This window comes from Sinocyclocheilus grahami, unplaced genomic scaffold, assembly GCF_001515645.1.
Source record: "Sinocyclocheilus grahami isolate Dianchi unplaced genomic scaffold, SAMN03320097.WGS_v1.1 scaffold227.1, whole genome shotgun sequence".
Lineage (NCBI taxonomy): Eukaryota > Metazoa > Chordata > Actinopteri > Cypriniformes > Cyprinidae > Sinocyclocheilus > Sinocyclocheilus grahami.
In genome coordinates this window covers 711,950-782,074 of record NW_015505406.1, presented here as the reverse complement: position 1 = coordinate 782,074, position 70,125 = coordinate 711,950, and the positions used below count along the sequence as shown (strand labels likewise).

The window sequence follows — 70,125 nt, the reverse complement described above, 5'->3', positions numbered from 1 at the left end:
AATAGAGACATTTCAGTAAAAAGATATTTCAAGGTCTTAAGTTAAAGTTCTCACTAAGATTAGCTGGCAATCTTTATTTGAAGTGGACACTTAGTAGTGTATCTGCTAATGTTCCAATGAGGGATATTTGGAAGATGGGACTTGTGTATTAAAGGGTTAGTTCACCCAAAAATGAAAATTAGCTTGTGTTTTACTCACCCTCTAGGTATCCTAGGTGTATATGACTTTCTTCTTTCAGACGAATCCAGTCGGAGTTATATTAAAAATTGTCCTGGCTATTCCAAGCTCTATCACTGCAGTCAGCGGGTGTTGCAGTTGAACAGTCCACAAGTCGTCAAATAAAGCGCGCGCATTCATAATAAACGTGCCTCACACCGCTCAGGTGAATAAAGGCCTCCTGTAGTGAATTTATGTGTTTTTGTAATAAAAATATCCATATTTCAAACGTAATAAATACTTTTTTCTCACTTCCGTTATCTGTCATATGCGTAAGCCGTTCCGGCGGATGGCATTGTCATCTCTCGTGCCACCGTTGGTAAAAAAAATTAGCCAATCACCATCGAGTGTTCGCTTTCAGCGCTGAGGAGTGTTGAGAAAAGAAACCTCGTAAGTTATATTAAAGAATCTTATTTCAAGAATCATGACAACTCTGTCTGGTCCGCAAACTACGTTTCATATAACTCCTCCCCAAACTTCCCGCTGCCTGGTATCTTGCTCTCTCATTGGCTGTAGGTCTTCGCCGATGTCTTTTTCAGTAACAACTCATATCATTGTTATCACTTGTCAGATGGCATGTCAATCAAACTCCCTGAAGGGTCAATTGACAGTCAGCGTGTGGTATGTTAATGTGGTGTGTATGTTAATGCCCCTATAAATGAGACCTGGAGATTCGGCTTTATATTTGTAATTTTTCTCATGTTGTTCTTCGATACCAGCTCCAGTGGTGCAGTTGGTCAATGTGCAGTATTAAAAGGCAGGACAATGGTGAGGTTGTGAGTTTGAGCCTCACATGGGGCACAGTTTTAAGATGAAAGAGACATTCTAGTAAGTAAAGAGTTCAGGATCTAATCTGAAAAACCAGTGTAACATTGGTTGACCCTCTTCAATTGAGGTAGAAAATATGTAGTGTTCTTTGAGAGAGACTTTTTGCCAAATTTGATAACTGGGACAAACTATGACATGGAAAGTGTTTGAAATTTAAAGCTTGTAAAGCTGGTTACTTTTCAGTTCTCCTCAGTGGCAGCAGCTAAGCCGCAGAGAACGGGAGAAGATGGGCCTTGTTGTCCGAGATGTTGGAGAGTTTTGGTAATGTAAATTTTCAGTGACATTAATGTGTAATTGGCAAAAAAATGGAGTATATGGACATCATTCTTTTGAGAAACATGTTTTAACGCAGTATTGTAAATTTATAATTTTCCTTAGGATGGAGTTTGAGGACTTCTGCCGTTACTTCACAGACATGGTGGTTTGCAGGTTGGCGGAAAAATCCCTCCTCTGGCCACAGACCCACTGGAGGGAGGTGTGCTGCCAGGGTGCTTGGACCTATGCATCTGGGATCCAACCTCCTCCCTCATCTTCTTGTCATCTAAACATCAAGAACCAGAGGCCTTCAACCGGGCTCCAATGGTCCAAACAAAGGCCAGCTCAAAGACAAGACAAAAAGGAACAAAGACTGAGTGAAAGGCAGAAGGAGGGACAAATCCAAGGACAAAAACAGAAAAAGAAAGAAGAAGTAAAACCAAAGCAAATTAAGGGGAGAAGGGAGCATGTGAAAAAACAGGCAGAAGGCACGGCGATGAGATGGGAGAGGCAAATTGACAGAAGAAGTCGATGTGGAGGATGTATCAATCACAGAGACACATTTCTATACAACCCACAGGTACATCACTCTGGGAATTTCCAAACTAAAAATGATATTGAAGCATAGATTATTTGGTTAAGGTTAGTTCAAAATCCTTATTTTATCTCTAGCTCTCTTAATCATATGTTCCCTAATTTTACATTCAGATGTTTGTCCTTCATTTCTTAGTTCCTTTTTGAACTGACTGGAGATGGGGCAGAGGTGTTGATATGTTTGCAACAGGAGGACAGGAGGATGAAAAGGAGGGAGGGAAGTGGGGAGAACTTACCAATCGGCTTTGAGGTTCTAAGGGTAAGTGACTGACTACATTTTTAAACATTGTCAGATTTTGACTGAGGCTGTTCACAGTTCATAGAATCTATGTGGGCTGTGGGGGTGGTTTATTTATTTTTTATTACAAGTTCTATGCAATCTATGCAATATCACACAAGCAACAGCGGTGTTGCTCCAAATATCAGGTGGTATTTATGACTGTGAATATGATATTGTTTTCATACATAAGTTGAATAAACAAAACTTAATATTGAGTCATTTATATTTAAATATTTGGTGATCCCGAGTCTGAATGAGTGTTTTGGAATTAATTGCTTGAGTGAATAGTCACTTGTCCTCAATGTGTCAGACTTGACCGTCTGTTTATCCTTCCTTCAGGTGGAGGTGAATCGTGTTTGTCGTGTACAGTGTTTATGTGAGCAGGCTGCTAGCTCTGTGTATATGGACTCCCGTAGCGTTACTCTGCGAGTGAATCTTGGCCCTGGACGCTACATCATCCTCCCCACTACTTTCCTGCCTGGTGCAACTGGTCGGTTCCTTCTGCGTTTTTTCTCACACTCACATGTACGCCTCAGGTAGGCACAGAAGATTAGGCTACTCTGCTCTGTTTTGTATTCAAATAAGCAACCAATTGAACAGTAAACAAAATGTAGATCTAGTTGCAGATACTTATAGTTGAATGCAGTAATTTTTAATGTTGAATGTTTACTAAGGTGACTGATTTAAATGATTAGGAAGTGTCTTCAAAATTAATCTTTTTTGTTTTGTTTTTTGTCTTCTTCACTTTATCTACTGTCTTCAGGGAGTTGAAGGAATAGTGTAAATAGAATCCATTGCTAATACGAGATTTGAAAAGGGAGGGGAATAAAGTTCTGCAAAAGACGGGATCGAACCCGGGTCGATCGTGTCAAAAAGCCAACAACACAGGCTTATTCATCTGCATCACTGGAGCTGATGGTTTACAGCCACTTTGAACTAAATGTGAATAGACACCCTGTATTTTTTATTCCATAGTAAGGGCAATTCATACAACATTTAAACTGAGCTACTTTAATACCATCTCCGAACGGTCTACCACGGCCCTGCTGTTCTTCGGCTGGTTTTTCCTGTATACGTTGATTGACAGATGTCTCATCCAGTCAGCGGTGAGTAATCCCAAACCAATGGCGCTGTCTCAAACTATACCTACCTCTTCCGGTTTGTCTGATTTGTCATTGTGTTTTCTGACTTGTTATAATGTTTTCTGAATTGTTGTTGTGTTTTCTGAATTGTTATTTTGTTTTTTAGACTTGCATTTGCGTTTGTAATTTGTTATTTTGTTTTCAGAATTGTGGTTTGCTTTGCACTTCTCGGCCACCGTAATATTTCAACTTTTTCTAAGTATAAGTCAAGTATACTTAAATGTCATTTTAAGTATATTTCTGAGAAGTACATAAAGCCCATTTCTGAGAAGTACATAAAAATTAGACTGAAAGTATACTTTCCTATTTTTAGCACTTGAATAAACTTCTTTTTCGTAAGGGTCTTCCTGTTTTTTCCCTTCTGATTTTCATCTCAGGGACAATAACTCCCTGTTATTGTCCCTGAGATGAAAATCAGAAGTTCATCAGAAAATTAAAAAATTCACTGCAGCATAATGCCTTTTTGTGATGCTCTTTGCACACAGCAAGAACTGGTTTATCTTGAAATGTTACCGTTTTGAAACCTTCTGAAACCAAGTGCACAAAACTTTTCATGGCTGTTTCTGATCCAGGAGTGTGTCAGATAAAGACTTTCCCGAACCACACAGGTGAAAATGCATGGTTTTACTGTATATCAGTAAGTGGATTCTAATACACTGATTCACATAGTCAAGAGAATGCAAAACTCTGCATTTCAGTACTGTGACCTTTAATAAATGCACAAAGAATGCTTCTTTTGGAAACGGGTCATGCGTTTCCCTGAGTAATATTGTTTGCTTTGCGTAGACATCATGGATCTAAAGCAAACATAGACTTACATGTGAGATCTTCTCTAAAGCATCTTGCTCTAGCATGTATTGTGCAAACCAGGGATTTTTACATTTTCACTTTGCACTTAGTGAACATAACAGGCATATTTGCTCAAAAGTAACCTTATGGCTGTTTCTATTTCAGGGGTGGTTATTCGCATTGCTCAAATTACAATAGGTGTGTTGCAGTGAATCTGAAAGTGCCAAAAGCTATTCTTCTGCTTTTATCTTCCATTATTTAAACTGCTCTTATGTTGCCTGCCATCACAGGTGCAGTATATCTGCAAGACTGTCCCCAGAAGCACTAGATTCCAGTGTATGTGCTAGTCTGTGAAGTGTTTAGTGTATTTCTAGCCTTGCTGAATATCTTGAAAATCTTGAATATTTTTTTATTGCGTGTGGTATATTTTATAGTTTATCATAATGAATTTAAATAGAGATTTTCTAATATTTCTATTTAATTTATTTAATATTTGTTTTTGTATCTGTACTTGTATTCGTGGATTTTCAAAAAAATTCACTAAAAAGCAACCTTGCGGATCACCGGTAAAGCATTATTACCGTAAGCTTGTTTTGCCTCATTCTGTAGGCCATCTTCATGGATCTTAATAATAGGGTTATTGATGGTTTTGTGTGATAAACTCAAACTGAAAAAAGTGCTTCTGTGCTTTTTTTTAAACATTCTTTAAAATATCTTCTCAACAGTTTTGCAAGTAAATTTGTTATTACAAGGATTTTTGATGATGTTATTGTGAAATACTAATTATGAAAATGACTGTACTTGTCATATCTGCTAGTCAAAAATGTGCACGAAAATTGTTTTCATCATCTAGGTTTTATTTCCTTGAACAAAACTAAACCTAGTTTTATCAAGAATGCAAAATGAAAAGCACTAATGAAAATAAGCACCTGTCAGACATTTTTTCCAGCCTATTAAATTCATTGCAGCATGATGCATGTTTGTGATATTTTTTGTAAACCGCAAGAACAGGTTTATCTTGAAATGCTATGGTCGTGAGGTGAGTGATGCAGCCTTCTAAAAATGTGAGCGCACAGCCCATGAAGAATCATTTCAGGCTGTATCTGATCCCATAACGTGAGAAGAACTACAGGTAAGTACAGTATGTTTGTGCAGTTTGACAATTGGGAAGGCAGTTTTACTCTGATATATCTTTAAGAGTATTATTATTCACAGATGTACATAATCAGTAGAATCCAATGCAGTTACAAAATCAGTTTTTAATGAAGTTACATTTCCCTGGGTTGTTGTGATTTTGTATGCTTTGCATAGGCACCATGGATCCAAAGCAAATGTGGAATCATGTGAAATCTCCTCCAATAACTAGTATAACTTGCCTTGGTATGGGAGTTTTACACCATAATCATTGTTACTTTTGTACTTAATGAACATAAAGTGTATTGACTCAAGTAATTTTTTTTTGACTGATTTGTATTTCAGTTATTACAAAACTGCTATGCCTGGCTCTTCCCATTGCTCAGATTGCAATAGGTGCGTTACAGTGAATGTATGTACTGTAGTTATTCCTCTGCTTTTACATTCCATTATTTAAGTGCTCTTATGTTGCCTACCATCACAGGTGCAGTGTATCTGCAAGACTGTCCCCGGCAGCACTATATCCCAGTGTATGTGCTGGTCTGTGGAGTGTTTAGTGTATTTCTGGCCTTGCTGACTTGTCTGCCCTGCGCCAGGGAGACGGAGGAGGGAGGTCAAACCACGCTCAGCCGTACCTTCAATGCGTGGAATTCTCTAGTTTCTACCTTCTTGTTCTGTTGGATGATCTGTGGTAAGATACAATGGTGTATGTGGGAGGAAGAGGTCATTTAATGTGTTCATAGGTCTCTGGCAGATTCTGTGCATTGTTTGGTTAGTCCATTACAAAGTCACTTGCCAAACAATCAGCAGGTTTTCATTTTGGAATGCTTAGAATTCTAAGTTGTGAATGGAAAACACTGTCAACATGTTTTTGTGTGTGGGTCTGCCTGAAATTTGGGTGTGAATATGAACTGTTATTTAGTAATATAGCTTAGACGTTGACTGTTTAACATGGAAATAGAAAAACAACATTTCACAGATTTAATTTTGAATTTTAGAATTAGAATTTTAGGGGGGGGGGGTCGTTTTGTTCATTTGAAACATTTAACTATGCCATTTACTTTATGCTATTTGTTTCATGAACTTTATTTTTTGAACAGCAGACTTTAACAAGTGATACAAATTAACTTCACTTTTAATTAAACGCAAAGTAAATACAAATTAAATGTGAATGCATGTTTTTAAAGTAATCAAGTCGAGACACTTTTATTAATTTAGCACGTTATACATTCGAGATATTTCAAAGCAGCTTCACGGTATTAAAGGCATAGTTCACCCAAAAATGAGAATTCTGTTATTAATTACTCACCCTCATGTTGTTCCAAACCCGGAAGAATTAAAACACAAATTAAGATATTTTTGATGAAATCCGAGAGCTTTCTGACCCTGTATAGACAGCAACACAACTGACACATAGTAAGGACATTGTTAAAATAGTCTGTGACATTAGTGGTTCAACCATAATTTTAGAAAGCTATGAGAATACTTTTTGTATGCAAAGAAAAGAAAAATAATGAGCTTATTCAACTATTTGTTTTCTTCCGTGTCAGTCTTTGACATGCGTTCATGAGAGTACCACAATGCATTCTTGTGGTGCTGCTGACACAGGAACAAGCGTTCAGTTGCATTGTTGTATATGCAGGGTCAGAAAACTCAAATTTCTTCAAAAATATCGTAATTTGTGTTCCGAAGATGAACGAAGGTCTTACGGGTTTGGAACGACTTGAGGGTGAGTAATTAATGACCGAATTTTCATTTTTGGGAGAACTGTCCCTTTAAACAGGGAAGTAACAGAATCAGTGATGCCAACTTCAAATGATAATCTGAAATAAATTCTATTTCTGAAATAAATGTTTCATTTATTCTATTTTTTATTTATAGGCAGTGTGTGGGTTTACTCCATTTATCCTCCTAACTACAACCAAGCCGTGGCTGGAGATGTCTACTGCAATAAGACCCTCTACCTGTTTGCATTCTGGACCACCACACTGGGATACATTCTGTTAGGGCTGGCGCTGTTGTTTGGATGCTGTGTTTGTCTCTGTGCTTGCATTTTTGGATTAGCAAAGGATTAGCAAAATTCTGTGGGCCATCTTAATTTATCTTGATGACACACACACACACACACACACACACACACTCTCTCTCTCTCTCTCACACACACACTCTCTCTCTCTCACACACACACACACACACTCTCTCTCTTAACACACACACACACACACACACTCTCTCTCTCTCTCACACACACACACACACACACTCTCTCTCTCTCTCTCACACACACACACACACACACACACACTCTCTCTCTCTCTCTCTCTCACACACACACACACACTCACTCACTCAGGTTTGTTTTTGTGAAAAGTGGGGACTCTCCAGGCAACGCATGAACGGATCAAATCTGGAGCTTGAATGCAATGCAGGTCGCTTTGGATAAAAGCATCTGCCAAATGCATTCACGTAAATTAAATATATTCTACAGTTGTTAGCATAATACAATCACAATAAATATGGCATCTCAAACAGAGCCATTTTGCTGAATCTGTTTTGATTTTGTGGTTTTTGTGATAAATTCTCAAAATCTAATTTATGTAAAAATATTGTGTTTAAAAGTTTTGGTAGCATTTTGAGCATTGAGAGTAAAGAGAAGTGATATTATTGTCTTTTTTATTTTATTTTTGGCTAACAATGAAAATGAAATCGTAATAGTAAAATTAAATTAGCCACCCACTCAATGTTTTTGTTATTCTGTTCAACTGCACACACATAAATAAATAAATGCATAAATAAATAAGAGGAGAGACAGAGTGGTTAAGAAAACATTACAGTTGATTAAAGGCACAATATGTAATTTTCGCCGCTAGAGGGCGCGTATTCAAAACAAACAAAGAGGCAAAGGCGTAGTTTGATGACGCCGTGACTGAATCATGGGAGTTGTGTTCTTCATCCCCACAGCCGATGCAATCAAACGGGGCTCGGGCAGAAATCACGTTCATGGATGAGCTAATGTATTAAAGATTTATTAACGTAGTAGAATGAAGCAGGGTGAGGCTGAAAGCCGTCGAAGCGAAACGAGGCGCTGAACGAGCGCGACACATGGCTCGAAAGCAGCAGAGCTACTCTGTGCGGTCGTCACCTGTCTAATAAAATGCATAGCATATTAAAGCGTCTTTGGTGTTTTCATGTTTTCTACAAAACAAAACTGGAAATCGAAGGGTTATGACGTCATTGGCAGGCGACACAATGACACTATAGACACGGTCCGTGTCACTAGTTAAAATTGCTTTGAGGGGAAGTCGTGACCTAATGGTTAGAAAGTTGGACTTGTAACCCAAAGGTTTTGGGTTCGAGTCTCGTACCGGCAGGGATTGTAGGTGGGGGGATTGAACGTACAGCGCTCTCTCCCACCTTCAATACCACGACTGAGGTGCCCTTGAGCAAGGCACCGAACCCCCAACTGCTCCCCGGGCGCCGCAGCAAAAATAGCTGCCCACTGCTCCGTGTGTGTGTTCACTGCTGTGTGTGTGCACTTTGGATGGGATAAATGCAGAGCACTAATTCCTAGTATGGGTAATCATACTTGGCCACATGTCACGTCACTTTTATTTCTCTGGATTTAAACATTCTTCGAAACATTTGGGATAATGTAAGTACATATTGTTCTAATATTTTTTGGGATATTTTAATATCCTTACATATTGTGCCTTTAAATCCAGTACAGAGGACTAAGAAAAATGTGTGCATTGCAGTTTTGGTTGGACAGTTAGGACCCATGTGCAGAGCTTTATTTTGCATAAAAGAATCCAGTCACTTTTGACAACTGTAATTAGTAGACATTATCCAACCAAAAAACAAAGGGCCAGAACTGCATTACAAACATAAAAAAAAACTCTAGCAGCTTTTTAAACAACTGAACGGGGAGTGAATAACAGGTGAACTTGTGATGTACAAAGAAACAGTCGAGAATACAAGGATACAGGGACCTCTGGCGTTCAAGCAGTGACATGACGGCCTCCATTGCTACACACGAGGAGTAGAAAATAAAATATATCCTCTGACCACGTTTTAGCTCTTAACTAACAGTATAATAAAGCCAAACAATGATTATACTCAAGAGGTTACTGACAGGAAAATTGCTACACAGTGATAAAAATAGATGATACAATATTATAAATATGTGTGATTGTTTAAGATGAAGTTGAGTAAGGGTCATATAAGACAATATTGTGTTATATGCCAGATGTAGATGTGCTTCCAGCCTGTAATGTCATTTCTCAGACAAACTGAGGAGAAAGCAGAAGAATCGACTTGCAAAAAAATTTGCGCAAGTTGGAAAAGCAGAATACTTAGGCCTACACTTCCGTTCAAACGTTTGGTGTCATTAATATTTGTAAGCCTTTAATGCAAGCCAATACAGTAAAAGCAGTATATTGTGAAATACTATCACAATTTAAACTAGCGTTTTTAAAAATTATTATTCATTTCTTTTCAAATGTAATGTATTCCCGTAATGGCAAATCTTATTTTTCAGCAGCTATGCATTACTCAAGTCTCCAGTATCACATGATCCTTCAGAAAGCATTAATCAAAGCCATTGAAAACGTTTGTGTGTGTGTGAGTGTGTGTGTGCGTGTGTGTGTGTGTGTGTGTTTGTGTTTGCGTTTGTGTGTGTGTGTGTGAGAGAGAGAGAGAGAGAGAGAGTGTGTGTGTGTGTGTGTGTGTTAAGAGAGAGAGTGTGTGTACCTGTTTTTCTATTCTGGTGGGGACTTAAACCTGAATACACACAGACTCATGGGGACTCGTGTCAAGGTGGGGACCTAAATTGAGGCCCCCATGGGTACAAAAGCTTATAAATCATACAGAATGAAGTTTTTTGAAAATCTAAAAATGCAGAAAGTTTCCTGTAAGGGGTAGGTTTAGGTGTAGGGAGATAGAATATGCAGTCTGTACAGTAGAAAACCCACAAGGATAGCAAACCATACATAGCTGAGCAATATTAAAAATCAAATCTTTTAGAAAATGTTGCCCTGTGTGTGTGTGTGTGTGTGTGTGTGTGTGTGTGTGTGTGTGTGTGTGTGTGTGTGTGTGTGTGTGTGTGTGTTTTAACGGTACTGATAATATACTGATTTTGTTTTTGTTTGTTTGTTTTTTATGTTCTTTTTTAATAAATAGAAAGTTCAAAAGAACAGCGTTTATTTGAAATAGAAAACTTTTTCTGTCACTTTTGAGCATTTGAATGTGTCCTCGTTTAATAATTTAATATAATTATAAAACAATATGTAGGCTATATTGTAAAGATGTGTAAAATTGTGAAAACATTTTTGAGGTCCTGTTACACTCACACAATGATCTCACTGAAGTTCTGGTTGAGGTTAAGCTAATGAAATGTTTCCTTTCTCTTTAATATGACCACTTCATACTGGAAAGGTGTGGCTCACCACGGAAACATTTTGAAATACTGGAAATTCTAATAAGACAGATAAGAGAAGAATTTCGTTATTTTCTTCATATAGTTATTAGGTGAGGACTAGAGCACACTACAGTTATGCTGTTTTAAAGCCTGATAGGAGACGCAAGAGGAAACCTTTCTGAACATTTAAGCTGGGCTGGGATATTTACTTTTAATGATCATGTACATAAAACGTATCCTTAGATCCATATGTATTCCATTTTAATGATGTACTTGGTTAATGTCTAATGATATCTTTTTTTCTCATTTTTGAACTTAAGAAAGAAAGTAATCGCACATTGTCTGCAACTATCCTGAGAATGGACGATTCAAAGCCATCAGCATTTTTGACATCACTGTTTGGTAAGAACTAGCCTATTAACAAGTTTGTTAAGAATACATTGCTTTTGTAATCTGTGTTAAACTAACATAGCCTAAATGATGTCCAAATGTCCTATAGTTTTAGGAAAGTACGAATGTGACAGTATTCTTGTCTGAGCAGTCTGTTTATTTTTCAGTGATACTGGCTGTTGTTGTACTGGGGGTTATAATTGCTGCCATTGGAATTGGTAAATCAAGCATTTTTACCTCATTCACTATTCATTATTCACAAATAATGTGGATTTAATAACATATTCCAGTATAATATTGACAGAAACATTCACATACTTTGTACAGTCAGCAAACACACTCCTCTACACAAACACAAAGGCCGCTGAATTCTATTTGTTTGATTTTTTTAGGGGCCTACACTCTGAGAGACTGCCCTGTCCAGCCCTACATCCCAATCTACCTTATAGTATTTGGTGTATTTGTTTTGCTTGTTCTGATAGTGAGCCTGGGCTTATTGTGTGGTACACTTGCAAAAGACACCTATGAATTGCTGCTGCTATCTATGCTGATCATCTCCGTCAGTGCCATCCTCTACCTATTTGTTGTTTGCTGGTTCATCACAGGTGAGTGAATTTGTCAAACAGGAGTTACAGAAGGAGGGGTGAAGATATTTGATTTTATTGAATACGCAAAAGAAGGTTAAACATTCTCTGCAGAATACCATAATTACTCCATTCAACTAGGCCTAAGACATCGAGAGTCACGCAGACCTATAACAACCCAGCCACAACACTTAATTGCGAATAACATGCCTTACCTTAACACAGAATCAACTAAAGTCCAACGTTTATATTTTTTCTAGGAATCTTTAAGTTAACATGTACTAAACATGAGTGGAATTTGCATCGCATCGCCCGCACACCTTGATGCTCATGACAAGAATAGCATGTATAGTTATCTTTATTGAAGTGAATTAGGTTTAAATCACCGTCATGCATGAATGAATTATATTTTTGCAATTTTACACATAATAATCCACGATGATCACATTACACAAAACTGAAATTGCACGTCAAAATAACACATTCTCAATATGTTTTGAGACCCCCCAAAATTTCACAAATCACGTTTTCAGGGGAGCCCATGTCTTATTAAGGGGAGCCGAGCTCCCCCATAGTTCGCACCCTGGTTGTCTGTCTATGCAGTAGAAACACTTTTTTGAAGTGGTGTTACATTAGAGAAAACAGGGGAAAAGGGCTGTAGTAAAAATAGGTACACTGTAAAAAAATTAATCCGTAAAATAGCAGAAAAAGTACTGGCAGCTCATTACACAGGACGCTATCCATTAATTTTACGGACTTTCTGTTAACACTAAAACACAATGCAATGAAGTGTAAAATTCTAAATACTGGTAAAACACCTGTAAAAAATAAATATGGAAAAATTCCTTCAAATTATACAGGATATTGTACCCTATTTTTACATATTTTTTTAGAGTGTCGGAAAACTTCAACACCCATAATGCACTGGGCTCGATCACGTGAGCAGGGAAAACAAAAATGCAGAAGTACAATCTGTAGTTTTCACAAAAGTCCAGAAGATATCATTGAAAAATAATGCACTTTGTCCATTTACTTATACTACATTGTAACAATACAAAGCTGGTTGAAAATTGGTGAACTTACCCTTTAAATTAAATATTGTGAAAATATTTGCAAAAAATAAAAAAGTTGAACGTTTCTATCGTTGTTTACATTTCACAGATATCAAATGAATATTTAACTCAACTAAAATGTTTTCTCTGTGTATTGCAGGGAGTGTCTGGATATATTCTGTACATCCTCCCAGTTATGACCCAACAAATGACGAGAACTACTGCAACAAAACTCTGTATCTCTTTGCATTCTGGTTGAATACAGTCTGTTACGGCTGTCTGGCTGTCTTGCTGCTTTGTAGTGGATTTTTAGTGCTTTATACATGTGTACAAAATACTTGTCAAAGACCACAGTCATTGGCTTCAAACTCTCAGCAACAAACATAGGATGTTTCACAATGTATCATGATTTTATATTTAGCAGTTGCTTTTATTAAAACCACAATGTAATCATACATTTGATCAATATGTGTCCTAAGAATCAAATGCATGACCTTGACATTATATATCCTATTTTCTACCAGTATAGGGCTACAGAAAAGCACATTTTTTGGGTGAACTGATCTGATGTGATATGTATAGACGGACTTGAAGGTAATGCACAGCTTAATTTGAAAAATATCAATATAAATAAAATATATACTGCCACCGCAGTGTATAAAAGTCATACTATTCAGATTTTGTTAACTGAAAATGTTTCTATAAAGGCAAAAAGGTGGTTGTTATTTTTCAGTTTGGGTTTGCAATAACAGTTTCTCAACCTTTCACCAAAGGAAGTGTTTTAATGCAACTGGCTGAGTCTGATGACCACAGAACTGTGAAAACATACTGGCTGACTCAGAGCAGCTCTATCCGGTTTAACTTGAGTATACTATTCACATCTTCATAACGAAGCTAATTTTGGGGGTCCTCCTCATATTTGAAAGTCTATGAGGCAAAGCAATAAGAGAGAATTCACATTTTTATGGACTTTTTAAGAAATCGTTGAAGATGGAGACTACTGAGATGGCTGCCAGAAAATCTTTCATTGGTAAGAATATTAAGAAATTATGTTGTTGTAATAAATAAAAATAACAGGAAACTTTTTTTTTTCCAGTGATGATTAACATGATTGCATGGATGATTTTAATAACAGCTACTGGATTAGGTAAAGAGCAGTTTTTGTTTACAGTATCAAATATTGATGAGATGATACGTGTAATCACAATCAGGAGCACTATAAATGCTTTTAACAATAATTGTATGTCAGGTAACAGCAACAAGAAGACGAGAAGCTTTCTCACATCACTGGAAGTCTGCTTTTTACTCTGTCATATGGCTGTTTGGATAAATGTTTCTAGGAGTGATCCATTTTCACGAGTGCCCTGTCCAGCCAAACCTCCCCATCTATGTGACTGTGATTGGAGTGACTGGTCTGCTTTCACTGTTGGTCATGTACCTGAGGAACACTTTGGACGACTGTCTGCTGGCTCGGTTCTGCAGTGTTTTCAGCTTTACGCTCTACCTATTCATTGTGTGCTGGTTCATTGCCGGTGAGAGAAAGAGATATTAAATTACTGATAATAAAGGACAAAGTTATTGTCAGCCCAGTGCCAGCACAACATATTTTTATTAATAGCCTATTTATTTATTTATAAATAATATAGTGAAACTAAAATCAGTGGTGGTCTCGTGCTGTTCTTTCAGGTACCTACTGGATTTACTCCATATATCCTCCCAACTATGTTCCCACCAGCACTGGAGACCACTGTCGCAAAACCCTGTATCTGTTTGCATTTTGGATTAACAATCTAGGCTTTCTTTGTGTGTTCATACTGTCTCTTTTTGCTTTGTATACCACTTTGACATGTAGGTCTATATTGTTCACCAATAGAACCCTATATGTTCAAATGTAGCTGCAGACCTGTAGATAACTTCCAGTAATGCTCTGAAAATGTGCTGTATTATTTATACTGGTTACTGAGTGATCTTATTATATACGTTTGTTACAAGAGGTGTTCTCCTAGTTTTCAGTGGTTGTTTCATCAATAAAGTTCTTGATGGTTTTTTAACTACTGAAGATAAATGTGCAATAACGCACCTTCCTTTATTCCTTAGAATATATGTATTTATTAATCAAATATTGCTTGAGATCTGTGAGCGATAAAGCAATCAAAACAAAGATTAACAGCACCTTAGTTTATTTATTATTATTATTATTTGTAGTTGTTTTTGAACAAAATTCATTGCGAAAAGTTGCAAATATCAAAACACAGCGATTAAAAAACGTGCTAAATTATTCAAAAGGGGGAAAAAACAAAACAGCCTTGTATTATGAATAATTCATGAGTGTGTTGTTTGCCCCGCCCACAACACTTGCGCCAGGTCAGTTGTTCTGTCACGGCACCCGTCCCAGAAATGCCTGGCGAGGCATCAACAACAACTGTTGACAAAACTGCGTTAATTTTTTTTTAAATACGCCTTCAGAAAGACTATATCTAGTCCATCTTAACAAGTCGGCTTGTTGTTATGGCTGGTAGGTACACATTTGATCCAATACGTGTAAAACAAACACTCAACGTGACTTTGCATTTAATGCACGTTAGCTAGTTGAGATGTTTGGCTTGTGCAGGTTGCTTGAGCTTGACCTAGAGCAGCCTACTTTTAGGACTTTGCTATCTGAAGCCCTCATAGTTAATGCTTAAACATAACCTCATTAAGAGATGTATTTCTGTAGCGTGCCAGTGGTATCATAGTTGTGTATTGATGCGCTTTTTGTTTTGTCATTTTGATTGTTTGCTTTGTCCTCAACTGTTGTGTTAAGTTGCGGAGCTAGTGGCAAAATGCTTGCAGGCACGAGACATGGCTTACTGTCCGTACAGTGGGTTTGCAGTCGGTGCTGCAATTTTGACGACAGGGGGCGCCATTATCACTGGTAGGCATACCTGTTTATTTCATTTTTGACTGAAGCAACATGATTGCACAGCATTTTATCTGCCATATAGTCAGCGCTTTGTCCTCTTATGCTGTTAGAGTGTTCTTAACCATTATATGTTGTAGGCTGCAATGTTGAGAATGCCTCCTATGGCCTTACTGTGTGTGCGGAGAGAACTGCGATACAGAGAGCGGTCGCAGAAGGATACCGAAGATTTACAGCCATAGCTGTCACATGGTGTATCATATATATTCCGAATACAAACTGACTTACTGAACAGCAAGCATATTCAGTATGTTAAAGAATCCTTTTGATTTCACCAACAGTGATATCAGAGATAGTTTTGTGGGACCATGTGGTGCTTGTCGACAGGTATTAATGGAGGTATGGCTACACTCGGTTTTTATCACATATGGCAATTATTACTTTTGAACATCTTTTCCTTTGTCTCAGTTTTTTTATATTCCTTTCTGTCACTTGCTCTTTTTTTTTAGTTTGGCACAGAATGGGACGTTTACCTCACTAAGCCAGATGGAACCTATAGGAAGACCAGTCTCAGAGACCTCTTGCCTTTAGCATTCACCCCGGCTCACCTGCAAAAGAACTGAATGCACTACCCTGAAATTGTTTTTTTTTTTTTTTTTTTTATCTAAATTTACGATTAATACTACCATGAACTGTGCTGTACATGAGGCCATTTCAGTCACAGGATCATCTCTATAAACCCTGCAGTCTACAAAAGTCCTTATTCAAATGTAGTACATAAGAAGGGTCAGAAATGTTCGAACAGCTTTAATTGAATATCAACTTTTTTTAATGAATAAAAGATAAACAGATTGTTTGGCTTTCTTTAAAATGTATCAAAAAAAAGTTTAAGTCTAAACCTTTTGTCCCTTGTTTATTTAGAGAATATAGAGACGGAAAGAATGGTTTAATACTTTATACATTTCACACAAAAGTATAAAAGAATGCTGTAATAAGGACCTATTGAGGCTGTGTGAATTAAACTGGTCAATTTAGGCAGATGTCTGTTGGCTGACCTGATTCACATGCACGGTCAAAAGTTTGGTGTCAGTAAGATTTTTTTTTTACTAATTTTTTTTTATTTTATTTTACTGGTTTTAAGAATTTTTTTTAAAGATTTGTAAAATAGCACTGTTATTTATTTAGCAAGGACACATTAAATTGATCAAAAGTTACAATAAAAACCTTTATAATGTTATAAAAGATTTATATATCAAATAAATGCTGTTCTTTTAAACTTTCTATTCATCAAAGAATCCTGAAAAATAAAAAAAAAATACAGTTTTTAACTGAACTAACTGTATTTTCAACTACTAGAATGATTTTTGAAGGATCTTGTGACACTGAGGACTGAAGTAATTGCTGTAAATTAAGCTTTACTACAGGAATAAATTACATTTAAATTTTACAAGTGTATTGTTTTTACTGTATTTTTGTTCAAATATATGCAGCCTTAGTGTGCATAAGAGGCTTGTTTTAAAAACATCTTTGGGTAGAACATGCAGGATGCTTTAAATCTGGGCTTGATGAAGACAGTTTCCCAGTAGAGAGAATTATTGGTAATCCTTGTGACCCTGTTGCCCCGGGACTGTTTGAAATTCTCCTCACTGAGGCAGAGGGGGCCAACATACTGTTCTGTCACATGAGGAAAACACTCACACATTGTTCTCTTGGTAGGCTGAGAGGGAAAGTGAACGTTAGTTGGTGGGAGAGAGCCACGACAAAAAACAACAACAGATCTTTGTCAGGAGTATTTTTTTAGAGTATTTATTTTCTGAACTAAAATGAAGCATTAAGAAAAGTGTTGACGACAAACACAAATTTTCAGATAAATTCAAATTGAGGACTAAAGAGGGAAGCGCAGTGTTGGAAATGCAGTGTTTGCTGCAGAAAGGAACCATAACATCTACAGACATAAAGAAAATGTGACTGCACTTTATAGCACAGTGTTGGTCAAGCAAACAACAACCTGCTACTAGGGAAATTATACCTATCAAAGGATAAAACTGATACATGAAATTTGTGTTTGCATGGACATTCAAATAAAACAAACCATCATGTGCTTGTATGTGGCTATGGCCTGTGGCTTTTTTTAAAGAACTAAAATTAAAAGCGTTTTAGTGTTTTTTTAACACATATAATAGTGAAATACAACAATCTAGAAGATCTGAATTTTTTAAAGATTGTGAAAGGAAAAAAAGGATTGTTACTTTAATAGCTCTTTACTGTAACTGTATCTAATCAACGGCGACCTAGATCTAATCATTCATTCTGTGTGCTAAAGCTTTTGTTGCAGTGCAACCCAATGTTTTATGACATGCTTGTGTGCAGTAGACTATTCAGTCTTGCACCTGTTTGAAATTCTCCTCACTGAGGCAGAGGGGGCCAAAATACTGTTCTGTCACATGAGGAAAACACTCACACATTGTTCTCTTGGTAGGCTGAGAGGGAAAGTGAACGTTAGTTGGTGGGAGAGAGCCACGACAAAAAACAACAACAGATCTTTGTCGGGAGTATTTTTTTATTTTCTGAACTAAAATGAAGCATTAAGAAAAGTGTTGACGACAAACACAAATTTTCAGATAAATTCAAATTGAGGACTAAAGAGGGAAGCGCAGTGTTGGAAATGCAGTGTTTGCTGCAGAAAGGAACCATAACATCTACAGACATAAAGAAAATGTGACTGCACTTTATAGCACAGTGTTGGTCAAGCAAACAACAACCTGCTACTAGGGAAATTATACCTATCAAAGGATAAAACTGATACATGAAATTTGTGTTTGCATGGACATTCAAATAAAACAAACCATCATGTGCTTGTATGTGGCTATGGCCTGTGGCTTTTTTTAAAGAACTAAAATTAAAAGCGTTTTAGTGTTTTTTTAACACATATAATAGTGAAATACAACAATCTAGAAGATCTGAATTTTTTAAAGATTGTGAAAGGAAAAAAAGGATTGTTACTTTAATAGCTCTTTACTGTAACTGTATCTAATCAACGGCGACCTAGATCTAATCATTCATTCTGTGTGCTAAAGCTTTTGTTGCAGTGCAACCCAATGTTTTATGACATGCTTGTGTGCAGTAGACTATTCAGTCTTGCACTTTTTAAGCTGTTGCTGATCAGAACAATCTCAAGACTGCCTGACTGTATCAGAAAGCACTATTTGTCCACGTTACTCATGTTTTTCATTAAGGAGAGTATATTGGTTCTCATGGGCATGTTTGCGGAATGAATTCCAGTTCACTCAAGTGAACTCGGGCTCAATGATGCGCTCGGGATTTGGAAGGGAAGCGTTTAAGGTGGAAACTCTCCAGGAACTCTTGACTGCATTACAGTCGTGATTATAGTGTAACTTCTCAAGCAGTACGCAAATTCAGTGCATTAAAACGCGCGTTATTTGATGACGTTGCAGAAGTCAATATCAATAAAAAGTAGACTTATCGGTGTCAAAGTTCCTTTGGAGATCCTCCTTTAGATAGCGAATGGGCGGATGCAAGTGGACTATATAAACAGGACTGACCGTAAGATACAGCCTCTGTGGAGTTAAACAGCTGGAATCCTGATTGAAACGGAAGCTTCTTCTTTTTGCAGGTATGTCTCGTTCTTACAATCATTCAAGATTATTCTATAGTGTTTCGAAATAAAAACACAATTCTGCGAATAGGCTACTTAAAGGGTTAGTTCACCCAAAAATGAAAATTCTGTCAGGAATTACTCACCCTCATGTCGTTTCAAACCCGTAACACCTTCGTTCATCTTCAGAACACAAATTAAGATATTTTTGATGGAATCTGAGAGCTGTCTGACCCTCCCATAGACAGCAACGCAACTGAAATGTTCCCAAGTCCAGAGGTGTAGCAAGGAGATCTGTAAAATAATCCATGTGACATCAGGGGTTCAACCGTCATTTTACGAAGCTACGAGAATACGTTTTGTGCGCAAAAGAAGAACAAAAATAACGACTTTATTCAACAATTCGTCTCCTCCGTGTCAGCCTTGTGCCATTTTGGAGAGTATCCGCTGGACGTCGTAGCTTTGTAAAATTACGGTTGAACATAAGGGTGAGTAATTCATGACAGAATTTTCATTTTTGGGTGAACTAACCCTTTAAAATAATATGATATCTTCTGCAAACAAATTTAAGACGCTTTCATTTTATTTTATTTTTTTTGATGATGAATAATTTTCTATTTAACTGTCAGCACTGAAACTACCATCAAACATGAATAAAGAAGACGACATGAAGGAAGTAGAACTGAACGAGATGGATCAGGAAAAACAGCCGATGACCGGAGAAACTCCGACAGGCACCGAAAAAAACGGCTCCGTAAAAGTTAAAGTGCCGGAGGACACCGAAGTCAAATTTACTGGCCTCTCCTGTCTGATCTGTCTATCCTTCTGTCTGATCTGTCTATCCTTCTGTTTGTCTGTCTGTCTGATCTGTCTATCCGTCTGTCTGTCTGATCTGTCTATCCATCTGTCTGTCTGTCTGTCTAATATATATTTGCATATTTGCAGGTGGATTCGGACTCGTTGGGTTTTGCTGGTTTTGTTCTGGCTCGGCTGGGTCGGCATGTTAGCTGGAGCAATAGTAATCATAGTACAGGCCCCACGCTGTAAACCCATTCCTGAGATGAACTGGTGGAACGAAGGTCCTCTGTACCAGATATCTGACGTGAATGAATTCTCTGAAAATGGACTAAAAGGTGATTGCTTATATTTGTGTTAATCATTGAAAAAAAATGGGAAAACATCTTGCCAGCATCTCTCAACTTTTGACGTACTTGATAACATTTTCAGACATTCACAACAGGGGTCAAGCCTACATTAAATTCTCAGTATTTTAGCTCTTCACTACGATAACATTAGGAAAACCCGAGGAAAAAGATCAGACAGATGATGTAGCTAAGCCAAAACTGACTGGCTGTCTTGTGACTCGCTCATGTGAGGAAGCATGTGCTGATCTATGCAAGATTCCTCCCTCTCATCACATTTCTGCTGTTACCACAACTTTTGGCTGAGTTTGTAGTTACGATATTGCACAAGTGTTCGCACTCTCACACAAATACTGTAGACAATCTACATTATAGATTAAGATTATCAAGTACAGTGACCTTAAACCCTGATATCTTCAGGTATACACGCACAGTACTGTGGTTAAACAATCAAAGCAGATTAATAATTAAAAGAACGCCCTGAACTCTGTAGCTGGAGAAAAAGGAAGCACTGATGATGATCTCTCATTCACTTCCTCTTGTTCTTAACCCTTTGTCTTTTATTCTGTCTGTAGGAGTGGAGGAGAAGCTAGATTATATCAACCAGATGAAGGTGAAGGGGCTTGTTTTGGGTCCGATACACACTGTGCAAGCAGACGAGTCAAGCACACTGGAACTAACTTCCATTAACCCCGAATTTGGCTCTGAGAGCCAGCTGATTTCTCTGTTGGACCGAGCACATAGAAAAGGTGACCTCGCTTGGTTGTTTTTAAGGCTTTCAAAAGAAAAAGCCTTATCAACCCTGTGATCAACCCTGTCACATATCCAGTGACCTATTTTGAAATGACGAAATAGGTCACTGGATAGACTGATCGTTAAGTTGCTCTGTTTTAGGGGAAGGCTGTCTGAAATAGCAGTGAGCTGTCAGTTTAAACTCTGACCTCCTGCCTTTTTTCCTATAGTGAATATAATTTTTTTAACTCTATTTGTAACTATTTCTTTAAATAAAATGTAAAGTATATCAAAACAAACTAAAATCTCCTAGAAAATAGTCACCTCACAAACTATTTTATGGCACGTATTGTATTCATTATATAATTTTAGCAACAATATATAGGACTGGCTTGGAACTGATTCACTAACTCAAACACAGTTGTGTTGGTTTAGCAGGAACATCCCTGTGGTTTCCAGTAAATAAAGCCATATACCTTCAAATAAAGGCTTCATACAAGGCAAACGCTAGGCTTTTGTTTTTTTCAGGAAAGATAAAGTCCAGAAAGATCATTTAACAGCCTTCTGGTTTGTTGACTCTACCCTCTGCCTTTCCCCCTCTTTCTACGTGTTTTCCTCTCTCCCTCTCAGGAATCTCCATAGTGCTGGATCTAACACCCAATCATGAGGGAGTTTCAGCCTGGTTCAACAATGCTGCTTCTGTTGCTGATCGACTCAAAGTAAGTGCTGATATATTGAAGGTCAGTTAGTGAGAGAAAAGACAAAAAGATTTAGAGAGAAAGGGCCAAAGTAAGAAAGAACTTATCTCCTGATATTAGAGTGAAAAAATACTTCTGATATTAGCATAGCAATATCATTCAAAAGTACTTTGAATGTAATATTTTTTTTAAGAAATCGTATTCAGCAAAGAAAACGTGAAATTGATCATAAATGTCAGTACAGGCTTTTAAATTGTTACGAAAAATTCTTTTTCAAATAAAGGCTGTTCTATTTGAACACTATTCCTAAAAAAAAAAAATCAGGAAAGTGTATCACAGTTTACACAATATTAAGCCTTACAAACACTTTCGATATTAATTATAAGAAGAAATGTTTCTTGAGCACTAAAGCAGCATGTTAGAATGATTTCTGAAGGATCATGTGACAGAAGACTGAAGTAATGTCTGCTGAAAATTCAGCTTAATAAATTACATTTTAAAATATTTTCAAATAGAAAACAGTTCATTTAAATTGTAATATATGCAGCATTCGTGAAAAGCTATTCTTTTAAATAATTCTTACCAACCGCAAACTTTTGAATGATAGTGTAAATGGTCATTGAAAGTATGTTTTACTATTATTTATAACATTTTGTATTAATCAGTGCTTAGCCATATAAACTGATTTATTTGTTCCATTCTATGTGTTTTTTGTAGGAAGCTTGTGTGTACTGGCTCAATAAGGGGGTGGACGGCATCTTCCTTTCACATCTGAATGACATTGCAAACACAGAAGCCTGGCCGTCTGTTCAAGGCATATTCAACAAAACTGATGGGACCAAAAAAAGGTATGGGGTGGTAGACAGGACATTTGTTTAGTAGAACAGAGACACGTGGTGGCCAGATTGGTGTACTGATCACAGCTAGTGAATACAAATGTTAGACCGAATTTGATTTCAGGGCACTCAGGTGTCTCAATCTCTTTCTCCTCATGACTTTCAGAGCTCTGATGGGATCAGTCACGGGTCTCTCCACGGATGATGCCTCTCATCTGCTGAACCAGTCCAGTGTTGACCTGCTCCTGACTGAACTGCCTGATCCGGCTGAGCCCGGCATAAGACAGGCCCAGGTGGTACAGATACTCTACGCTGATCACCCGCAGACGAGTCTGGGCTGGAGTCTGAGCGGACGGACTCTGGGTTCTCTAACTTCCAGAACTCCAGCAGCGCCCATAAGACTCTATCAAATGCTGCTGTTCACCCTCCCGGGCACACCTGTGTTCAGCGCTGGAGATGAGGTCGGACTGAAGGCTGGGGTGAGTACAGCAAATTAAAATGAAAATTAAGATGTCGATATATTGGTAAGCTGACATAATATCACCTATTCAGGAGAAACTTGAAGCAATGTGGGACTTGGAAAGTCAAGCAGATGATGACAATACAACAGCAAAGGTACATTTTCATTCTCACATTTTCACATTACTGGAGATGAGGTCGGACTGAAGGCTGGGGTGAGTACAGCAAATTAAAATGAAAATTAAGATGTCAATAAATTGGTAAGCTGACATAATATCACCTATTCAGGAGAAACTTGAAGCAATGTGGGACTTGGAAAGTCAAGCAGATGATGACAATACAACAGCAAAGGTACATTTTCATTCTCACATTTTCACATTGCTATATATATATATATATATCACTCTTGTATTTGCACATTTTAAAAACACATACACTCTGTTTCTTTCTTTCGTTCTTTTGACTCAGACTGTACAGGAGGAACGTACCGCAGTGCGTGACTTCTTTAAAGCACTCAGTGATCTGAAAGGAAAAGAGCGATCTCTTCTGCACGGAGAATATATAGGCCTTCACAGTTCACCCACTTCATTAGCATTTCTCCGCCTCTGGGACCAGAGTGAACGTTTCCTGGTGGCCTTAAACTGGGGAAATGACTCTGTTACCATGACACTGACCTATAGCGACCTGCCGGCTGAGGCTCGGGTCCGTGCTTCCACAGACACAGAGAATCTAGCTGTGGATAGTAAGGTGTCAGTAGAGAAGTTAGAGCTTGGGCCCAAACAAGCTGTTCTGTTGTCTTATGCTTTTCCTGGCTAGACACATGGACACAGACAGTCCTTAGTATCTCTGATGAGTTTCAATACTGTGCACAGGTTTGGAAATACTTTGAGTTGAATAGTTTATAGTTGTATTCTCTAATAGGGATACTTTTAGGAGCACTAACTTTAAAGCTATATGAAAGAGTTGTCACGGTTGGTGTAGGACAGAAGTTGATTTCCATATAGAGACATGTAGATCTAAAGCCCCTGTTATAATAATAAATAAAATTGCAATTGAAGATATGTTTTGTGTGAAATTCTATCCACTTTATGCACTGGTGCAGTTAATGCTTCTAGTATATCAAAAGAAAATTGTTCCCTCTTGAACTCATTTAATTATTTGTTGTTTTAGGACACAATTCCTAAAAATAATTTGAAGCATTTTAACCTATAAAGTGTCTATCTATCTATTGGAAAGAAATTAGTACTATTATTTAGCAAGTATAAAATAAAATCAATGCATTAAATCAATCAAAATTGATAGTAAAGAATTATATGGTTACAAAAAAATCCAGTTTCTATTTTAAATAAATGTTGTTCTTTTAAAAGTTGTATTCATCAAACAATCACACAAAAAAAGATAAGCGTTTCTCACAAAAAAAGATGATGGAAAGGTTCTAGGTGTTCAGTTCATTCACAAACTGCCACTAGAGGGCACTTTATGTCCTCAACATGCAAGCCAATAATTATATTTTGCACATTAATCAGCCAACTAAAAAAAAGTCTATAAACGTTTAAGCAGGTTTTTACAAATCAGCAACTTTTTTGTAACAATGCAAAAATATGAATGATATTTTTATGCCTAAAACCCCCAGAATAATTGTTATAGAGCCATATTATATAAACACAAATGCCTCTTTTTTTCAATAATTTACTGTACAGTACTTCTAAGTACTAGCCTACATGTGTTGTCTTGTAGGTGCAATATCTACATGGAAAACTTTATATCACACCGTATTTTGTCTGTCACTTAGCCTACTTCATTTGTGTTTTTACACAGAGACTTGTTTTTGCCAACAAATGTATTCGATAAAATAGTTCAAAACAGATTTTTACTATTATATTGCATCACGATTCATACAACACTCACAAAAATAAAGGTTCTTTATTTTCTTCGATGGTTCCATGAAGATCCCTTAACATCCACGGAACCTTTCCAATACACAAAAGACTCTGTTTAATAGAAAAAGGACATTTATATTTGTCTACTTGTCCACACTAAGAAAATTGTCATAATGATATTTTTATGCCTAAAACCCCCAGAATAATTGTTATAGAGCCATATTATAAAAACACAAATGCCTCTTTTTTTCAATATTTTACTGTACAGTACTTCTAAGTACTAGCCTACATGTGTTGTCTTGTAGGTGCAATATCTACATGGAAAACTTTATATCACACCGTATTTTGTCTGTCACTTAGCCTACTTCATTTGTGTTTTTACACAGAGACTTGTTTTTGCCAACAAATGTATTCGATAAAATAGTTCAAAACAGATTTTTACTATTATATTGCATCACGATTCATACAACACTCACAAAAATAAAGGTTCTTTATTTTCTTCGATGGTTCCATGAAGATCCCTTAACATCCACGGAACCTTTCCAATACACAAAAGACTCTGTTTAATAGAAAAAGGACATTTATATTTGTCTACTTGTCCACACTAAGAAAATTGTCATTTTAAAAACGGTTCACTGAAATGTTCTGTGAGGAATTAAAATAGTCTCCAAAAACATTATTCAATCACACACACAGTTCTTACTGTACTTTACAGAAAACCTGCATTGGAATGAAGAGCAATTCTGCATCTTCTCAAACAATACAATCCTGACTCCTCAAAGCCTACAACAGTAACAATAAACACGCTTAGGGGGGAAAAATAGATAAAACCAGTTCCATCTGGTTGTGGTCTGTCATATTTTTTTCATGTCTTTGAAAGAGTTTCTGGAGAGCAGGATCAGACAGGCTTAGGAAGGTCCACCCAGACCCCTGCAGAGCATCTGTGAACCCCAGGACCTCATGCACAGCGCCGAGAAAACAAACCACTCTCCTCAGACTCTTCCTCTTCCCCTCAGCTGGTATTGTTCATCTTAAACTAAGGGAAGGAGACAGAATAGCATGCAGGGAAGATGTGTCTTTGAGATCGTTTTGAGAGCTTTACAGTTGTGTTGGTTACACCTTCCTGTAACAGAAAAAAAACAGCTCTGCGTGTCTGGTTCTATCTTGGGTGTTGAGTGCATTGAAAGCAAGTGTTTGTGGGAATAGGTTTGCGCTGTGACTTTTGTAGTTATTCTGCAGTCATTGTTTTTATTACAAAAGTGCTTTTCAAGGGTCATTTTGATTAAACAAATAGCCTAAATACTCTATGAATGTATATACATACACTCTAAAAAATGCTGGGTTGTTTCAACCCAACCTTGGGTCAAAAATGGACTAACCCAACTTTTGGGTTAAAATTTTAACCCAACGGTTGTGTTAGTCCATATTTGACCCAAAGTTGGGTTGAAACAACCCAGCATTTTTTTAGAGTGTACTCTGTATAAAGTGTATACTTTATTTAAAAAACTGTGCTGATATGTAAAAATATGACATTTTCCTTCTTTAGGGACCAATGAAAATACTTTGATTTTCTACACATGCCTAAAAAGGTAACAGTATAATTAATCAAGCATGCACTCTAATAAATGCTGGGTTGAATATAACCCAGCGCTGGGTTAAAAAGGGAAAAACCCAGCTATTGGGTTGTTTTAACCCAGCGGGGTTGGGTTCAAAACAGCCCAACCGCTGGGTCAAAACAACCCAATAGCTGTGTTTGTCCCTTTTTAACCCAGCACTGGGTTATACTTAACCCAGCATTTTTTAGAGTGTGATGATTTATTTTGTTTGGTTGCAGAAATCTATGACTTTCTCTACTGTTACTCCTCCAGTACTGTATGTTGGCTGTTAGGGGCGGGAACAGATGAAGTCCTTTTTATAAAAGTGAACTGACCACCAAACTGTACTCTATTTTCTGCCCGACAGCACAGAGGACACCTCACCTCAACTCTGGACAGGTATTTAACAGAGCGTTCTTTAGATATTTTTGTTTTTGAATGATTGATTTATTGTTAAAATAAATAAATGACATTTTGTATCAAGCTACTGTAACTTAGTTAATACTATTACTATGACAGCAGCAGTTATTGTGACCTTAGGTTTACGATCATTCTATATTATTTAAAAAAAGAGGTCTCTTTATTACTAACCTTTTATGGCATACTATATAATCTTTTTAACCATAAACCATACGTTTCCAGATGTAATGAATCTGTTCACTAGTTTTGCTTTGTTTTTAATCCAGTATTTTAAAGGCCGTCTCTACATAAAGAGAAATGAAAGACGTAGAACTGAATGAGGTGGATCAGGAAACACAGCTAATGACCCGAGAGACTCAAAAAAATGGCTGCGTGAAGGTCACCGTCCCAGAGAACGCTGGAGGGAAGTATACTGGCCTCTCCAAAGACGAGTTAATAAAAATCACCAGTACTGCTGGGTAGGCGACCTACACGAGGATTATGAAATTAAAATGAAACATTTGACAGTCTGTCTGTCTCTTATAGATTTGCATATTTTGTGCAGGTGGGTTCAGACGCGTAGGGCTTTGCTGGCTTTGTTCCTTCTCGGCTGGGCTGGCATGTTAGCTGGAGCAATAGTAATCATAGTACAGGCCCCACGCTGTAAACCCATTCCTGAGATGAACTGGTGGAACGAAGGTCCTCTGTACCAGATATCTGATGTGAATGAATTCTCTGAAAAGGGACTGAAAGGTAAATGGATTTTTTTTTTTTTTGTCCACACCTGTTTATTATTTGAATTACAATTTTAAAGCCTTAGAGAAATTACCTCATGAAAGATTTTAGGCTTTTAGAGGTTTTCAATTATGTTATTCTATTTGTCATTTTTTAGATCAGTAGCCTTGTTTTTCAGTATTTTACAGAACTGTAAACTGCACATACTGTATACAGACATGCAGTAGCCAAAACATTTGTTGAACTTTTCAATTCTTATATATTAGCATTACATGTAGTCATTGTAGATTAGTCAAATATCTGCTCAAGTATTTTATTTCATAATGATCATAATTAGAGGTTCATGATGGTATCAGTGCAATATTTTCTCTTTCTCTCATTCTCTGTAGGAGTGGAGGAAAAGCTGGACTATCTGAGCCAGATGAAGGTGAAGGGTCTTATTCTGGGTCCGATACACACTGTGCAAGCAGACCAGCTGGATACACTAGATCTGGTTTCAGTTAAATCTTCTGTAGGCACTGAGAATGATCTGAAATCTCTGCTGGACCAAGCACATAAAAAAGGTGACCTTTGACCCTGAATGGCCTTTTACCCAGCTAGGATTAAGGTGCTTCAAGATGCCATAGAAGAACCTTTTTTTGTCTAAATGGTTCCATAAAGAACCTTTAACATCTGAAGAACGTTTCTGTTTCACAAAAGGTTCTTTGTGGCGATTAGGTTTTTCAGATTATAAAAGGGTAAGAGACGGTTCTTTAAAGAACCTTTGACTGAATGGTTCTTCTTTGGCATCGCGGGGAAGAATTTTAAGAGTGTACCTTATGAAATCTGACTTCTACGGTGGCCGAGAAGTGCAAAGCAAATCACAATTCTGAAAACAAAATAACAAATTACAAATGCAAATGCAAGTCTAAAAAACAAAATAACAATTCAGAAAACACAACAACAATTCAGAAAACATTATAACAAGTCAGATAACACAACGACAAATCAGACAAACCGGAAGAGGTAGGTATAGTTTGAGACAGCGCCATTGGTTTGGGATTACTCACCGCTGACTGGACGAGACATCTGTCAATCAACGTATACAGAGAAGAACCAGCCGAAGAACAGCAGAGTCGTGGTAGAAAGTTCGGAGATGGTATTAAAGTAGCTCAGTTTAAATGTATTGTATGAATTGCTTTTACTCTGGAATAAAAGATACGGGGTGTCTATTTACATTTAGTCAAAAGTGGCTGGTAAACATCAGTTCCAGTGGCGCAGATGGATAAGTGTGTGTTGTTTGCTTTTTGACGCGATCGACCCGGGTTCGATCCCATCTTTTGCCGAACTTTTTTTTCTCTGCTGTTCTTCGGCTGGTTCTTCCTGTATACGTTGATTGACAGATGTCTCGTCCCGTCAGCGGTGAGTAATCCCAAACCAATGGCACTGTCTCGAACTATACCTAACTCTTCCGGTTTGTCTGATTTGTCGTTGTGTTTTCTGACTTGTTAATTTGTTTTCAGATTTGTCGTTGTGTTTTCTGAAAACTATACCTACGTCTTCCGGTTTGTCTGATTTGTAGTTGTGTTTTCTGACTTGTTATTTTGTTTTTTAGACTTGCATTTGCATTTGTAATTTGTTATTTTGTTTTCAGAATTGTGATTTGTTTAGCACTTCTCAGCCACCGTAGACTTCCAATGAAGGCTTGCTAATATGTAAAAGGACTGAGTCACAGAGGTGGAAAGTAACTAATTAAATTTACTCACGTCACTGCAATTGAGTAGCTTTTTTGAGTAATTTACTTTTTAAAGTAATTTTTAAAATCTGTAATTTTACTTTTACTTAAGTATATATATATATTGAAGTATTGTACTTTGCTACATTTAAAATTACTGAGTAAAAAAAAAAAATCGCACCCTCGAAACGACTGCATTAAATAATGGGCAGGAGAACAAACTGGCGCTAAAATCACAAGAAAGATGGAGACGGACAAGACAGGCGTTAATGGTGCAGACCCAGCAGAAAATTAAACCCCGTCGTATTCTGCTGAAGTTGAACTCGAAGGAAATTAAATGAACCCCTGGCCATATAAGCTCTATTATGCAGTGTAAACTGTGTTTGCCTAGGGAGACCAAACTAGCAGCTTATAAAATCTCGACATCAACCCTTTGCAAGCATGTAGAGGTAAACTACTTGCATCGTTGAGTTGAAAAAATAATTCCAAAACAGCCACCACAGCACAGTTTTGTGCTTCTGAGCAACATTTAGTTCCTGAATGAATCAACTGTTTAAATGATTCGGGTCAATCGCAATGACTCACTTATTAACAGTGACTTGATGCCACCAACTGGTGGTTTTAATTTCACATTTTACATAGATATACGTATATATATAATTTCAAATATGAGTAGGCTATTCAACGTTTTATGTCTCATATATCAAAACATTATTTCTGCATGTGTAACTGCAGGTTAAATGCATTCATGTCCTGCATTAAACAGTGTACTGGTGGTTTTAATTTCACATTTTACATATATATACGTATATATATAATTTCAAATATGAGTAGGCTATTCAACGTTTTATGTCTCATATATCAAAACATTATTTCTGCATGTGTAACTGAAGGTTAAATGCATTCATGTCCTGCATTAAACAGTGTGTAAGTGCATCTAAATGCCACTTCAGATGCAGCTTCTGTGTTTCCTTTGCATTGCAAAGATGGATTTTGTTGATACTGATTTAACTTGTTTGGTAACAGCCCAAATGTCTTATTATTCTAAATGACCGATTAAGAATTTGGCTCAAAGGATAATGAACACTTTTAGAAAAATGGCTTTATGTAGGTAAAAATGCCCATAAAAGATCAAAATCAATTTAAACTTATTAGAAAAGATTCATTTCTATCATTGCTGTGAACTGACCACACAGAATATGAAGAATACAGAGAATAAGAGTCAGCCTGCCCACAGCAATGGTTAAGATACCAGCATAATAACACTCAGCAAAATATTGTCTAATTATCATTATCGATAAAATCACAGAAAATATCAAGATATCTTTTTTTTGTCGATATAATGTTGGTTGGCACCAGGGTCAGAAACTAATGGGGGCTTGGGGCAAAAATGTCACCCAAATTTATGATTTGGTGCAAAAAGTGTCCCTGCACAATTAAGCAAGAACTATTACGGCGGTCATGATTTAAGTGTAATGTGAAATAAATGAAAAGTGTTACATTTTAGAGTAGATCTGCTCATGTTGCATCAGATGTCTTTATACTCGCGTTTTGCAGTGTTGAGCATTATAACTATTCACACACCTTTCTGTTGAGTTTATGAATGCAATGTCCAATCAAAGGCGTTTTGATTCATTGAGTTGTTCAAGTGTGCGCGCTTACTGACTGAATTCTGAATGTGCATTCGCAAATTCTGTCATAATCATAAACAACAAAGTGCAAAATAAATGTAAGCGATTGATTCGCTTCAGTAATTCTGGGAGTTTTTGCAAAAGGGCATAGCTCACATTAGACTGAAGTCATGGACCACTTTAGTGTCCTTCGCGTGCTTTCTTTGTATAATTTATAATAATATTATTTTAGTTTTTCATGCTACTGAAATAACCAATGTGAAGTCTTGATTATCTAATCCTTCAAAAGCAATTCAAAATGTCATAAACGGTTCTTAGCTTGTTTTGCATACTTGGTGGGATGGCCTGCATTAAAATCTCACAAGCCTCCCTAAATGTTTTAAATGTCATGTGTCAAAATCTTTTTGGTTATTGCAGTTTAACTTGTAAAGGTGTTCCTTTAATTAAAAACAACTAGTTTGAGATTTATAGGCCTATCCCATTTTTGGATATTTGGATATTTGTCTTATTCTACTTTTACTTGAGTAGAATATTTCAGTACTCTTTCCACCTCTGAAAGTCTTTATTAGTTTATTTTAAAGCTTTAGCATATTTGTTTTTTTTTTAAGCAGATGAGGGATTTCGTGGGAATGAAATAAGATTACAACACAAATATTAAGCATGTGCAAACTTAATTATAAAACATCTTTTTTATTTCCCCAACCCTTCTTTTTCCCTGCTCTCTCTCTTTCTCTCTTGGTATTTGTTGCTCTCTCTTTTGCAGGTATCCCAATAGTGCTGAATTTAACACCCAGCTATGATAGGGCTTCAGTCTGGTTCAACAATGTTACTGCTGTTGCTGAGAAAATAAAAGTAAGTGCTGATAAAAAAAAAAGAGGAAATTGTAAAGGGAGGCCTATTTTTGTGGAGAATGAGTATGGATGAAAAGATAGTAGGCGTATATGAGAAAGGAAGTATTAAAGAGCCAAACAAGATCCTATCTCTTATCTTAGAAAAACAGCAGATTTAAGATACAACATGTATACAAAAGGGTATACCAATTGATATTTTTATTTATTTATTTAGGACGCATGTACACACTGGTTGACAAAAGGATTTGGTGGTATTTTCTTGCCTGACCTGAGAGAGATCATGACAACAAAGTCCTGGCCATCTATACAAGATATATTCAACAAAACTGAGGAGACCAAACAAGTGTATGTGTCTGTAATTGTGTGCTACTACAACCTAGTGGTTTCCTATTCTGCTGAATTGTTTAGAGACACCTGCTGGCCAGATGGGGTAATGAGCACTGCTGCTTGCTCCCTCTAGTTAGGCCAAGTGTCTTTCTACTTTATCTTTGTTTTCTTTTGCTTCCAAGAGCCTCTCTATTTCTCCTCATGACTTTCAGAGCTCTGATGGGATCAGTCACCAGTCTCTCCGCGGATGAGGTCTCTCTTGTACTGAACCGCTCAGGTGTTGACCTGCTCCTGACTGGACTGCCTGATCCAGCTGAGACTGGGGTAGTAAAGAAGCTCTACTCCAGTCACCCGCAGACGAGTCTGGGCTGGTGTCTGGGTTCTCTGGCTTCCAGAACTCCAGCAGCGCCTATAAGACTCTATCAAATGCTGCTGTTCACCCTCCCGGGCACACCTGTGTTCAGCGCTGGAGATGAGGTCGGACTGAAGGCTGGGGTGAGTACAGCATTAAATAAATGGACAGCTAAATCAGTGTTTGGATGCAAAATTCAGAATTTAAAAAATGGCTCCATTTAAATTCCTTAATTTGAATTGAATCACACACTCCACAGATAGTTGAGACTGAATTGAAAATGACAGGTGGAGAATTTACTGAACTTAAACATATAACGCATTCTGGTAACTAAATGTTCTTGGCTCACAGAAATAAAAGTTAGTTTATTAAATATGATCAAATCTATCTATCTATAGATAGATAGTCTGTTTGTCCATCTGCATATCCTTAGTCCATATTTAATGCCTATAAAAACTTTTGGCAAATGTTCTAATGTTGCTATGAAATAGAAGTAGCCGGTCTATTCTTTTACATTGTGACTTAAGAATTACAAGGACAAAAAAGGAAACATCCACAGAGTAATTGTTCACATTTACAATAACATGCATTTAGAAAAATAGGGTGAATTCTCATTTAATGCCAACTTAAAATATTTTTAAACATTCATGCTAGGCTTTGTCAAGTAAATATTCCGGTTTTTTATTTTAATTATGCTTTCTTGTAAATCCGCATTTTAAATTCATGAACTGAATTATAATTTAAAATTCATTTTTAATTCAATTCCAAATGGCACGCAGCCCCTGGTGAATAAGGGATATAAGGTTGCTTTCATTAGTATTTCTGTCTTGTGAGTTTAATGATAATGTGTATTTAAATTTAGCCTGTTTCAGGATCTTAAACCAGGTCTTAGCATTTAAATACCTTCAAATGCCCCTGTCATTAAGCCAATGTGATTATTATTCAGGTAGCTAACTCAAACTATTGCTCTACAGTACTATCGCAGTAGTTATAAACCTATTTTAGAAGACAGTTTATGCTAATATGCTATAGAGCCCCTTGCGATGTGCTATGAATTGCCATCTGACACATTTCTTAAACAATACATAAAATCGAGCTAAAAGCGTTAGAAGCGAGTACTTCTGCGGTCTTAGTCTAATGTTTATATTTAGCCAAGTTACCAGCGTATTGCTATAACACTGATGACTTAAGATTCCTCCTTCACAGGAAAAACCTCAAATAATGTGGGACTTGGAAAACCCAGCAGAAGAAAAGAATGCAACAGCAAAGGTACATTTTGATTATTCACATGACTATTCATAACAAGGAGATATGATCTCATCACTGTACTAATTACAAATTTAAAACCAGCACACTGAATCTCGCTCTTTCCGTCCTCCACTCATTCAGACTCTGCAGGAGGAGCGTATCGCAGTTCACAACGTCTTCAAAGCACTCAGTGACCTGAGGGGAAAAGAGCGATCGCTTCTGCACGGAGAATATGTCAGCCTTCACAGTTCAGCCACTTCATTAGCATTTCTCCGCCTCTGGGATCAGAGCGACCGTTTCCTTACTGCTATGAATTGGGGAAATGACCCTGTAACCATGATCCTCTCTAACAGCGACCTGCCGGCTCAAGCTCAGGTCCGCCTCACCACAGATGCTCCAAATCTAGCCGTGGATAGCATGGTCTCCTTAGAGAAGTTTCAGCTTGGGCCCAAACAGGCGGTTCTGTTGTCTTATCCTTATGCTGGTTAGACACACATCTGCAGATCTTCACATATCGTCTCAGAGCTGTTTGACTTTCTCTGAGGTCTAATAAAATAGGCCTAGTGTCTTTATGCTTCTTTACGTTTAAGTAGACAAAGTTTAAATGTGTTTGAATTTTGAAGTGATTTTTGATGAGTGACTTTTGTCAATCAGTGCGTGTATTAAATTTGACTTCTCTTATCTACTAATAAAGTTGAATAAAAAGGTTTTTCCATGTCTACTTTCAGTGCACAGACGTGTTTGTACAAAACCACAAATAAATCAGCTTAACTACAAAGCTGATAAATGTTTACTGCTGTATGTCTGTCCTATTTTCTGTGTATTTTATCATGGGAAAAAAGTGATTTTTGTGTGTACGAAACACCTTTGACGTTTTTTTTTTTACCTTGTGATTTTATGCACACAACACATTTGTTGTGCGCTTGTGTCTTGGCTCTATGCCATGTGTCGTTAATTCTCAGGGCAGGAAAAGGAAGACTCTAAAGTCAACAGGTGTGTGTATATGTGTGTCATGTGCGATCTTGATGTGTACTATATAAAACTATTACTTCCTGCACACTTTAGCTTGGTAAAAAGTAACATTTCTTCCAGCACCTAAATGCGGAATGGGTCAGCGTGATTTCATAAATCTAGCTCTTTAGTTAAGAAATATGTAACACGATGGCTCAGTACAACAACGATTGATTTATACACCGTAATTAAAATATTCTTGACACTCAATTTTTTTCCCCCTCAGGATGTGCACTACTACATATAGGGGAAAGTGCCTCTTTCTTAAGTTATTTTGTATTTTACTTGATGCCCCATTTGTTTGTTTTTTTAATGGCAGTCTAGTGTTGATTAATGTAAGGTCATAGGTCAAATCTGAAATTTCAAAAGTGTATAATTCTCATTTACTTACCTTTAGTTTCTGTGGGTCCCCTATCATATTTTCTTCAGCAATAAGCGTATGCTGGGCTTGGATCTCTGTGTTAACGTGTATGAGACCGAAAGAGATCGATCTTGAAAGAAATCTTTATCTAATTGTGATTGTGAACTTTCCCAGATATAAGTGGTGGTGAGGGCTGTTCGTTTGCATGTCCTCCCACAGACAAGAACATTTTTGTTGCACAGAAAAGTAAAAAATCTAGACAGTCCACAATGGTAGAGAAAATTACATTATTGTATTAAGTTGTATAGTGATAAAGCATCAAATACATTTTCTAATTTCTGTTCATCATAAAAGAGTAATTCTTTAAGTATAATATTAATAAAATAACAATTATATTAATAATAGCAACTCATATTCATAAAATGTAAATCAAGTTGAGTGAAGTTTACAACATTGATGGTAAAGAACTAGAAACAGATCACAAAAATGTTTGGTGAGAACTAAAAGGTGTTTGGTAAAAACTAAAATCAGAAGGGGAAATAACATCCAGGTCAGATGTTCAGATAAAGACTGAACAAAACAACACAGTTTCTACATTTAACACATTTTACCTTCAGCGTTGTGTTGTTTAAACATTTAAACTGGATTAACGTGCACTGACTGAATCAAGTAAGCTTGTGCTTTCCAGTTCTATTACACTTCATCAAAAGAAACTCATTTTGGTGGTATTTTTGTTGTAAATATTAGAGCTGCGTTTAAGTCATTGCAATGTATGTACAATATTAGGTATGAAACACTTATTTGTACAACTGCTTCAAACTATTATTTTTTATTTGACTTCTCTATGACAATGTAAATATGTTAAGCATTTTTGTATTATTTTACAAAATTAGTTAGGGTTAGGGTTAAAAATTACAGAATCTCAGCATTAGAAAAAGGACTGAATTATGCAATTATAAACCGACATACAGCAAATTGTGTTCGGTCGTTATATGTTTATAAAAAAAAAAAACGTTTGAAGCAATATCCGTGTACATACTGTAAATAGTTGTGCTACTTTGATTATGTCTCAGACGACGTTATAACATCAGCTGTTTGTACATGTGTGTGTTGATCTGAATGTCAGCGGGGGTACAGTGATATTTCAAAATCGACGGAGACAGGGACGTGTTTCTGGTAAAACACGACGTCGCACTCTTGAGATGACTGAGTGTGGTCACAAACCCGTGTGTGTGTGTGTGTGTGTTACATGTATTTGTCAGACGTGTGTGTACCTGTGTGATTGTGTGTTTCTTTTCTGTGGGGATGGGGGTTTCATTTTGACTCTGGGCAACTTTTGACGGCAGTGAATCTGGTTTTTTGAGCCAGATCACACAGCAGCTTATTTTATTCAACTTAAGTTGTTCACTTGAAATTCCTTTAAAATCAGGAAACATTTCTGGTAACTTTAAACCACACTTGTCTTCTCGTGTGATTTGGGTTTTGTACGGGCTTGATCATCTGTTTCTCTCTCTCCTTCTCCTCCCTCATCTCAATAAGAGAGACGAGAGAGAAAGACACAACGCCCCCTCTCGCCCTGTTGATGTGAAACTCCTCACCGAACAATGCCCAGTCATGCCTGACTCTCGTTTTTACTGCTACAGCCTACTCACATCACTAAACTTCATTAAACCCTGTTATCTTGAACCCCCATCTTCATCGCAAACATTTCTTCATAAGCATCACCATCTCCATTATCACTATCATCATCATCACCAAACTCTGTATTATTCTCATATCTTCTGACTTTCGATATCAAATACACCATTGTTTGTCAAACTCTCCAAAATATCTGCATGAAATAGTGATTCTCCCTAAAATGAATGAGGGTGGCTGTGTGGCAATTTCAACAATCATTTTCATACCTCATCATCAATAATGGCCTACCGAAATATGTCACCTGCACGTAGAGATGGTAACCTGCAATTGTTGCAATCTTTCAAATAAAAATTCCTCATTCTCACGTGCGCTCCAAACTGTACGACTTCTTATGTGGAACACAAAAGAAGATCATTTGAAAGAAGTCTCATACAGCAAAAGACAGTGTTGTTTTTGAACCCCTTTAACTTTAATTGTATAAACATAAAAAGCCAAAACTTGCTTTAAAATATCTTTGTGTTCAGGTTTGGAACAACATGAAGGTGAATACATGAATAGGAATAGTTTACCCTCATGTCCTTCCAAACCTGTGTGAGATTCTTTCTTATGTTGAACACAAAAGAAGATATTTTGAAGAATGTTGGTATTCGAACAGTTGTTGTGTTCAACATAAGAAAGAAACTCACACAGGTTTGGAACGACATGAGGGTGAGTAAATGACGACAACATTTTCATTTTAGGGTGAACTATTCCTTTAAGGGTCATTTCTACCCAATCATTACTCTTCAAACTAGTTTTGTTGTATTATCGTAATGTATTTGGTTGATTAAGTGATGTTAGATCATATTTTGACTTCAATAAATCAGATATTTAGATTTGTTGTGAGTGCACTAAAAAATTCTCTCAGCATGTAATATCCACAATCAACGGCTATTTAAATGAAAAACATTTCTGCTATTCCAACACCGTGTATTCATTTTATTACGCTTTTTTTATTATTATAATCAGCATCTTCTCCTTACTCAATAAAGTACCTTCACGGACCCCTATTTGAAGCCCCCGGAGGTGATACAGGAGACCATGGAAATACAATAAAATACAACATAGAACAAATAGGTTGTAGAATAGTTTTTCAGCACTTAATAGCAGTATTTAACAATCAAATACTAGATGGATAAGAAAGAGAGAGTGAAAAAAACGTAGGGGCAAGGACAGGCGCTTTGTCAAACTGAGAGCTGCCTCTGAGGTCTGAGTCGGAGCAATACAGTTTTTTTTCTCTCGCTCTTTCTCTCTCTCTCTACGGTGTATGATGTTTTTTCTCACTCGTTTCCAGGATCACAATGACAAAGTCTTCAAAAGATCAGAGGAACCAAGAGAAGACTGCCGTACCGAAAAGTTAACCATCACTAACGCCTCCACAGAGCCTGCATGTCTTTCTCTCTGTCTATCTTACCTTAACAGTGCATCCCTCCTTCATTCACTCACTCGTGTATACAGACGTGCATGTAACACGCAGAGTTCAACTGTCCTGCAGGCCTTGACTTCAAAACTGAGAGGTAAGTGACATCTTCCTCTGTTTATGAACAAGACAACAAAAAACAGACAGTGAAGCGAGTTAGCGAGTGATAAAACGGACTAATGGGTAGTGCTTTACAAGTATATACACATGTATTTCAGTTCTGCAAACAAAGTTATATAAGGCACAGACATGGCTGAGCTGACACTCATCTTGTTTGTTTTTACATCTTGAATGTAAAGCGATGCAGACTCATGTCGCTTGTTTTTGAAACTCATAAGATTGTGTATTGCACCAGACTTGTAGACTCATGGATCTGCGTATAGCATGAAAGATTTCATTGATGTTGAGGCCTAGTTTCGGAAAACGACTGGAGTACAGAGGACACATTAGAAACTCAGTGTGGATTGAATGAGGTATCTTTTTGACTGTAATGTACCTCTTTTTACATTTAATTAATGAACATCATCTTTAGTTTATGAGATGCATGCTATAATAACGCTTACATTTTCAACACTAATAATAGTTCGCTCCATTAGTATTTTGTGGCGTCTATGACATTCTTCAGATTGTGAACGACAGAGTAGAATATTGATAATTTTCGGATAATCTGTAGATGAAACGTGTCCCTGTGAGTCATTCTCATGAGAAACGGTATTGGATTGCGTACAATCCTGCGAGAAAAAGCAGTTTGAATACTTTTTCTTGGTTCTGCGCTCGAAGTACAAAAATTCAAAAATAATAAAACAAAAGCTTCTATTTCTGGAAATCATATTCAAAAAATATTTTTAAGGGGTAAGATTTATTTTTTTGAGCCTTGAGCATAATTTCTCTCACCTTTTATGTGCATTTGTAGTTCCTTGAAGACCTGCGTCAATGATTATGGGACTGAAAGTGTGTGCAAGGTTCTTCCCTTTAACACAAAGAGCAGTCAGTAATGACCTATTTTTGTTGATGGTGGACCATGCAAATTATTAATAACTCGGGCTCCTAGTAATGTATTGTCTGATTTTACAGTTTTTTCCGTATATTTCATCTTTACACAACAGGGTCTAATAAGCAAACTTTCTCTGATGTTTTTTGCTATTATTGCAAAGTATAATGTCATGTAGAGAATATTGATTCAGAATTGTTATTTATGAAATGAAACTCACCTGACAGATAACGTCCTACAACCGCCTTTATGACTCAAGTGCTGCAAACTACTAGTCCAAGCGATGATGATTCCTGAAAATATATATATAATAAAAAATTAGCCTCAAAGTTCAGTGATTATACTTTACACTTGAAAAGAAAAAAAAGGCTATTAGGATTGAACAAGAATCCTTCTACTAACAGAATTGCAACAGTTTCTGCATTGTACCTTTAACCTTTTTGGATATTTAAATTATGCAAGAGTTCTGTGTTTATTCTGTGAGGATGTTGGCATCCACCAAGGGCATATTTCCTGTATACTGATCATTGCAGCCAAATTTAGCTTTAATATGCATAAGCAATACTTAAACAGTACAGTGTTAGGTCCTCTTTTATTCAGGTATTGAATGAGTATTGGGCTTTTTGTAAGGCGCTAAGTTGATTTTAAACCTCAGATCTCCATTATTATGTATTGGGTCAAACAGAACATGACGATGGTCACCAACAACAAATTAGCAATTTATTTTTTCTTTTCTATCTTTTTTTTTAAAATAATGGAATACGAAAAAGAACATTTAGAATTGGCTTTATGTAAACTTAGCTGGTTTAATCTATAGTAATTCTAACGATGTTTATATAAAAAAATAGTAGTCTATGGTATGTCTTCATGTAGAAATAAATGGTGTATTTGTATGTAGGTTTAAATGCGAGGCTCTGGGAGACCTTAGAAACATCACTTAACAGACTTTGCAGTTATTTGACTATAAATATGTTTTACTATTTGACTATGAAAGGCCAGATATTCAGTCTAGGTAGCACCTGTTCAATATGAACAAAATCTTTAAAAAAAAAACAACAACAACAGCAAGTCTCTATTTCATCAGATAATACAGATAATTACATAAGATAATTTTTGCTAATTTTCTAATACATATTATATACAAATACTTGATATGGCGTGAAAATGTAAGATTTTATTGAAGCGGTTATAAGGACAGACTGCTTCTGAAGCTTGTCTATGTGCAGTCATGTTTAGCCTTCTGCGATAAACATTTTTAGAACGTATTAAAAAACCGGTAAGACATTCAGTTGAGAATTAAATGTTAAATTTGCTAACTTTTCATCTAGAGCACCGATATGACAAAAAAGAAAACATATAAACAAACACAAAACAATTTGGTAATATCAATGATAAATCGGTATTTGTATGTAGGTTTAGATGCGAGGCTCTGGGAGACCTTAGAAACATCACTTAACAGACTTTGCAGTTATTTGACTATAAATATGTTTTACTATTTGACTATGAAAGGCCAGATATTCAGTCTAGGTAGCACCTGTTCAATATGAACAAAATCTTTTTTTTAAAAACAACAACAACAGCAAGTCTCTATTTCATCAGATAATACAGATAATTACATAAGATAATTTTTGCTAATTTTCTAATACATATTATATACAAATACTTGATATGGCGTGAAAATGTAAGATTTTATTGAAGCGGTTATAAGGACAGACTGCTTCTGAAGCTTGTCTATGTGCAGTCATGTTTAGCCTTCTGCGATAAACATTTTTAGAACGTATTAAAAAACCGGTAAGACATTCAGTTGAGAATTAAATGTTAAATTTGCTAACTTTTCATCTAGAGCACCGATATGACAAAAAAGAAAACATATAAACAAACACAAAACAATTTGGTAATATCAATGATAAATCGGATCAATAATCATTATACGGATGAGACTGCAGTGAGATGCATACAGATGTTGTGCTCTGTCATTTTATAGTTTATCATTCTCTCGTTTGAAAACCTTTTGAACAAAACCACTCCAAAATATATTCATGTAATCATACAAAAGCACACATCCAAAAAGTTGTTTATTTAGTATCACTTTTGTGCAACTTCTAATGCTAGATTTATCTAATTTGCATACATCATATTCACTTACTGTTTTTATTTTTTTATTTTTTTACAGGTCTAACATTGATTAAATTGAATCAAAGATCGTCTTATAGACCATTGAAATAGGATAATGCGTAACATTTAACACTGAAAAAGACTACCCATGAAAAAAAATATTGGCAAAAAAAATATTTCCATGTAAATACAAAAATACAATAAATCTAAATTGCATATTTTGCCTCTTTCAACGGTTATCCACAAACCAGTATGCGAACACTTTTGTGTTTATCATTTGATTTGGGTTCATATATTTTAGCATTACATTACATCTATTATAAAATGCCGCCAGCAAAATGTAAACGATTCCAAAACTACAAATCTTTATTAATATTATTGAAAAGTCTTTATAATAGTATATGCTTTCACGACTTAAAAATGTCACCGTCACAGAGCTGGGAAGACATGGACTGCCAGACATAGTCTGTTAAATTATTTATTGTAAATGATTATTTTATACAGTTTAACTGAAGAATCTCACAATGCTAGCAATTCATGCTACAAGACCCAACAATACAACAGAATCTACAGCAGTAAATGTGCACAAGAGTAAAAGAGATTTTCATATCTTCATGTATTTCCAGCTGTTCTCTTCTTTTCTATGATTTGAAATTATGGCCACATGTTGTCAGTTGAAAATTTTGACTACTGAAATTTAGTGGAAGCTTGCTTAACACATTAGCCGTTTCTGAATTTGCTTATGTTCTAAAAATGAGTGAATTCTTACTCCTCCTAAAATGCATCGTCAGCACATTTCACTCTGCATCGGCCATGAGCAGACTAATAATGGAGAAGCACCTAAATTCATTAGAAACTACAGGTTTTGGGGGACGTAACCTGTAAAAAGCACATTCATTTATTTCCGCAACCTAAACTTCAGCGTTCATTCAACAAGAGTTTTAGGTTCAGCTTTCATTACTCTCATATACTTCTTTAATTTTTCAACGCATTCGTCTGCATGCACTTATGAACGTTGTCTCAAAGATAAGATAAACGGTTTGATAGAATGATAGATAGAGAGGAGAAAAAAAAAAAGTCCAAACCGCTCTGCTGCTTTCCCCCTCCTCTGTTCAGTCTTTCACTCATATGACCGAAAACTAGAAAACAGCCTCCACACTCCTCTTTCCATCAATTATATCCTATGTTGTTTTGTCCCTCCTTAACCCGCTCGCCCCGTTCTCCAGTATTATCTGATCACGTATAGCTTTTAGGTACGCAATATTGATTTAAGAATGAACATTTCATGCAACAAAGTTGGTATTTTAAGTCCTAAATTTCCCCACTCTTTGTTTTTGAATATAAAAACTTGTACAAAGTAGATTTTTAAAGGCAAAAGCTAAAAAAAAGTAGGGCAGCGAGAGAGAAAATCTACATTTCTCTTGTCCAGGAATCCGTCTTCTCGCGGTGTATTGTATTACACCTTTTATTCTTTCACCCACATTATGCTAATGGTGAGGTTTGTGTAGGTGATTTCTGCAGGTACATTCATACTGTACTCACCACTGAATTAACATCACCCTCATCAGCCAAACTGCCAAACCTACAACCTATGCGGGGGCCGTCCAGATTCACGGTCTCTCAAAGTTTAATGCCTCTGACCGAGATACGACGCACAGAGACAGAGTGGGTGGACCTGTAGTAGACCTGTCATTCAAAATAAAAATCCATGATTATGCTGAACTGCTGTCATTTAAGAATTAACAGTTAAAATGATGCAAATAAGCTAGCATGGGAGAGAGAGAGAGAGAGAGAGAGAGAGAGAAAAGCTTATTTAACACTACGTGTGGGTGGAAAAAGGGGTGCAGAGACAATTGTATGCGGTATGGAAACGATTTTATATTGTGGGTATAAGAGGGATACACTTGCAGAAAGAGAGCGAGAGAGCGGAGGCGGGGTGTACGGAGGTTTCCCTTGTCCACTTCCTGTTCTGTTGTCGTTTCATGGTCAACTTCCCGTCACATGATTTTGAGCAACCACAGATTCTCACTGGCGTAAACACAGTTTGTTTTTTCACCCACACAAACACATGCACAGACTTACTGTATATGCATGCACAAAATCTCAATAAAGCAATCAAGTTAATAATTTAACACAAAACACAACTGTTCACATACATGCAAATACAAAACAAATACTCAAACTTGTTCTTATGACCGACACACACACACACAGACACTTGACAGGAAGCTTTGCCTCTCACTCATGTCGTATACACTTACACACACACACCCACGCCTTACCTGCCAGTTTGACAACTCTTACGTTCTTTACACTCAAGTCACTAACCACAACAGATGCGAATCTCAAGATAACACTCTGAGCCGCATGCACAATAAGCCCAAAAAGTCTCATAACTTGCCAGCATCATTGAAGACAACAAGCTTTCATCCTACAGCTGTTGTTAATTGTTAAAAAATCGATCTAAAGTAAGGTTAGTCCGGGTTCAGCTGTACGGAGGTTTCCCTTGTCCACTTCCTGTTCTGTTGTTGTTTCATGGTCAACTTCCCGTCACATGATTTTGAGCAACCACAGATTCTCACTGGCGTAAACACAGTTTGTTTTTTCACCCACACAAACACATGCACAGACTTACTGTATATGCATGCACAAAATCTCAATAAAGCAATCAAGTTAATCATTTAACACAAAACACAACTGTTCACATACATGCAAATACAAAACAAATACTCAAACTTGTTCTTATGACCGACACACACACACACAGACACTTGACAGGAAGCTTTGCCTCTCACTCATGTCGTATACACTTACACACACACACCCACGCCTTACCTGCCAGTTTGACAACTCTTACGTTCTTTACACTCAAGTCACTAACCACAACAGATGCGAATCTCAAGATAACACTCTGAGCCGCAAGCACAAAAAGCCCAAAAGGTCTCATAACCTGCCAACATCACTGAAGACAACACACTTTCATCCTGCTGCTTTTGTTAATTGTAAAAAAAAAAAAAAAGTATTCTAAAGTAAGGTTAGGTTGGAATCAACCCTTTTTGATCTACCGTCTGTCTGTTCACCATGAGTGAGACCCCCATTGGACCAAGAGAAGATGGTGATCTATGGGAGACTGTGAGTATGTGATGTAGGAGAACGGATAAAAATAGACTGAGAAGGAAAAGAGATTAAGGAGGAGAGCAAGACAGAAGAGGGAGAGAGATATAGAAAGACAGAGATAGAGGGAGATCCGTGACTGCTTCCTCAGGATGTGGTTTTCGGTTCAGGGTTTTAAGGGAGGGGGTGACTCTATGACAACCGAAGACTTACCTTTTGATCGGTGGCACCTGTGAAAGAAAATGTGTGAGAAAGAGTTTTCACATTTAAGTATGATAATGCGCACAAGCGAGGAAGAGCTAGAGAGAGCGCCTGCTTTCAGACGTGTTAGCTGGAGAGAAGGGTCGCACACGGCAGACAACTCGCAGGTCGACATGTACAGATAGCACATGAACAAAAACAACAGGTTATGGATAAAGAAAGGTGAGTACTAGACAAACAGAGTGAGAAAGAAGGATGAGAAATAAAGTAAAAATGATAAACAAAGCCGCAGAACAAAGGCCGTTTGTTTTCTTTCGATAGCTGTAGACGTTTCTCCATTTTTTCTTTGCTGTAATGTTTCCGCATTTCTGTATGAATATTTGTCTTTAAAACCAACTGTTACAGAGGAAGACAAAGACAAACCATTCAGCGGTTGGGAAAATGTCTCATTGCGTTTGCCTGTGTGGTTTGGCTCACTAACGTTTCTGAGGTTGAAAGGATTTTGATGGCTTCTGATTGTCTTTGTGTGTCGTTTCAGTTTTCAGATGCGATGAGCGTCCTTTAACTCGAGGGTGCAGCCATTTGCAACAAGCCACATGGCTGACCTTACATCTCCCGAGGCGGAGTCGCTCTCCTTCGCTCCCATGTTCCGACACCAGACAGAAGGTCAAAGGTCAAGCCACAACCTTTACCTGCAAGGTTCTATAAGTGGGCTCGGCCCGTTTGAGGTCCCGTGTGAAGCCACGGATGGCACCGGGAACACTCTGAATGGAATAGCTCAAACGGGGAATGCTTCTTATTGGGGGAATACATCCCCTGTGTCCTCTATGGAACTGAACAGGAACAAGGCACAAGCTGGAGTTTACGAGGCCGACTGGAGTTCTCACTACCACCAACAAGAGGCATCAGAGAGTTATGAAACAACTGGGCGTCAGCAACAAAAACTGGATTCATTCTCCGAGGCATTTTGCAGTCATAGCGCCACCCGAATGCCGGGCGGAGGAGAGCAGAGCGGCTTTAACAGCTCTACTCCTCCGTCACATGCCCTCTCTTTCCCTCTGGTTCTTAGCCCACCGCCAACGCCCCTGCCTGCTCCATCCTTTTCTCCTCCTAAACGACCTCAACACTTCTTGTCCGGCCAGATCTTGAGTCAATCACAGATACAAACTCAGATGGATGGGTCGCTGCAGTTCTTTCCCTCTTTACCTTCGCCCTCCACCGGCAGGTTCAATCATCCCATTTGGTTCCAGCTGCAAGCTGACGACAGCGACAGCCTGGACTTAACGCAGCACCTTCCACAAGATTCAAACTCCTCTCTGATTTATTCAGAGCACGGAGGGCCTCATCTGAAACATATTAACTCCCTGCAGAGAGGTACAGGTAACATAGCACCATGTTTTGTGTGTTGATCTGTCTTGGCATGCTGTTATTTTTTAAATTAAAGTGTGACTTTTAATAAAACAAGTGCTTTTCTTGGTTAGACTGTTCACTGCAAATGTCCCTCAACCCTGTACTGGTTGAACATCACCATCACCAGGCCTGCACGCAACAAGAGTTGAGTCACGAGCCCGGAACATCCGAAGATCACATGACTTGGTCTCAGGTTTGCCATCTGCACATTCAGACAGATTATTAGCCTGGTCAAGCATAATCGACTGATGCATCAATGGCTTTAACGGCATAGCAGCCCATTTAATTTTAATGTTCTGTATTTTAAGCTGGTTATGATAGCATGCAACATTCATTACACTGTATAGAACCTTTTTTTCTTCCATTTTGACAGATGGGGCAATCATCTCATTCATTTGGACCTTCTCTACACCAGACTAGTCTCCATGTGCAGGGGTCAGGGCCAGGAGAAGGAACACGATTCGGTTATGGACTGAACTTCGGTCCTGGGTCCTCAGACAAATCTCAGGTGCCCGTCAGCACACAGGCAAGAGACCATTAATTTACTACATTTTGTACCATTCAAAAATTTGGGGTCAGTAAGATCTTCAAGAAATTTTAGACAAATTAATACTTTTTTTTGATTGGTGAATAAGTGACAAAGATATTTATAATGCTACATAAATTGTTAATTTTTTTCTTTTTAAACTTTCCATTCATCAAAAAATCCTGAACAATATTATCATGGCTTCCATGAAAAAAAAAACGTTACAACTGTTTGCAACATTGATAATAATAGGAGCTGTTTCTTTAGAACCAAATAAGCACATTAGAATAATTTCTAATTAAGAGTTTAAAGTATATTTAAATAGAAAACTGTTATAAAACTGTAATAATATTTGACAATATTACTGCTTTTACAGTATTTTCTGATTAAATAAATGCAGTATTGGTGAGCATAAGACACTTCGAAAACATTTTTTTTTTAAAAACAACCCAAGCTTTTGAACGGTAGTAATATACAACATGTGAAATATATATAAAAATGTTAACGGTTACTGGTTAAAACCACAAGCCTTCATCCTTGGGAGCATCATTTTAAGCAGAATCACTCACATGCAGCTTTATTTGCCTCATGTAGAATGTTCCCAGTTCCGTATATACTGGAGCCCCTTTCAACAGTGTGATCCAGATGAGTAGAGACCTAATGGAGAACTGGGAGGAAGCTACACCTCACTATATGCCACCTCCAATGCTGAACCCAACACGTAGTGGAACGGGACTCTTTTGCAACTTACTGTCTTCCCTAGCTGTGGAAAACAGAGCATTGTGGACAGACGAGAGGAAAGATGATGACTCACAAAGGTCAGCATTCAAATGTTTGTTTGTTTTTCTCAGTTTTGGTCACTCATTGGTGTCGTCATACATGAAGCATTTGTAGTATTTCAGCTAATACCAATTTATCTATGTATTTTTTTTTGTGAAGCGCATGTCTGAACAGCTTAAAAAAATTTTTTACTTATTTGACAACAATAATCTGTCAGGACATAAATAATGCACAGTTTGGTGTCAAGTTTTTTCTTTCTTGATTTGGTGAGCATCTGCTTGGTTGTGTTGAATCTTCCTTATTTTAACCCTCTGGCATTTTTCAACATGGCAGTCAAAAAAAGTATTTTTTTTAAATGAAATTAACGTTCTGTATTGTATCTTGATAGTTTTTTAAATTTAATATTTAGGTTTTTTTTAGGAAATGTTTGGTTCTAAATTATATTCATAGTTATGATCCATTTGATACCTGCGAACCACTTTTTGAGCATAGACCTGAAAATTACATTTCCAACTTAAACTGTCGTAAAACTTGAACTGGGGCCAGTTTCATAAAACAAGTTTACCAAATAAGCCAGGTTTATTTTAGTTAGTCTGACGTATTGTCAGTTGATTTGGTTCACAATAAGTCAGACTAACTGAAATAAGCCTGGCTTATTTGGTAAACTTGTTTTATGAAACAGGCCACTGGAGCACACTTAAGTGTGATCTCTTCTTAAAGAAGACACATGGCAGATTATTGATGAAGTGAAGTTTAAGTTATTGAAGTTTGCCGTTATGAGAAATGCACAAAATGCCATTTTTTTATATGAAACATATTTTCAAAACATGTTTTACTCAAAAGCTGTAAGAAAACCAAAGCCATGAATCTAAACAAGTTGTGTTCCAAATTTGAGGTTGATATCACAAATAAACGAGGTCTCAGTAAGATTTAGTTTGGGTGCAATACCAAACATTTCTACAACAAAAAAATTGCTTCCCATTAATTTTCAATGACTGTGAACAAAAATATGACCATTTAACCTTTTCAGATCATGCCCATGATTTTTGTGTGTGTGTGTGTGTGTTCACATAGCAAGTGCCAAAATCTTTACTAAGTTTCATACCTGACCCTTCCAATAAAGTAAAAAATTTTTAAATAAATAAACGATGAGTGAAATTTACCCAGAGGGTTAAGAAACTTATGTGTCAAGCTTTTCAGCGACAGATGATTTCAAGCTTTTCAGAGACAGATGATTTCAAGCTTTTCAGAGACAGATGATTTCAATAAACTGTCAATTCACACCCAAGGTGCATAAATATAGGCCCAGAGTTCCAAGCGGAGCTGCCAGATCTGATTATAGGAAGAGCGCATGAGGTGTGTCCAGAGGAACCAGTCAGGGAGGAGTTACTATGGAAACCTTGGGCCGAGTTAGAGGAAAATGACACCCTTTTACAGCACGGTAATCAAAATCAAATATTTTAATTACCATTAAACCACTAGTTTTTTCTTCATTAATGAGTGTGATCTGGAACCTCAGTGGAGAATCTTCTTGACCTGAGTGCCTCCAGTGTTCTACCAGGAGGTGGCGCCAATCTGGAGCTTGCTCTTCATAGCCTGTCTCACTGCCAGGGAAACCTTCTAGTGAGTGCAATCTTCATTATGAACTCATGTTTGTAGATGTATGATATTTTGTGATTGCTTTGTTACCTCTTCATAATGTCCTTGGTAATCATGACATCTGATGACTGTTTTACACAATAACGCAGCATAATATTTAATTTCCTTATTTTCCTGGTGACAGGCAGCGCTGGAGATGCTGTTGTTTAAAAACTCCCCTCCATCAGAAAACTATCACTATTCTGGTAAACACTCATTTGTTGATTGTCAAAAACTTTTACAGTAAGCATATTATAAATAAGACTAATCCCGTTTCACTTTCCATTTAGGCATGAATATGTGGAGTTTGAGTGAACAAAGACTGTTCCATAAAGCATTTGCAATTTATGGAAAGGATTTCTCCTTTATACACAAAATGGTAATATATTGAATATTTGCAACTCCAAACCACCAACTATCAGAGAATTTACAGTTCTCATACTTTCAGGTGAGAACAAAGCAGGTGTCACAGTGTATTGAATTCTACTACAACTCCAAGAGGCTTTCAGAGAAACAAAACAAGCAGAGGGAAAGAGAAAGTTTGGAGAAAGAGAGAATAGCAGCCACCATCAATCAGGTAAGACTGAGTTAGATTACTGCACATCAGTGTCAGTCTATACGAGCATGAGTGCTGATCAGGTAAACCCATGAATGGGTGTGTAATGGTTTTTAATAATACAGGCCGGTTTTTAATTTAATATAAAAATGTGAATGATATTCAATTGCTTTTAATTAACCTAGCTTGCCCAGCCTTACCTAATAACACACAAAACAAGCACTGCACATTGAGCACAAATTTTAGTTTTTAGTATTTAATTAAACTGAATAGACTACACTTGGTTCGTAAAATGTCATACATGTTTCTGAGTCTTGCTCCGACCAGCAAGTGACGCCAACCTGTCATTTCGAGCTCTTAGAAGAAAAAGAATCAGTTTGCGAAGAAATTGGTTCAATTTATTCAAATTTTCAAAAAGCTCCATTTCTCCCATAACTATTGAAAAACACGTTTTTAATGAACAAAACACCTGAAAAATAGAGAAGGGCACAGAGCTTCTTAGTAATAGTGTACTCCAAGTTGTCCAAAAGTTGAGAATTGAGTCTTATATTCAACGCTTCAAACGCAACAAATTTTAGCATGGCCTGCCATGTCAGTTCTTTACCAGATCTCATTTGCCATTTAATGCATTTGAGGAATAATTTTCACAGTGCATGGCTTACATTTTACGGTCAAATTCTTCTTGAGATTTTATTAGCAGTTGAGAAACAAAATGGTGTATTTCCGCAACCAACTGGAATGGAGTGTGGATCAAAATTACTCACTCAGTTCTTTTTTTTCCCTCTCAAATCCTCTCCCATGGATTAGTTATTGTGAGAAATTCATGAGTAATTCCATTTTAAAATGGGGAGAAAAGACTCGCCCCGACAGCACGCGGGCCTGCGGTAAACGTCGCTGCATGAATGCGCAGCAAACTTTTTTTTTTTTATAGTAATGCATTAGAAACGTGCTACTATGGTCAGCAGAGGAAATACTTGTTTTGGCAGAACATTCTCCCTCTTACCAGTTACATAAATATAATGGCCTACGATTTGCATATTTTCTGGAGGACAGCAATGATTTGTTGCAGCCCTTTAGCAATTGTTACAAAACTACTCATCCACAGGTTCCTCCAGCCCCGAAGGTGTTGGTTAACCAAGCCAGTATTGACCAACTGATTCAGACCCCACCACTTCCCACAAGCTTTCCCTGTAAACAGTGTGGAAAGTAAGTATAGGCAAAGTTTGTGTTATAGTACTCACTAGGTTTGAAAGTCATGGTCTTCGTTTCTATAGCAAACATGCTTATTTTGGGCATTGTAATCCATCCTTCCCTTTGACCTTGCAAATTGTCATTTCAGGATGTTCTATAAAATCAAAAGCAGAAATGCTCACATGAAGATCCATCGGCAGCAGCAAGAGGACTGGAGGGAAAAACTACAGCTACGCCCAAACCAGCACCACAATCTTAACCTGACCGGAGCACTGGCTCACCCAAACCAGCAAATCCTAACCCAGACCCACCATCAGAATCACATCCTGACCCAAACCCTGATTCAGAACTTGGTCCAGTCACAGACCCAGTTGGCTTTTCTTCAAAGCACAAAGACTCCAAGTACATGCCCAACCAGCAGTACAAGTTGCATGGCTCCCACCCAGAATTCACAGATAGGGTCCAAAGCGCCTCCCTTAAAACTCCACACTGGGCCTCAGCAGACCTGGGGCTCCCTGCACAGTGTAGACACAGGAGGCCTGTTCTATAACAGAGGCTCCGTGGTAAATGGGCTCCATTTGAGCATACAGGACAGTGTCAGTAAACCATGGGCTGATACCCAATAACTGACTTAAACGGTTTAAAACTCTTGATGGAATAAAGTTAAAATAGATTACTGCTTTTAAAATTTTTTTATTTTTTTTAAAGACTTCTCAAATTCAAGAACCCAGTGTAATGTGGGGAGAGCAGAGAAAAAATTAAAAATAAAAATCCCACACGAAAGAACACTTTACACGGCCCAAGACAAAAATGCTTAAGATTCAAGTTTATTAAATCACGTCAAATCTAAAAGCCTCCATTAGGACCTGGGGAGAAGGGAAAAAAAATAATATATATATATATTTATTCACCCATTAACAAACTTCAGTTGCTGCCTTAAGTAAACTTGGTTGTACAAGTCTTTAACTTACATTAAACTTCAACTTAATTTAAATTGCTCAACTTATCGGAGTAAAAGTACTGTAAAAACATAAGTTGCCATGACTTCTTGTAAACTGATTAAATAAATAAAAATACCACCTAATGATCACTGGGCATATTTGTCAAGGGGCGCACTCCACTGGCCCACTCGTGCATAGTCAGCTGGTTTCCTTGCAACAGATCCCCAAAAAGAGGGCTTCACAGTTAGTTTCTGCAGTTGCATGGGCTTAAGCACTTGGGGAGGAACTGAAAAATTGAAGGCATGATTAAGATAAGCACTTCCACCGAGTAGTTCTAAATCATAGGTATTCAAGCAGATTAACTTACCAGTCACAGGGTCCTTGATAAATCCAATTCCAGGCGTCTCGGCTCTGAACTTTCGGTCCACAAAAGAGCTTTCAACGCTATGTACTGGGTAAATGCACCTTATGGTCATTCTGATTAAGTCAAAAGATCTTGTAAACGGTTTTGAAACCAGCAGAGTCATAGTTGCACAGCTTTAGCACTTTCCTTTGTTTTTAGAGCGCCATATTAAAAATAGTTTACTAGGGGTGCTCAGACCCTCAATAACATACCTGTATGCAGCATCTCTTGTGATGACTTGCCTGCTGTCCGTGGAATACAAATCATGAAATATGATCTCATTTTCATAGATCACATACTGCTGATCAATCTGAAAGGCAAGTTGAATAGAGACATCGTCAGATTTCACAACCCCTCCCCCCCCCCAAACAACTTTACCTGAAATCTAGTCCCACAAGTGTTAAGTCCAAAAGAGAAGAGGACTCTGGTCTCATCAGTTTCTTGGGGTCTGCAGCTTCGGTCCAACAGTGTGGTTCTGGCAGGATCGGCATAAGGTACAACTTTAGTGATGTCAGTCACTACAGTCATCACGCCCTCAGTAGTGCACACTTCAAAGATAAAGAAAAAATTCAGAAGGGGGGGGGGGGGGAAGAGACCGGTATTAGATCAAGCAAGCCAAAGCCCACAGAAACCAGCTAGCTATATACACACACACACACACACACCTCTCCCTCAACATTTGAAGTGGATCAAAGTTGTCCTAAAACCAAAATGCATTCTTGTCTTAGGACAACTTTGATTAACTTCAAAGGTTGACTACTGTATATGCGTGCTTTCTGATGCCAACCTTGACAGATTTGGGGCAAGTCAATAACAGCCATTACATTACCCAAAAGCTCAGCGGTTTGGAAGCGGCAGCGTTTGGCTGAGGACTTCTCAAACTCCAGGGTTTTAACATTTCTGGAGAGAATTTCAAAAGTGCCATAGAACTGCTGTAGAGTAATATCCTATAACATAGGGAGACTTCAGGTTAAATTTCAGCCACACTGTCACAACTCCATTATGAGAATTTTAAAGTGGCTTCTGCAACTGGGCCCTGCTTGTGGTTTAAGTTGAACCTCATAAACGTATCCAATGGTAAACAGAGGCACAGCCAATATTAATGTGGTGCTGTCATTGGTCAGGATGTAGCCACGCTCCGATGCCAGCTGTGGGGTCAGGGTGTAAGACCCAATGGCAATGTCCCACAAGTAGTCATACTGCTGATGGTCCTTCATAAAGCTTATGCCATTGTCAGTACACATGCTGTCAAACACTGGAGGTACTGTGGAAACAATTAAAAACACCCCCTAAAATGTATGGAAGACCATACTACACTAAGTGTCAAAAGCGTTTGATTCATCTGAAAATAGTCTCATGTCCAAGATCTAAAACCATAACTTTTAAAATGCGGAAAAGTTAATGGTTCTTACTGGCATCAGCGACTAAAGCAGACACAGAAGAAAAGTGGTAATATGCCTCCATCTGAGGTATGATGTTCAAAGTCCATTTAATTTCCAGAGTGTACTTCAAAACGCCCACCGAAATGTACTGCAAGAGAGACAAAACACTGAAACCGAAGACGAACATTTAACACACGGGTCTGAAGTTACAGCCACTTGGTCTTACAAGCATGCAGCAAGTCCATAGAGCAGGGTTTCATAATACAGTTGTAAAATTCTCAAACATGGATACAAAATTCACATTAAGCTGTACACTACACAGCAAAATCTCAACTGCCTGCAAAAGTATCTTATCTTTATATAAATTTGGATCTAAAAAGCATCTGTCCATGCCCAACGTCAACTACAGTATACTTGCTTAAGTATACCACCCATGCATCTCAATTGCTTGAGCGGTCACAAAGCCCATGTTAAAGATCACTGTACTTCAACCTGCTAACATGAATGCATCAAGAAAGACCATGACTTTCTGTAAAACTGCTTTGAAACGGTGCATTACAAAAAGTCCTGACCTAGAAAACCGTGAACAAAAACAAACCTCACCTGCTTCACAACAAATTGGTCATCAAAAGGCACCCTAATGATGTACGCAAAGGTATTTTTGCCTTCCGAGACTCTGGTGATGGAGTACCCCATCTGTGCGGCAGTCAATACAGAGATCGCCTGCCCATTCAGCTCCACGGACACCAGTTCCACATCAGAAGGAATATTACCCAGGTAGACCTGGAAGACTCGCTCCTCAAGGGTCGTTTCTGGATGAGTCAGTACAGTTAAAGTAAACCCATCACCCAAAGAGAAGCAGCGATATGCCCAAACATTCGTTCCAACTCACGGTTAACTGAAAAGGATGGATGAGGAATTGGTGGAGTAGCCATCTGCCGGACCACATTATGCTTGGTCACCACACCATGCTGGTCCACAAGCATTTGCTGGTAGGTCAGCTGGACTATGTACAGCTCATTATACACATTTTCCATCACAAAGCTCTGTAGACAAACAAACGATTCATAATCTCCTAATCTACTTGCTTCAGGATGCATCAAAACTAATTCCAGGATCATACATGGATAAAACTTCATGGAGCATACCTTTCGTGTTCCTCCCTCAGCAGCAAAGGGGATGCTACTCTCTACGGTCTCTTCAGCAACGGTCACAGAGTAGCCTCGGTCTATCGCAGCCTGTTCATCTACAACCTCACCATCAACTCCTATGCCTACGTACTCGCTCCTCAACTCAGAGGGTCCAACAACCAGGGGAGTCATTACTGCAGGGGTCCTCCAGCGAAGTCTGTAGCCATCAAAAGAGCCTTTATCTGAAAGTTGAAGAATCAGTGTAAATATGGAACCTGAATGTGACACTTGCAGCTCTACAGAGAGTCAGTAACGGGGGGGGGGGGGGGGGGGGGGGGGAGATATGTACTCACTCCTGAACTCAGAGCGTCCAACAACCAGAGGAGTCATTACTGCAGGGGTCCGCCAGTGGAGTCTGTAGCCATCAAAAGTGCCTTCATCAGAGTAGTAAATTAACACAAAAAAAGGGGGGTCGTCAAACTGTCCAAATACAGAAGCGCTGAAGGCGACTCCTGTAACATTGTCCTGTAACATACACTCATCGTTTTAATACACAACAGTTTGTCCAGTTGTTGTTCTTACCAGTGTTAACTAAATTTCTTACCTAGTGAACAGGCAGCAACCAGGTCCACCATGACCACCATCCAGTTCTGTCTGAAAAACACTGTGGCTCGGATCACTTCAACCGCAACACCATTAACCTGAAACAAGTTTGATGCAGCAATTGAGATTACAAGGAAATCCTAACCGTTTAAATGCTTGAGATCAGGTCACATGCCCCTATTCAGAGAGTTAGATGACATTAACCACCATACCATTTTTACAGAAGCATGGCGTTGTCCAAAGGTTGTTCGAAAGACAAGTCTGCCAGGTGTGACCATTATGAAGTAGCCCAGAGTAGCAGCATTTTCAGTTGACATGACCTCAGACTGCTGGCCCTCTCGTTGTAGCATCACCTGCCAGGCCTCAACAGCTGAACTTTGGGCCTGGTTGCAAAAACAAAATGTACCAAAGACCACGATTTAAAAGTTAACTCCTTAAAGGGGTCATAATGCGATTTCAATTTTTCCTTTCTCTTTGGAGTGTTACAAGCTCTTGGTGCATAAAGATCTGTAAAGTTGCAAGACTAAAGTCTCAAATCCAAAGAGATATTCTTTATAAAAAGTTAAGACTTCTCCATGCCCTCCTAAAATGCCTAGTTTAAACACGCCTCCACATCACTGTGTGGGAAGATTTACATAACGCTGCCCAAATGTTCACGCAAAGGTGTAACTTCTCACTGTAGTATTGTTGCCGCCGCCATGTTGTGAAAGCGAAACTACTTTGTTTGGCCTCCTAAAAGGGGACGATATCAGCTTCATCATGCCTAGAGCTGATCCGTGCTGGTTGCTGAGGAAAAACCATCAACTTTGTGCTGTGGCTCGCCGGATCAGCCTTCACCGTAGCTGAAGCGGAGTCCAGCCAGGGGTCATCACAAATGCAGACATGGTTTTGAGTTTACGCGGCGCAATACATAACACAGTACAAGTCATTACAATCAGTAATTATGTCCCCACTGGATGCAACAAATGCCTCGTTTGTAAAGGGTTGTCTCATCGCGCCGGGACACATGGAAACCATAGACTATGATGGAAACGCAGTATGGTAAGGGGCATAACATTTCTGTCACACGCTTGAGGTATTCAGCCAATCATAACGCACTGGATAGCTGGCCAATCAGAGCACACCGCTTTTCAGACCGATGAGCTTTGTGAAAATCGACACATTTCAGAAAGGCGGGGCATAGAGGAGAAACCATGTACATTGTGGAAAATAACATGCTTTTTGAACCTTAAACATTGCATTACACCAAATAATGTTCTTTTTAGCAACATCCTATGACCCCTTTAAGAACAAAAACTAGCTGCTTACCACGGCTAAAGCTGCAGAGAAGTCTTCTTTAATACTGCCAGCTGTAGGACAAGGTAGATCAGTTCTCACAGACACCTATTGGAGAAGAGGAAACACTTTACAAATAAAGCAGGGCAAATGCATTATATGAAAAAGTTTAAAGTTAATACTCGTACCTCCATGTAGTTCTCCTCACAAGTAACCACCCTCGGAGAGAAAGGAGGAACAGAGCAAGTCTTGGAGACATTGAAAAATGAGTCTTTGCCATGCTTATCCATAATGAACACAGCAAACATGAAGGTGAAGACCTCATCTTTCTGAAAATCACAATAAAAGTTATAAGCTTGGGGTCACAAAGAACATTTGTTAAAAAAAATTAATCTCATCATACTAACAAAAAGCTGCATTTGATTGAAATACAGTTTTAGGTTATGACGGGTCAAAGACAAACTACTAGTTTAGAACACATTTTAAATTGTATTCCTGTGACAAAACTGAAAGGTCAAAAGCTTATCACACAATCCCCAAGAAAGCATTCATACATGCCGATTTGGTGCACAACTAACATTCCTCAACGCTGAAAACGGTCATGATGCTTAAACAGTGACACATTTTGGAATTCTTTGAACAAAGTGTTAAAGACCACTTCTATAAAATAGAAATGCTACATCTCTGCTAAACAAAGCTAATTTTTCCAAACCGTTATGGAAGTGTAGTACTCAAATATGCATTAATTTGATCAAGTAACAAAACTGAAATGGTTCTTCTTTTGAACTTTCTATTTTGGATTCTGTACCCGATTGCCCGTGTGACAGGAGAAGTATGATGCTCGGAGATCAACACGACCCAGCAAAGGCAGGACAGAGTAAGTGTAACCACACTGAGCCCCATAGCTCTCTGTGACAGGATACGCACCGGTGGCATCTAAGAGACCAGCAAGGAGAAGAGAAGGGGGGGGGAACCATACACCACATTAAACTAAATTGTAAACTTAAGAAAAATTTAAATTAAATTCAAACTCACCAATGGCCTCAAAACGAGGCTCACTGCCAGAAGGTGGTATGTCTACCGAGATGAACAGGGAATGGGCCTTGCATTCAACCACAATGGGAACTATGAGCAAAACAAAAGACAAAGACGCAGTTTGAAACAAGAAAACACATAATGAAAGCCATCTTTCTGCAAGCCCTTACCTTGTGGAAGTCTAGAGGGCTGTTGCAATGCATTTTTAGAGTCACGCAGTGCACAAGCTACGGCACACAGAAGAAGCAGCCCTCTAATAAGACATGAACAAACCCAAGTTGCTAATGGATTCATATTGCATACAGACAAAAAGTCTTAGAAAACAATTACCCTGAAACAAATCCAAAAGCCATAGTCACTGATTAACTAAGTGTCTGTAATGTGAAAGCCTAAAACACTACCAAACCTACATTACCACTAAAACAATATCCTGAGCTATGCGGCTAAGAATGGCAATATGTGACTGACGGCTATATTTTTAATGTTGATTGACTTGTTAGCAGTTGGATGTGTTGATTGGCTACTTCAACAGCAGCTGTGCTTATTAGGACATGACATAATTAACAGACCAGGGGTGTCCAAACTCGGTCCTGGAGGGCCAGTGACCTGAAGAGTTTAGCTCCAACCCCAATTAAACACACCTGAACCAACTAATCAAGCTCTTATAGGCATACTAGAAACTTAAAGGCAGGTGTGTTGAGGCAAGTTGGAGCTAAACTCTGCAGGATACCGGCCCTCCAGGACCGAGTTTGGGCACCCCTGTTCCAGACTTTCCTAGTTGGCCCATTATCCAAAGCTGAAAATGTTTTTTTTTTAATACATATTAATTAGCTTTATGACAACAACAACAACAACAATAATAATAATAATAATAATAAAGGAATATTGAATTAGCATGTTGTGAGTTCGGCAATTGAACTTCATCTGTTCAGAGACAACAAAACAACCAATGAGAGAAGAAAAAAAGATCTACACATGCATGGTAGTCATTGCTGTAGTCATAAAATGTTAAAGAGGAAAAGAAGAACACAGTTTAAATATTTATTTGCGGGCTGATATTTGTTGGCTTATATAAAATACACAGTAGAAAGCAGGAATAAAATCACTGAGAAACAAGTAAAGGAACAGCAAGGTTAAGGTGTAATTTAAGTGTACTAACCAAGCCATTCTGTCTGGATCAAAGTGTTGCACTTTAAACATAGAGTCATGCATACAAAATACTACTGTTCTTCTAATCATTCACTTCTTTCAGTCTTTAAGTTATTCACTCATTTTAGCCATTAATTTTTATTTGGTATTTTGAGATATAACCTTTTCAGCTGTACAACAAATCATTCATTCTGAATTAATTGAATAAATCTGACTAAAGGATTATTGAACCAATGTAATGGTGTATCTGTCCACAAGGTAGAAGCAAAGATACACAAAACTGTGCCAGGAAGCATATGCGTTAAAATGACATAATTTGACAATCCTAAAAGAAATACAGATTATCAACTGAATGATGTACTAACTCAGCATATAACATATGGAGACATGATACCAATAAATAAAGCTAAGTAGATGATTTGCCTGTACATGCTGTCATAATTACTTGCAATATATTTAAATAACTGTAAAATGTCACAGAAACACTGTAACATTTTCTTGCCACTAACTCAATAATAAAAAAGACATAATAAAATATCACAATAACAAATTTGAACCATATAAAAATGAAAATGCAATTGAATTTGCATTACATCTAGGCCTGAGAATGTGTGACTCTCACATCTATAGTGTCATCATGACATGCTTGCAGGAAATGCCCCCAGCATGACAGACCAGCTCTGTGTGATCAGTCACAGTTATTTCTCTATTTTTTCCCTTCCATAAAGGGGAATAACAGAAATCACTAAGACAAGTCTAACATGATAAAACAATAAGGGGGTTTTAAGTGAGTTTCAGTTTTAGATTTATAAAAACGATGACAGAGAGCTATGAGCTATATATATCTATATGACCAATTCTATCCTAAAGTTCAAATGGACTGCAAAACTGTCTTTTCCAAAAGGGGTGCTGACGTCTGTTAAAGTCTTTTCCTCCCATTTGAGTCTTATTCTGCACTCACAGCATGGCCTTCAGCACCCATCCACATATCAGCATCCAAAAGATGAGCGGTGGAAAGAAAACAGAATCAAATGACATGGACTAAAACAATTCACTCAAGTACTGAACATAAAGCATAAAGACAGCAGTGTTCAATGGAATGAAATCTTTTGGCCTGAAACAAAAGAATGAACTGACACAACCTGCACCACATCCTCCAGCTTTTATGAATCAGGGCTAAAACAAAAATAATATTCTGCGTTTGGCTAATGAGTGGATATATTTCAGGGGACATTTGAAGGGTTTGTCTGAATGGAAAGAGCAAAACGAGTGAATGAAACCAGCTTTTCAGTGTAATTGAATAGAGTAGACACATTGTACTTCTCTGTTATAAAGATTCTCACATTGAAGGTCCAGAAGTGAATTATTTACATTGATTAATTAAATAAACAGTGGCTGAATATCGAGCTCTTTTCAGGCTACGTAATCTTTATAGGATGTCCATAGATAGTGTTTAAAAAGCACAGTGTAGCTATATACAGGAAAAGAACATAATGCAGTCAAGCTAAACTGTCAGACAGGAAGTGAGGTCAGTTTTGAAACGTAAACCATCCGATAACATACCACTTAAATGAACAGAGGTGACACTATAAAACGGAGTAATTTCATTTTTGAATATATTTGAAATCTTTTTTAATACTAAAATGTCAGAACCAAAAGCTTTTGGCATTCATTTTAAAAACACTATTTTTATTTGAAACTAGAAGTAGCATTTAGGAACGATAGGCGCCTTGAAAGAAAGAGGAAGAAACGATCACAAACTATAATGAGAAACAGTGAACTCATATCATACTTCTTTATTATATTCTGAGAAGTGACTAAAAGTGAAACCGTGACATCAGTAGCCTACATTGGTCCAGCATTTTGGTTTTACAGCAGAACAATTAATAAGATGACTGATTAAAACAGAAAGTACATCATGTGTTCTGCCCCAGAGTGTTTTTGCAGCTAGTAGACATTCCACTGAATCTCTTCTGGCAGTATTGTATGGCTGCAATTGTGTTCACTTCCTGTTGTGGGCACCAGGGTGGCGTGACATCATTTTGCTTGATATATGCAGTGAGTCATTTCTAGTCAACACAGAATTCACCAGCTACAGATTGTGTCCTTGTTGTGAACCTGAATTTTATAGTATGTGTGATTGATTCATGTGCTGAAATTAAAGATGAAAAAACGATTGACCTTTTACGGTAACATAACTGTAAGAACATGATACATACAAACGTATAGCCTACTGATGTGCAAGTCACCAATTTATTGGCACAGGCAGTATTAGTAGTGGGAGACAGATGATTATATGACATGAGAAAACTTTGAAATCTGGTTTGACGGTTTTAGAGTGGTTTAGGGGCACTTGTTAGCTGGCCAGGCTGGGAGACCACCAGGCCTACCATCTGAACCCCAGCCTATAACCCTTCTAAGACATGCAAACCACAGATTCATAAGCAATAATACTGCATAATTTCTTCATTTAAAGCAGGGGTCACCAGACTCGTTCCTGGAGGGCCGGTGTCCTGCAGAGTTTAGCTCTAACCCTAATTAAACACACCTGAACCAGCTAATCAAGGTCTTACTAGGTATACTTGAAACTTGCAGGCAGGTGTGTTGAGGCAAGTTGGAGCTAAACTCTGCAGGACACCGGCCCTCCAGGATCAAGTTTGGTGACCCCTGATTTAAAGTGACGTGACATGTGGCCAAGTATGGTTACCCATACTTGGAATTAGTGCTTAATTGCATTTATCCCATCCTAAGTGCACACACACAGCAGTGAACACACACACACACACCGTGAACACACACCCGGAGCAGTTAACTTTAATCAGTTAACTTTGGTTATTACGCAATAAGTAATGATCTGGCACTGTGGCTAAATGCAAATAATAACCATGTTGCTAAATTACAGTGCCTGACGACACCGCTATTATATTTAGCTACATAGACACTGAATAATTCTTAACTGAATACAAAATGGCGGTGACTATAAGTTCCAGATTTTACCTGTTGGTCAGAACTGTTTATGGTTGGTCATAAATTGATTCAATTTGATTCCTCAAATGTATCCTGTGATGTTGTGTTAAAGTTTACTCTCCAAAAATACATCAAAGTATAAGTATCATACATATGGTTTCGTTTTTCTTTAAGAGCACAACACGCAGATGATCCCTTGTGCGCGACAGAAGCATCTGCACAATGATCAGCGCGAGATCAAATTCCAAATAAGACCTAAAATCCGAAAAAACTATAACCGTGAAGGAGAAACATTAGGATTAGAGACTATTGCATGCATTATTAATTTAACAAAAAAGTGATACAATGCATTGCAGAGGGAAGACGAAGAAATGGATGTGGGAATAGGCGTGACAGTGTGCTTGCATTAATTTGCTCAGTGTAAATGCATCGCATTTACAGCAAATTGGTTTGAGTGTCCATCAGTGCACGTGTAAACATGAGTTCTGGTGTAAGTATATGAAAATGTCTTTTGATTGCATGCTTATTTATGCGCAAATGTCCAGATATTGCGGTAACTAACCGGTTAGATTTAGTTCGACAGCCATAAACGGTGTTGCAGAGGTCGTATCATGATGATGTGTTTGGTGAAAACATTAATTGTATGTTCGCATATTAAATGCAAAGGGTTTTATTTTCTCAATCCATCGCTGGCAATGACAGGCTTGGTTGCCGTTGCCTAGTAACGAGCCCTTAGTGGATGTGGGCTTCATCAAATCTTGTTCATTCACCATTAAAAGCCATTTGTTGTTATATAAGTGTGTATTGTGTACCTTATAAGAACAACTAATTATCTAAACTGTTTTGCCTTTGTGATAGATGCAGGAACATGAACAAAGGGCAAGACTTCAGCACTTCCTGTCGGAGCTTGCAATACTGGGGTCTTTACAGGTGGGCTTTTCCTGAAGCAATACTTTTTACAGTTTCAATTGTTTCAAATCAGTTTCAAAGTTATTTAATTAAAACTGCACGACTTTCTGAGGCAGTTAAAGCTCATGCCGCTGTTTTTGCTTTGTTTTATGTCTGTCTGTAGGGCTTCCATTATTTTCAGCCCTGGCTAAGAGGGAGAGAGGAACTTCTGCTGACTGTGGTCAATGATGACTTGGTGGGGGTCTTTGTTTCGCCGTTTCTCTCTCAGATTTTTTATATTAAAAATGTGTTTGAGAAGATGTTTGGAGATGTTAAGTCATACAGTGCAGCTTCAAACATACACGTTTATCTCTGGAAACATTAAACATAGTTCATCTCAAGCTTAAGTGCTGCTGCATCAGTGACAGTTGTATCTTATGGCAACGTGACTCTTTGCTCACAGGGATGGCGTTCTCCTGGGTTCGCCGTGTCTGTGGCCTCCACCTTTACCAGCTCAACCTGCAGTAGCAGTTGCAGTCTGGACAGCGACTACGCCAGCTCGCCTTTAGCAGGAGAAGGGCCACCTCCACAGTACAAACCAGAGACACCAGACGCCACACAGCAACAAACTCCCAGCAGGTGGAGGAAAAATATCCTTGGACTGTAGCAATTATAAACTAAGTGCTGTATATCAATTATTTTCATTACTCACTCACAGGAATGTTGATTCTCATCTTCTCCCAGCCTCACCCAGTGAGAGAGAGATCGCTGTTCCTGTGAGTATCATTGCCAATGTCAAATTCACATATGTGACCCTGGAGCACAAAACCAGTCATAAGCAGCACGGGTATATTTGTAGCAATAGCCAAATTTAAAATTATTTATTTTTCTTTTATGCCAAAAATCATTAGGATATTAAGTAAAGATCATGTTCCGTGAAGATATTTTGTAAATTTCCTACTGTAAATATATTAAAACTTAATTTTTGATTAGTAATATGCATTGCTAAGAACTTTATTTGGACAACTTTAAAGGGAATTTTCTCAATATTTTGATTGTTTTGCAACCTCAGATTCCAGGTTTTCAAATATATTTTTGTATCTCGGCCAAATATTGTCCTATCCTAACAAACCATACATCAGTGGAAAACTTATTTATTTAGCTTATCAGCTTTCAGATGATGTATAAATCTCAATTTTGAAAAATTGACCCTTATGACTGGTTTTGTGGCCCGTGGTCACATATTAAGAACATTACTAATCTTAAAATGCACAGGCAATTCGTTTAGGTTTGAAAAAATAATCACTAACGTTCAAAAGTTTAGGGTCTGTATGCTTTTTTTATGATTTTGAAAGAAATCTCTTATGCTCACCTAGGCTGCATTTATTTGATCAAAAATACAGTAAAAACAGTAATATTATGAAATATTATTACCATTTAAAATAACTGTTATTTTAATCTATTTTAAAATAATTATGATTTTTCTTTACTTAACCCAAATGTTTGAACAGTAGCGCACATATCAATTAAAGAGATTAAAGATGAAATACAATTAAGTTGCATAATGCACTCTTGCTATATACAGGCGCATCTCAATAAATTAGAATGTCGTGGAAAAGTTCATTTATTTCAGTAATTCAAATCAAATTGTGAAACTCGTGTATTAAATAAATTCAATGCACACAGACTGAAGTAGTTTAAGTCTTTGGTTCTTTTAATTGTGATGATTTTGGCTCACATTTAACAAAAACCCACCAATTCACTATCTCAACAAATTAGAATACGGTTGGTTGTGCATCTTTTTCTTCCACACTTTTTCTTTCCACTCAACTTTCTGTTAACATGCTTGGAAACAGCACTCTGTGAACAGCCAGCTTCTTTGGCAATGAATGTTTGTGGCTTACCCTCCTTGTGAAGGGTGTCAATGATTGTCTTCTGGACAACTGTCAGATCAGCAGTCTTCCCCATGATTGTGTAGCCTAGTGAACCAAACTGAGAGACCATTTTGAAGGCTCAGGTGTTTTGAGTTGATTAGCTGATTGGCATGTCACCATATTCTAATTTGTTGAGATAGTGAATTGGTGGGTTTTTGTTAAATGTGAGCCAAAATCATCACAATTAAAAGAACCAAAGATTTAAACTACTTCAGTCTGTGTACATTGAATTTATTTAATACACGAGTTTCACAATTTGAGTTGAATTACTGAAATAAATGAACTTTTCCACGACATTCTAATTTATTGAGATGCACCTGTAATAAAGTGTTGTATATACAATAGTTTACCTTTAACTTTTAGGTTTTCTGTAAGTTATCAAGATTACATTTCTGATTGTCTTGCAGTGGTCAAGGCTCTCACAAGATTTTTTTTCATTGCAGGAAATTAACTGCACCCTGTTCTTGTTAGCCGGCTATGCCAAGTATGGGCAACCTTATGTCTGGATTCGATCCAATCATGAGCGCCTAGTAAACGTCGGAGGAACTGATACGCTAATCAAAGATACACCAATGAAGCTGAAGTCCATCACAGACTGGGTTTCAACATCCCAAGGTTTTAATATCTTTAAACTTCTTTATTTCACCATCTTCAACTTTTATTGGCCATTTTTTCACTATTTTATTATATACAATATGTCTTTATGCTCCTGAATCAAAGTTTGGAAACTTTAAAAAAAAAATTTAAACAAGGTTAAAGATGATGTAGTATTAGTATATATTTATTTAATGCCATGCCAGCATCTTAGGCTATTTTCATGGCAAAAACAATTCAAAACATACAAGTATAACAAATACAATAAAAACCAGCTAACAAACAAACAAGTTATATCACACAAGATTCTTTACATTAACATATGATAACATTTTTAAAAACTTTTTCTGACAAAAAGTGAGTTCACTTCATAAAAGAGTTTTCTACGTACATTAAAAGCTAGACAGTCCAATAAAATATGTTTGACTGACGGGGGAATATTGCAAAACATGCTAAATATTATGTATAAATATAAATACAACTTGCTTTAGTGGTTGTATATCCATATATTGCTGTGTTACCATAAAGCATATCAATCCCCAAGTCCACCAGAAGGATAGTAATCAAACATCTGTACTTTTCATTTTACAAGGGTCTTACATAACACACAAACCTTTCATCTACTCTGTAGTAACTCATGTATGGGATGTAGTGAGTGAGTTGGTGGGACTGTGCACCATGCCGCCTCCCGACAACCCCTTCTCTTTGGACATGCGCTACCTCCAAACCCTGTCCCTCCCAGAGCGCTTCCTGGTCACTGGGGCCCTCCTGAATTTCCTGGAGATGATTGTGGTTCAGGGAAGCCGAGAGGAACCGTTCTATGATCTGGGTGAGCACAGAGCCTGAGTTACTTTGAAAGATAGGAGTCCGGGAAATCTAGGATCCAAATATTTGGAACGTTCTTTTGTCATTGTGCTCATACGATAAAGGGTGTGAGCAAGAAAAACAATACAAAAATCTAAACATAGCAAAGTCTTAGGCCTGCTTCATACATCCTGTGTCTGTTGTATATATTCATTTTGCTGTGGCACAAAAGCACTTATTGTTTTGCATAGAGCCATAGCAGTTATTGGTTTGTGTGAAACAGGCCTTTGGCTAGATTTGACCATCTTCCTCTAATGCGTATTTCCTCTACCCTATTTCTTAGTTGTGGAAGAGTTGAAGCCACTGAGACGACTTCATTTCCAAAGCCTCTCTGAGGTCCAAAGGTTTCAAGGCAGCGACAGGACTCCAAGTCCTTTATTCGCCAATTGAAACGGGTACTTAAAAAAAAAAAAAATCAACAACATCCAAGGGTATTAAACTCCAAAGATCACCGTTTTTACTATCTGGCATTAAAACTCCTAGAGTCTAATATTGTAACAATCTGAACCATGAACTAACCGGTTTTGTTATTTATTTTTGATATTTAGGACCATTAATTTATGTACAAACAAAGAGGTTTAATAATGACAGCTTTAGCCCTGTGACTGTAAGCGTCTGAATGTCAGCCATTGCATGTTTTTGTGAACCACATACGTCTTTGAAAAGTTACTAAATCAGATGAGAGTACTTTAATCCCTCAAATTAAAAGATTTGCGCCACAGGACTTACACAGAAACGGCTCCCTCTTTAAAGACCTAATCTGTCCTGAAATTCAAGTAACAACTGGCTTCTTAAAAGTTTGTGGTGACTTTTGCGTGTTTAATAAATTAATAGAATACAAGACAAATGTTTCACGTATAAAAAGTTTAATATTCCATAAAAGACATTTAATATTTAAATATCTACACAAAAATAGGTTTAAAAGAAGGTACAAGAACATTCATAGAACATTAAACACCTCATAAAGCAGACAGAACAGATCCAACAACAGATCTGAGGTCGTTGTAATGCAAGATACGGTTTAATACGACTCTAAATAAAATCCATAAGGATAAATTGAAAAAAGAAATCCTTTGATGTCATTGGCCTAAACACATGAGGCAGAATTTCTAATACCGTGAGGCACCGACTGTATACTACTGTGATATATGATGCGATTCTTAGTGAGCGTATGTAACAGTGTTAGGGAAAAGCTACTTATGGTGTTGGACAATCTATTGTACTAGGAAATGTTGATTGTTCCAGTCATGCGAAGCAGGGTGTCCTCCTTTAAAATACTTGGTTTGTGCAACCAGGCCACTTAAAAATGCTTCTTTGCAATTTATAACTACATATAACTGCAGTGCAAAGATGCTGCTTTTTCAAGGACGCTCTATACAAGCATACCTTTGAATCAGTCAGCATTCTGACGTCATTAGCTGTTGCCTGGAGACAGTGACTTATTGGGCTTTTTTCTTAAAGAAAAATGGGCTGATGTAGTAAGACAAGCTGCATTTACATTTTTAAAAATGGAGGGGGGGGGGGGGCATGAGCCATTATGGCCTCAAAAACTGCTGGAATGCAGGTGCATAGAAAGAATAATCTCATTTTAAAAGCACACAGCAATACTGCTAATCTTCATTATCTGTTTGGAATTAGAACCTACGCTTTAGGTTCAAAGCTGAATAAAAATGGCAAACTGAGGTAGAACCAGGCAAAGCAGGGTATGATATGGCTATGAAAGACAACCAGAAACAAGAATCTCAGTACCAAAACGCCAAATTACAACCAGACCTGATTGTCAAGCCAGTATACAATTATGCAGTACATAATACACCATGAATGATGGTCACATTGATGGTGTAATTATAATTCAGTCATTGGTAATAATGTGTGGAGGTTTTGACCATTTAAAAACAAAAAGAGCATGTGAAAGCATACAGTAGTTTAGAATAAAACTGATTGTCTTTAAAACGCCCATTTACAGCATAAAAAGCATTGCTTCCTTTGTGCATTTGGGATAGAAACACTTTTCCAAAGAGTTTACTTCTATGTCCTGGTCCTACCGTTTACCATGATTTAGCATCCACCCACTTCCCACACAGATCCTCACTGGACACCTCTAATACAAACAAAGCCTGTCTGACTGCTCATCAGTCTCATTAACAAACTACCCAGACATGTAGTGTACACACAGGAGGAGACTGACTAGAAAAACTCAACTCTGTGATACATGCATGGCTTTAAAACTAGACAAGTTCAGCTCAGGTTAGCAGTTTTGGTTGTGTCTCATAGTCCTTAAGCAAACTGAGATGAAATTTAAACAAACCTATGCTTTAGGTTCAAAGCTGAATAAAAATGGCAAACTGAGGTAGAACCAGGCAAAGCAGGATATGATATGGCTATGAAAGACAACCAGAAACAAGAATCTCAGTACCAAAACGCCAAATTACAACCAGCCCTGATTGTCAAGCCAGTATACAATTATGCAGTACATAATACACCATGAATGATGGTCACATTGATGGTGTAATTGTAATTCAGTCATTGGTAATAATGTGTGGAGGTTTTGACCATTTAAAAACAAAAAGAGCATGTGAAAGCATACAGTACAGTAGTTTAGAATAAAACTGATTGTCTTTAAAACGCCCATTTACAGCATAAAAAGCATTGCTTCCTTTGTGCATTTGGGATAGAAACACTTTTCCAAAGAGTTTACTTTTATGTCCTGGTCCTACTGTTTACCATGATTTAGCATTCACCCACTTCCCACACAGATCCTCACCAGACACCTCTAATACAAACAAAGCCTGTCTGACTGCTCATCAGTCTCATTAACAAACTACCCAGACATGTAGTGTACACACAGGAGGAGACTGACTAGAAAAACTCAACTCTGTGATACATGCATGGCTTTAAAACTAGACAAGTTCAGCTCAGGTTAGCAGTTTTGGTTGTGTCTCATAGTCCTTAAGCAAACTGAGATGAAATTTAAACAAGCATGACTGAACCCATCAATTTCCTAAACCAAAAAAAGTGATCTCTGGAAACCTACATTTTATCACTTTGGTAAATCCGTAAACTCAAATGCAGTGACCGCTTAGAATACGGACTCTGAACTTGAGTTGCAAACTCTATCAAAGATCAAACGTTCCACCAGTTGTAGGTGTGGTTGTCCTTTTCCTCACATTCCATGCTGGAAAATCCCAAGCATCAAAAAAATGAATGTGGTCAAGCTTTAGGGTGGGACGGGGTCTATCAATGCCAGTTGTCACTGGCAGAACCTCTTCTGGAAATGGCACGGAGAGGACTGCGGGACACTGACCCCCTCTTCTTCCAACGGACTGTAACACAAAATCCAAAACAAAACCGTTACAACTTTTAAACAGAAAAATAGAACACTGAGCAAATGCAATTTTCTGGTTGCATTCATCACACTCTTTGCATTAATGCATTTGGCAGACGCTTTTATCCAAAGTGACTTGCATTACATACAAGGTACACATTTGATCAGTTCATGCATTCCTTGGGAATCGAACCCATGAACTTGGCATTGCTAGCATCTTTTGTTTAAGCTACAAGAGTACAGCACTCATCGGTCTCTACTTTGTCCTGCTTTAACTCACTGTTAATAAAAATAACAATTTGGTCCCTCGATATTCTCTTTGCCACCGTGAAATTTTCTCAGTCTCTCCAAGTGTAAATAAATACGGCCGGGAAGTAAGAAAACACACAGTCCATGTATTCTCAATACTTCAATTTATTCACAGAAATACAGATCTTATATAGGCATGTCGAGGGGAGTTTTTACCCTCTTAACCAATGAGGATAGGGGGACATATCCATACAGGATGTTTTTCCCAAGAACATGTGTTTTGTATAAAATTGCCACATATACAGAAAAACATATCCATATAAGGAATAGACTTCCTTTACCTTGAATATTGCGTAAGAGACATTCAAACACCATACAAGAGAAAGAGAGAACAGATAGAGGAGGGGTGATTCAGAGAAGGAGAGAGAAAGAGACAGAAAGGAGGGGTACGGCATCAAAAGACAGAGAGTGTTTTCTAACAGTTGCCTGCTTTTGTTTAAAATAAACAATGAATACATAAACACTCGCTGCACAGTTCCCTAATCCTAAATTTATCATTCTTTGATACATTTCAACCCATGTCCTCTATTTTAACTTCTCC

The 70,125-nt window shown here is 37.6% G+C and overlaps 7 protein-coding genes and 1 long non-coding RNA gene across 8 annotated transcripts in view; 6 read left to right on the top strand and 2 right to left on the bottom strand.

Annotated features, from left to right (window-relative positions):
- LOC107597077 (calpain-5) overlaps positions 1 to 2,713 on the top strand; it is a 9,030-nt gene extending 6,317 nt beyond the window's left edge. The window contains exons 6-9 of the mRNA XM_016287989.1: positions 1,228 to 1,305; positions 1,423 to 1,879; positions 2,030 to 2,152; positions 2,513 to 2,713. Of these exons, the coding sequence (XP_016143475.1) occupies positions 1,228 to 1,305; positions 1,423 to 1,879; positions 2,030 to 2,152; positions 2,513 to 2,713 (859 nt within the window). The remainder of the gene's footprint in view (positions 1 to 1,227; positions 1,306 to 1,422; positions 1,880 to 2,029; positions 2,153 to 2,512) is intronic.
- Positions 2,714 to 15,018: 12,305 nt separating this feature from the next.
- On the top strand, positions 15,019 to 16,406 carry LOC107597094 (cytidine deaminase). Its single transcript, XM_016288002.1, has 5 exons — positions 15,019 to 15,195; positions 15,484 to 15,594; positions 15,720 to 15,831; positions 15,921 to 15,978; positions 16,089 to 16,406. Exons 1-5 carry the CDS (start codon positions 15,189 to 15,191, stop codon positions 16,200 to 16,202), a joined length of 402 nt encoding a protein of 133 aa, XP_016143488.1. The 5' UTR covers positions 15,019 to 15,188; the 3' UTR covers positions 16,203 to 16,406.
- A 2,524-nt stretch (positions 16,407 to 18,930) lies between these two features.
- LOC107597056 (4F2 cell-surface antigen heavy chain-like) lies at positions 18,931 to 24,117 on the top strand. Its single transcript, XM_016287961.1, has 9 exons — positions 18,931 to 19,213; positions 19,825 to 20,047; positions 20,141 to 20,328; positions 20,913 to 21,086; positions 21,700 to 21,788; positions 22,485 to 22,615; positions 22,770 to 23,082; positions 23,156 to 23,218; positions 23,531 to 24,117. The coding sequence occupies exons 2-9, from the start codon at positions 19,845 to 19,847 to the stop codon at positions 23,876 to 23,878; spliced, it is 1,509 nt and encodes a 502-aa protein (XP_016143447.1). The 5' UTR covers positions 18,931 to 19,213; positions 19,825 to 19,844; the 3' UTR covers positions 23,879 to 24,117.
- Positions 24,118 to 26,460: 2,343 nt separating this feature from the next.
- Positions 26,461 to 34,482, top strand: LOC107597055 (4F2 cell-surface antigen heavy chain-like). The gene is made up of 10 exons (XM_016287960.1): positions 26,461 to 26,531; positions 26,811 to 26,936; positions 27,224 to 27,415; positions 27,502 to 27,689; positions 28,061 to 28,234; positions 31,780 to 31,868; positions 32,082 to 32,212; positions 32,407 to 32,689; positions 33,753 to 33,815; positions 33,936 to 34,482. The coding sequence occupies exons 3-10, from the start codon at positions 27,255 to 27,257 to the stop codon at positions 34,281 to 34,283; spliced, it is 1,437 nt and encodes a 478-aa protein (XP_016143446.1). The 5' UTR covers positions 26,461 to 26,531; positions 26,811 to 26,936; positions 27,224 to 27,254; the 3' UTR covers positions 34,284 to 34,482.
- Positions 34,483 to 38,131: 3,649 nt separating this feature from the next.
- On the top strand, positions 38,132 to 51,512 carry LOC107597053 (uncharacterized). Its single transcript, XM_016287959.1, has 12 exons — positions 38,132 to 38,360; positions 45,223 to 46,058; positions 46,166 to 46,287; positions 46,468 to 46,620; positions 47,215 to 47,438; positions 48,690 to 48,841; positions 48,920 to 49,023; positions 49,184 to 49,244; positions 49,329 to 49,417; positions 49,487 to 49,615; positions 50,700 to 50,800; positions 50,934 to 51,512. The coding sequence occupies exons 2-12, from the start codon at positions 45,281 to 45,283 to the stop codon at positions 51,409 to 51,411; spliced, it is 2,391 nt and encodes a 796-aa protein (XP_016143445.1). The 5' UTR covers positions 38,132 to 38,360; positions 45,223 to 45,280; the 3' UTR covers positions 51,412 to 51,512.
- LOC107597054 (uncharacterized) lies at positions 38,319 to 43,089 on the bottom strand. The gene is made up of 3 exons (XR_001610428.1): positions 42,912 to 43,089; positions 39,475 to 39,547; positions 38,319 to 38,377 (listed from the first exon to the last, which is right to left on the bottom strand). It is a non-coding gene; the product is annotated as an uncharacterized lncRNA (long non-coding RNA).
- Positions 51,513 to 51,596: 84 nt separating the features above from the next.
- On the bottom strand, positions 51,597 to 58,050 carry zpax4 (zona pellucida protein AX 4). Its single transcript, XM_016287958.1, has 19 exons — positions 57,885 to 58,050; positions 57,725 to 57,807; positions 57,555 to 57,644; positions 57,328 to 57,455; positions 56,708 to 56,848; positions 56,553 to 56,627; positions 55,457 to 55,627; positions 55,246 to 55,342; positions 54,660 to 54,883; positions 54,404 to 54,557; positions 54,115 to 54,323; positions 53,542 to 53,659; positions 53,188 to 53,393; positions 52,959 to 53,076; positions 52,508 to 52,677; positions 52,342 to 52,439; positions 52,094 to 52,203; positions 51,866 to 52,012; positions 51,597 to 51,651 (listed from the first exon to the last, which is right to left on the bottom strand). Exons 1-18 carry the CDS (start codon positions 57,905 to 57,907, stop codon positions 51,873 to 51,875), a joined length of 2,355 nt encoding a protein of 784 aa, XP_016143444.1. The 5' UTR covers positions 57,908 to 58,050; the 3' UTR covers positions 51,597 to 51,651; positions 51,866 to 51,872.
- Positions 58,051 to 61,871: 3,821 nt separating this feature from the next.
- On the top strand, positions 61,872 to 66,661 carry LOC107597093 (uncharacterized). Its single transcript, XM_016288000.1, has 8 exons — positions 61,872 to 62,160; positions 62,529 to 62,600; positions 62,743 to 62,814; positions 63,022 to 63,197; positions 63,277 to 63,334; positions 64,936 to 65,107; positions 65,718 to 65,915; positions 66,234 to 66,661. The coding sequence occupies exons 1-8, from the start codon at positions 62,149 to 62,151 to the stop codon at positions 66,338 to 66,340; spliced, it is 867 nt and encodes a 288-aa protein (XP_016143486.1). The 5' UTR covers positions 61,872 to 62,148; the 3' UTR covers positions 66,341 to 66,661.
- The last annotated feature ends 3,464 nt before the right edge of the window (positions 66,662 to 70,125 follow it).

Excerpts from the sequence above, each read along its gene's own strand:
- zpax4 (XM_016287958.1), bottom strand. The coding sequence starts at position 57,907 with ATGGCTTTTGGATTTGTTTCAGG. Across the intron at positions 54,884-55,245 it reads GGTTGCTGCCTGTTCACTAG|ATAAAGGCTCTTTTGATGGC; the intron begins GTAAGAAATTTA and ends TTCAACTTTCAG. Across the intron at positions 53,077-53,187 it reads CCATTGGATACGTTTATGAG|GATATTACTCTACAGCAGTT; the intron begins GTTCAACTTAAA and ends CCTATGTTATAG.
- LOC107597056 (XM_016287961.1), top strand. The coding sequence starts at position 19,845 with ATGAATAAAGAAGACGACATGAAGGAAGTAGAACTGAACGAGATGGAT. Across the intron at positions 22,616-22,769 it reads ACTGATGGGACCAAAAAAAG|AGCTCTGATGGGATCAGTCA; the intron begins GTATGGGGTGGT and ends CATGACTTTCAG. Across the intron at positions 23,219-23,530 it reads ATGACAATACAACAGCAAAG|ACTGTACAGGAGGAACGTAC; the intron begins GTACATTTTCAT and ends CTTTTGACTCAG.
- LOC107597055 (XM_016287960.1), top strand. The coding sequence starts at position 27,255 with ATGAAAGACGTAGAACTGAATGAGGTGGATCAGGAAACACAGCTAATG. Across the intron at positions 27,416-27,501 it reads AAAATCACCAGTACTGCTGG|GTGGGTTCAGACGCGTAGGG; the intron begins GTAGGCGACCTA and ends TATTTTGTGCAG. Across the intron at positions 27,690-28,060 it reads CTCTGAAAAGGGACTGAAAG|GAGTGGAGGAAAAGCTGGAC; the intron begins GTAAATGGATTT and ends CATTCTCTGTAG.
- LOC107597094 (XM_016288002.1), top strand. Across the intron at positions 15,832-15,920 it reads ACAGCCATAGCTGTCACATG|TGATATCAGAGATAGTTTTG; the intron begins GTGTATCATATA and ends TTTCACCAACAG. Across the intron at positions 15,979-16,088 it reads GTCGACAGGTATTAATGGAG|TTTGGCACAGAATGGGACGT; the intron begins GTATGGCTACAC and ends CTTTTTTTTTAG.
- LOC107597093 (XM_016288000.1), top strand. Across the intron at positions 65,108-65,717 it reads CTGGGTTTCAACATCCCAAG|TAACTCATGTATGGGATGTA; the intron begins GTTTTAATATCT and ends TCTACTCTGTAG. Across the intron at positions 65,916-66,233 it reads GGAACCGTTCTATGATCTGG|TTGTGGAAGAGTTGAAGCCA; the intron begins GTGAGCACAGAG and ends CCTATTTCTTAG.
- LOC107597053 (XM_016287959.1), top strand. The coding sequence starts at position 45,281 with ATGGCTGACCTTACATCTCCCGAGGCGGAGTCGCTCTCCTTCGCTCCC. Across the intron at positions 46,059-46,165 it reads TATTAACTCCCTGCAGAGAG|ACTGTTCACTGCAAATGTCC; the intron begins GTACAGGTAACA and ends TTTCTTGGTTAG. Across the intron at positions 50,801-50,933 it reads CCCTGTAAACAGTGTGGAAA|GATGTTCTATAAAATCAAAA; the intron begins GTAAGTATAGGC and ends TTGTCATTTCAG.